This window comes from Phascolarctos cinereus, unplaced genomic scaffold (assembly GCF_003287225.1).
Source record: "Phascolarctos cinereus isolate Bilbo 61053 unplaced genomic scaffold, phaCin_HiC Scaffold_726;HRSCAF=1367, whole genome shotgun sequence".
Classification (NCBI taxonomy): domain Eukaryota; kingdom Metazoa; phylum Chordata; class Mammalia; order Diprotodontia; family Phascolarctidae; genus Phascolarctos; species Phascolarctos cinereus.
In genome coordinates this window covers 203,795,493-203,866,629 of record NW_027556098.1, presented here as the reverse complement: position 1 = coordinate 203,866,629, position 71,137 = coordinate 203,795,493, and the positions used below count along the sequence as shown (strand labels likewise).

The 71,137-nt window shown below is 38.0% G+C and overlaps 1 protein-coding gene across 1 annotated transcript; it reads right to left on the bottom strand.

The window, feature by feature from the left end:
- Nucleotides 1-12,609: 12,609 nt before the first annotated feature.
- On the bottom strand, nt 12,610-70,555 carry FRZB (frizzled related protein). The gene is made up of 6 exons (XM_021006413.1): nt 69,402-70,555; nt 57,038-57,085; nt 26,176-26,241; nt 18,263-18,467; nt 17,871-17,934; nt 12,610-14,283 (listed from the first exon to the last, which is right to left on the bottom strand). The coding sequence occupies exons 1-6, from the start codon at nt 69,871-69,873 to the stop codon at nt 14,173-14,175; spliced, it is 966 nt and encodes a 321-aa protein (XP_020862072.1). The 5' UTR covers nt 69,874-70,555; the 3' UTR covers nt 12,610-14,172.
- Nucleotides 70,556-71,137: the final 582 nt, after the last annotated feature.

Below are 71,137 nucleotides of genomic sequence, written 5' to 3'. Positions count from 1 at the left end.
CTTTTTTTTTAGGAAGGAGGGAGACGTTTAGGAGAGTCAGAAGATAGTAACAGTGATGTCTCTCCCCCTAAAACATGAAGAGCACCAATGAAATATTTTAAAAATTCACAGAAGACAGAAGGAAATTCAAAAGGGGCCACAGAGAAGTAGGGCAATGTTAAATTTATTATGTACTTTAAAAAAAACTCAAGTTGTATGTAATAGAGATTCATCATTTCATATACCATCCATTTTTCTGTTCTTTGTTTATAGGAATGATCATGTTGATGCTTTGAAGTTAATAATAATAAAAAAAAAAGAATTTTTTTTAATGGAGGGGTCTGATCCACACTGTCAAATGCTACACGAGTAGGAGGACTCAAAAGACTGCAATTATAAGGTCACTGGTGGTATTGGGAAAAGCCCTTCTTGTATAGAGGAGTCAGAAGTCACAATGGGGGTGAGATAGGGTTAAGTAATGAGTAGATAGTGAGGAAATGTAGACAACGAGTATAAAATACTCTTCCTAGACTTTTGACAGAGAGAGAAATAGGAAGCTGATGCAAAGGGATCACTGAGCCAAGGGAGCCTTTGTTATTTTTTCTTCTTAAGATAAGGGAGGCTTTAGTACGTTTGTAGATGAGAAGAGTAACTGAAGACTAGACAGAATGAGATCGAGTGGAGAGGGGAATGAAATCAGTGGAGTTAATAGAGTCAATTATGACTAAAGTCTATTATACAGAGAATAAAGAAAGAAAGAAATCAAGGGCATAACTGGAACAGTTAGGTTTGACCAGGAGGAAAAGCCACCTCATCTTCCAAGATTAGAGGAAATGAAAAGCAGATAGGCGAAGATATGGACAGGTTTGAGAAATGGAGAAGGGGCAAAAAATGTGGTCATGTTAGATGACTTCAGTCTTTTCAGTCAAATGAGAAGCAAGATCAATTAGTAAACAAGTCAAGCCAGCATGCATTTATGAGTCAATTACTATGTGCCAGGGGCTGTAGTAAGCACAAGACATATAAAAACAAAAGTGAACCAGTCCTTGATCTCAAGGAGCTTATGTTCTAATGAGGAAAAAGGCATCTACTGAGTGAAAAGCATCTAGCAGTGGGCTATCAGTGGATTCAAGCATATCTGGCTCCTAAGGATCCTGGGGGTGGGGGCACAATATTCAAATTAAGCTGCAGGTTGAACTGAGGTATAAAAATACATAATGAATCCAGGGAGCCATAGCTTTCCCAATTGAGCTCAGTTGTGAAAGTGGACCTGATTCTCCATTGCCCAGAGTGAAAGAGCCTACAAGAATATTCCCTTGTATCTGAGGAGTTCTCAAACAACCCTTACATCCTTCTCAGAGAGGCCTCACTCCTGCACTTGGACTTGAGCCTGCACCCAGGTAATCCAGCTGGGGGCAGGCCACTGGCCACTGGCATGAATAATTATGCTGTGTAGAATTGTGTTTTCTGCTCTGTTTGTCACCCACTCGCCCTCTTGCCCTACCACAGGAAGGTTTGGAGTCTGGCAAAAGAGGAAAAAGTTTGGAATAACCTCTGTAGAAAATAACTGTTCTGTTTCGCAAGTAATGAAAGCTGATAACCACTCAACAGGCACTGATCTGAGTACCTGGGATATCAAAAAAGACAAACATAGTTCCAGCCTACTTGAGACAAAATCAATGTCAGCTAGCATTATTATTTGGCAGGCAGCTAGGACTGTCTGGCAGCTACAGAGACAAGAAAGGCCTCCTGAAGAAGGTGGGATTTGAGCTAAATCTTGGCAAAACTAGGAAATGGAGGTGAGGAAGGAGACCATAACAGACATGGGAGACAACCAATGAAAAGGCACAGAGTAGAGTTATGGAGTGGCAGGAGAAGAACAGCCAAGAGACCGGTATTGCTAGATCAGAGTATGGAAGGGGAGAAAAAGCCAGAAGACTAAAAAGGTAGGAAGGGACCAAGTTATGAAGGGTTTTAAAAGCCAGAGGCTTCTGTATATTTCATTCTGGAAATAGTAGGGAGCCACTGGGATTTGTTGTATAATGGGGATCAGATCTGCACTTTGGAGCAACTCATTTTGGCAGCTCAGTGGAGGGTGGGTTGGAGGGGAGAGGCTTGATGCAGGGAGATCAGTTACAATCCAGATGAGAGGGGATGGGTGTCTGCAATGAGGGGGTGGCAGTGTGAGTGGAAGGATGTTGCAAAGGAAGTAAGAACAAGATTTGACAAGATTTACCACCATACACGGAACAGTTTACAGGAGTGCTAAATTCAGCATTTCACATTTGCCCTCTGTACTGTACTATCCAAACTTTCTCCAGGTTCATATCTCTCAGCAAATCAGGCCAGAGACAGAGCTCTTCCTCCTGTTGGTAGTCATTCCCTCTGATACAGAAACTCTCCCTTGCAACCAATCAGTTCAAACCACAGAACCGTGGATCTCCAGATCTCTCTAGTTCATAAGGCTGGACATATTTACCTCAAGATCATGGTTCAGTCACCTACACTCAAGAAAGAAGTTAAATAGAAGTGACAACCAGGAGCCAAAGACTTGGACTCTGGCTCTCCTAAACCCATGTATATACCTTAGCTGCTATGTGCTTACTGGGAAGAGGCAAGGGCACCAGACCTATCGTAACTCCTCTGAAGAGAGGTTCTAAGATGTCTGCTGTGCTCAAGAGAAGGCAGAGTCTTAGTGCAGGTCACCTCCTCTTCAAGATCCACTGAGCTCTTCCTTATCAGTGGCCAACAAAGTGATAGATTACATTGTCATTTCAAAGCATTAGCTCTTCAGTACTGAGCCTCATATGTCCCTGGAACTCTCAGGGATGTTCCTATAGGTCCACCCCCATGCATGGTCCCTACAACACCCTCCCCCATTCCATTTTCATTTTACAAAAAGATAGGTTTTTTCCAATAATATATGCCAATAATATACTGGATCACAGCCATAAAACAAACACTGAGTGAAAGGAACAAAGAGAAAGTACAGTTATGCTATGTATAGGATATTACTGTATTGACTCTCATTATCATTTAGGAAAGTTCCAAATGGTGACAGATGAATAAGGGAAAGTATAGGAACATAAAATGATATTTTCCAAATAGCTAGTGGAACTTCTTGTTTTGCATATAATAAGCTTTTTGTTTTCCTTCTGAGTTTCACCTTTGCTTTGTTAAAACACTAATAAACCTATAATTTGAAGTCAAACTCAAGGAGCAATGAAAATATATAAACAAAAATTCATGAAAAATTGCATGTTTCTCCTAGCATTTTTATACTGTTTTTCTTTTTACTGATTTCACACTACTTTTCATAGTGGTTCTGAGAGAAACTTGTCCTTTCATCCCTTTGTTTTAAAAACAATTGCAAGAGGGAAGTGGAGAACCAATGAATCAACTTCTCAGTAACTTATATGAAAGCCACTGAGAGGTGAAATGAGTTGCCATTGATCATACAAACAGCATATGTCAGAGGCAAGACTTAATCCTGGTCTCTTGATTCCAATTACATTATGTCACACTGCCTATTTTTCCTACATAACTTGTATAAGTTTTTTTGAAACAAGTTTTTGTCTTCTGTTTTTTTACCTCATCATAGTTATCCCTAGCATCCCCTCCCCTTCCTAGAAAGCCATCTCATATAGCAAACAGTATTTTTAAATGCAAAAAGAGGAATAAAAATCACAACTAATCAATGCATTGAAAAAGTTCAAAGTGTAACACTTGTGAACATCTCACCTCCACTTAGAGGTTGACTGGAGATGTACTGTCCTATCTCTTCATTTGAGTTGAGCTTGATCTTTATTATTTTATCACATTTTGTTACATTTACTTTTGAATTTTTAGTGTGTGTTTGTTCTTTCCATTTACATTGTAGCAGTTATTATGAATACTGTTTTCTTGGCTCTGCTCATTTCATTCTGCATCAGTTCACATAGATCTCTCTATGTTTCTCTGTATTCATTACACACATCATTTCTTACAGCACATTACTAGTCCATTACTATAATATACCATGATTTGTTTAGCCATTCCCCCAATCAATGGTCATCCACTTTGTTTCCAATTCTTTGGTATCACAAAAAGTGTTGCTATAAATATTCTGAAGAATATAGCAACTTTATTCTTGTTTCTGGGTTCCTTGAGATATAAGCCCAGTAATGGAGTTTCTGTTTCAAAAAGTATAGATATTTTAGTCATTTTGTTTACATAATTTCCAATTCCTTTCCAAAATGGTTATAACGTTTTACAGCTCCACCAACAGTGTATGAGGATTCTTATATTTCACAACCCTCCTAACATTGACTGTTGCTATTTTTTGTCATCTTTGCCAATTTGTAGGTTGTGAGGTGAAGCCTCAGGTTTGTTTCGATTTGCATTTCTCTTGTTGTTAATGATCTGGAGAACTCTTTCATGTGGTTGTGAATACTTTGCAATTTACTTTAGAGAACTGCTTGTCCATATCTTTTAACCATTTAAGTATTAAAAAAAATGGCTTTTAGTCTTGTGTATATTTATTACTTGTTTATATATCTTGGATACCAAACTATTATCAAAATTTAATCTAAAATTATTTCCCATTTGACCACTTTCTTATCCTAGGTCATTAATTCATCTGTGAAGAAGCTTTTTAGTTTCATGTCATCAGAGTTAAATATTTTGTTTTCTATGATTGCTTGAACCTCTTATTTGGTTAAGAATATATTTCTCAGCCATAATTGTAAGAAGCATATGAAGTGCTTCTCTTCTCATTTTTCTTGTAGTATGATCTTAATATTAAGGTTGCATATCCATTTAGAACATATTGTTGACTAGAGTGTAAGGTGTAGTAAGTCTAAATGCTGCTATACTGCTTTCTAGTTTTCTCAGACTTTTTTTTTTAATCACAAAGGAGTATGCCCCCCAGGTAATTTGTTTTTTATTTCATCAAACACTAAGTTATTAAGTTCCATTGTTTCTAACTTTCCTTTGCCTAATCTCTTCCATTGTGCTATCTCTTTGTTTTTTAACCAATACTAGATGGTTTTGATGATTGCTGTTTTATAATATAGTTTGAAGTCTAAAAGGCAATTCCCCTTTTGTCCCTACTTATTTTCCTCATTTTCCTTGATATTCTAGATCTTTAGCTTTTCTAAATGAATTTTATTATTTTATCAATTTATATAAAACATTCCCTTAGTATTTTGATTGGCATAGCATTCGAAGTGTAAATTAACTTTAGTAATATTGTTATTTTTATTATATAAAAGCCTGCCATGAGCAAAGACTGGCCATGAGCATGAATATTCCTCCAACTATTTAGGTTGTTCTTAATTTCTTTAAAGAGTATTTTATAATTGAAATATATATATATATATATATATATATATATATATATATATGAGCATAAACATATACATATATCTCTTTTCTGTGCTATGGTAGGTTGATCTTCAGATTTTTATGCACCTTTCTCTTTCTGTTATTGCTTCTTGGGTTTTGTTATTATTATATAAAAATGTTATTGATTTTTGAGAATTTCTTTTGTAGCCTTCACATTTGCTGAAGCTGTTGTCTTGATTGGTATCTTTGTTGATTCCCTAGGATTTTCTAGGTATACCATCATGTCATCAGCAGATAGGGATAATTTTATCTTCTCTTTGTCTAGCTTTACTCTTTTCATTTCTTTTTCTTGTCTCATTGCTTTTGCTAGCATTTCCAGAGTTACACCAAATGATAGTGGAAAGAATGGACATTTTTGCTTCACTCATGTATTTATTGGGAAAAGTTCTAGACTATTTCCATGGCATATAATGCTTACTTTTCTTTTTTAGATTGTTTTTTTTTATGATTTTTTTTTGCAGTTTCTCTGTTTATACGCTGTAGAGTTTTTAGGATAATGAAGGCCTATATACTTTGTCAAAGGTTTTTTCTGCAATTATTGAGGTAATTGTGTGGTTTGGGATGTTTTGGGTTTTAATATGATTAATTATGTTGATTGTTTTCCTGATGTTGAGCCATTGTTGCATCTCTGGTATAAATCCCACTTGGTCATAATGAATGATTTCTTAGAAAAATGGATATAGTCTTTGGCAGGATTTTGTTCAAAATTTTTGAATCAGTGTTCATTAATGATATTGACCTATAGCTTTTCTTTTGTGATTTATCTTTACCTGGTTTAGATATTAAGACTTATTTGTTTTGTAAAAGAATTCTAGTTGGCTGCTTTCTTCCACAATTTTTGAAAATAATTTGTGAAATATGGATACTAATTGTTCTTTAAAGTTGTATGGTCTATCAGGACCAGAAGTTCTTTTCTATGTTAGTTCCTTCATAGCTAGATCTATTTCCTTTTATGTGATTGGGTTATTTAAGATTTCTATCTGGTCTTGGGTATCTTATGTTTTAAGGTATTTATTTCTTTTATCTTTTCAATTTTGTTAGCATGTAACTTCATAATATGTTCTGATTAATCTTTATATTTTATCTGTTTTATGTGATTTCACCTGCTTATTGCATTTTATTTGACTTTCTGTTTTTCTTTTTAATCAGAGCATCTAAATATTCATCAATTTTATGTCTTTTCAAAGAAGCAGCTTTTAGTTTAATTTATCATTTCTATGTGTTTTGTTTACAATTCATTTCTTTTCTGATTTTTACTGTGTTTTTTGTGCTTAGATTTTAAGTTTATTGGCTTTCTACTTTAAAAAAATTAGATACATATATTATGCATTATGCCTTTGGTTTTCTATTTTGTTAATGTATATTTGTAACGATATGATTTTTCCCTGCCTTAGTTGTATCCCATACATTTTGATATATTGTTTCATCATTATCATTTAATTTCCTATTCTTACTGGATCTCTTTCCCCTCACACTGAGTCCTCCTTTTATTTGTTATCTCTTTTCCTTTGAAGTTTTGCTCATGAATTCCTTTTTCCTTCCTGCTTTTATCTGATTAATTTCTTCTCTATTTTATTCTCAGTTAATCAAGTACATTTCTCTTCCTCACCTCTCCTCTTCATTAGTTTTTTTTTATTTCATTTTTTGTGACCCTATCAAGTGTGGATTTCTCTCACCCTCTTAGTTATATATCTTCTCTTTCTGTCTACTCTAAACATTCATTCTCTTGTTCATGACCCCTATAATTATCTAATCCCTTTCTATTCTCTGTGTTCCTCATGTAATCAAAACTTCTAAGGTATCTATTCTGGGTTCTTCCCTCTAGGCAGTTTCTGAGACTGTCCTGCAGAGCTTGCCTCCTGAGGTCCCCTCTTTTCTTGTGCCTCTTCTCTCAAAACAATGCCAATTCATGCAGGTGACCAAGAAGACCCGTTACTACCATGCCCTTGGTTATGTAACCCACTATCGATTTATTCTCTCCTCCTGGTTACCTTCTTTCCCCATTTGCCTCAAAATCTCCTCCCTGGGTCCATTCCCTCCCACTCCCCCGGATACCAGTTGCCCCAAGAGTTATAACTCTTCCCCTTCTGAGGTAGAATATATGATCTTTGCAAGCACTAAATCCTTTGGATAATACCCAGCACAAGGTCCCCATCTGTCACAGAACATCTCTCTTCACGTCTAGAAACATTCATCAGTGGAATTTCCTGTCACCACCAAAGCAAGTCCTCTCTCTTCCCACTCCTCCTTTGCAATCCTTCCTCCCCCCTCCTGGCTCACTCCTCTGCAGGCTCTTCTAATTCTGAGAAACCACAGGGGTCACTTTCCCCTTGTTACTAGACCTTGATTTGACCCGGGCACATCACACAATCTGCTATGCTCCCTTTCTCCCCTCCCTCCCTTTCATTCACCTTCCAATTTTGTAATGTAGTCCCACAAAAAACAAACAAACAAAAACATTGATTCACCTGTAGGCAGGATGTCACAGGGCTCTCTCCATAGTGCTCCAGGTCTGACTCTCCACTGTTGTTACCTCCACCTGACTTTCGCTTTCACCTCTCTCTGTCTCTTAGTTTACATTTAGAAAGTATTCTCTTACTAGTCTCTTCAACTTCACTCTGTTGCTGTTGCTGTCCTTGGCTGCTACATTCATTTACCCCTACTAAGAATGTTTCTCATACCTTTTTATCATTGAATACACATCTTTTTTCACTTATGGTTGAGCTCAGATTTACAGAATAGGTCACCCTCAGCTTTGAACACATTACTCTATCCTGCGTTTCCTGCTGGGTGCACAATATTGTATCATTCAAATTTCCTTTCCTTGTGTATGAAAGGCTTTCTCCTGGTCACTTGCAGAACCTGTTTCTGAATTGAATTGCTAAATTAACCATTATGTGTCTTGGAATTTGTTGCCTAGGATTTTTTCTGAAGATTTTATATAAATTCTTTCCATTGGTATTTTATTTTCTATGTTGTATCTTCTATGTTCAGAAATTCTGGGCAGTTTTTTTGTTTTGTTTTTCATTTTTTTTTCATTGTGGTATTCAAGGTTTTTTTATTTGTCATGTTCTTGTGGGAGATCTATTATCCTTAGGTTTTCTCTATACCTCCTATCTTCAAGATCAGAATGTTTTGTTTGGTTAGAGAGATATTTTCTTTTAATGTTATTGGTTGTTGTTTTTTCTTCTTCTTCTAGATTGTTCTTCACTTCTGTCTATTTGTATTCCTATTTGCATTGTTGTCTTTTTTGTTTCTTTGGTAAGATTTACCATGGCAAATTCCAGTTTTTCTATTTTGCTCATTATTTTTGCCATATAGGCCATAAATTCTGCTATAATGATTCTCATTTCTCTTTTAAACCAATCAAGGTGTTGTGGTTCTATGTTCTCTTCAAATTCCACAAGGTCCTCTGTCTCATCAATTTTTGGATCATTTGCCCTTTTTTTGTAGTATTTATTCATAGATGCTGGAACTTGTTTATTAAATCTGGAGGCCATATTTCCTTCTGCTGTTAATGTTTTCCCTGTTGATTTATCTGTTTATGATTGAGGTTTTTGAGTTTTCTTCTTTCTGAAATCTTTGGTAATTTCAGTCTTTTCCCCCTTATTTTCCCCTATTGCTCATTTTCTGATTCCTTCCCTTACTCTCCCCACCCTTCCCCCCTACCCCAAGACATACACATGGTATGCTCTCACATTCCTTCTGAACCTTAGTTCTCTGGCCCAGCAGCTTAGAGCACTGCCACAGTGGTGCCAGTGCAGCCAGGGCTGATTTCTGTTGCTTGCAGTTTGGGTCTCTGAGACTCTGGGAGGAGGGGGATGTAGGGTGTGGGGTTGGGCATTATTTCAAGCCCAGATATGTGTTCTGCCTTTTCCCCTTTGTTCCTCTCTTCTCCTGAAGAGACCTTCTATAGCATAGAACTCTGCCATAGTGCTAGTGACCAAGGCCCCCACAAACTTCTGCAGCCTGGAGCTAGATCTCCACTGCATTGGAAAGAGAGAAGGGACACCATGGTGTGGAGTTGAGTTTATTGCAAACCCGTGGGTAGAGTCCTTGGGTCAGCTAGTATAGCCTTGATGCTGATAGCATAAGAGGCAATGGGTAAAAGGGTGCTAAATGAGCTCAGGGTAGACATCAGTTTATATTGTTCTTTTAAACCTTCTGGGTATCCTTGACCATGGAGACAACTTAAGTATCTTTGGTGCATAATTTCTGTTTTGGAGAATTTTGAGAGGTCATGAGGATTGGAGAAAATATCTAATTCTCCATCTTGTTGGTCACATGACTTGGAAATGTTTTTGTTTCTATTATCAAGAAGACACTTACCTAGGCAAAATCATACTTGCTGATTTTTTAAAATGTTTATAAAGTTAGGGGCCATATTTAGCTAAAATACTAACTATGGTAGATTCTCTGAAATTTCTACCCTGCCCTCATTGTTTTTACTATCATAAATTTCTGAATATTTAGGTACATATTTAAAATATATAAATAAATACTAACCACATAAATGAACACCAAGTCTAGTCTTAGTCATTTTGCATATTGAAATATAACAATAGATATTCTCTTGTGGGTAGTGATAAACTGTTATTTACTCATAGAGATTATGGCTCTGGATCTATCCAATTAAATAATATATAGCAGATGTGAAAAGGCATGTTTTCCTTTTTAAAAATTCTATACAATGCATGGCACCGAATCAAATGACAGTGTGTGTGTACTCTAGCATAATATTGACAGCATCCATGAATAGGGCTTAGTCCAAGTTAGTCATTACCTTAATTTTTACCAAATTCTTCAGCACATTATTCAGTATTCATTTTGTTAATATTTTGGCATGTGTGTCCAGAAATTTTAAAATACTAAAGGTGAATGGAAATGCTTCTTAAAAAAATGTTTAACTTTGTAAGTTCTCAAATCACTACCATATAAACATAAAAGTAAATTCATTACAGTTAGAGACTGGTAGAAATTAAAAAGGGAAAAAAAAGAAATACTAAATCATAGAATCTAAGAATTGAATGTGGCCTCAGAGGCCATTTAGTACAAACTCTGTTGAACAAAAATCCCTTCTACATCATACCCAATTAATAGTCATTCAACCTTTGCTTGAAGTCCTTCACTGAGGAGGCTTTTTCCACATTGGGATAGCTCTGCCTGATAGGATGCTTTTCCTTACATTAAGCTAAAATCTGTCTTGGCAACTTAGTTTTTCTCACTTCAGCCATACATAACAAATCTAATTCCTTGTCTATAGACAACTCTTCAAATACATGATGGCAGCTGACCTATCTCCTCCAAGTCTTCTCTTCTGGAAGCTAGATACTCCCATTTTTAATCTTCTATTCATCTTTATATAGCATGAATTTGAGGATCTTTCACCATCCAACTTGTACTTCTGTGGATGCTTTCCAGTTTATCAGTATTTTCCCTAAGACTTAACTCCTAAGACATGGTACCCAGAACTGACCATCTTACTCTGGATGTTGTGTAACAAATACAGCATGAAACAGTGTTATATTAGACAGTCAGAAGTGGGTTTAGAATTAGGAAGACAAGTGACAATTAATATATGCCATAGAAAACTTCCTAAGATTTATCAACTCGATCTGCAAAGGTAGATGGAGTTCCCACGTTGGGATGCTATCACCATATAAACATCAGTTATTAAATTTATGACAGGAATCATTTTTTATTCTGGTGGTGGGAATTGCAACCATCATCAACTAATAATATCTAACAAGAGATGCAATGCAAATGATTTATAAAAGTCAAAATTATTGAAACTATGCAAATTGAACTACCCAACATTCAATATGTTTTACTTTATTCATGATGTTATTTCACATTTATAAGTTCATTTACACTTTTAGTAACCTGAGAGTAGACTCCTAAAGAGATGGAGCAGAAAACTGCTTTTCTTAGCAGTCCACCAAAGCTTAGTGTTTTCTTAGGTTGCTGAATTCTACTGAAATTAACGTCAGGAATATAATTTTCACTTTAAGTGTACTATTTCATATTTATTGAGCATAAACTATGTTAAGCCCCTTACTTAGAAATTTGAAATAAATATTATCTTTGCTTCAGGAATTTAATAGAGAAAGAATTGTCTGGAAACATGGATATGACCAGAACATCCACCATAATATGTCAATAATATTTCATGACTTAAAGTCGCTCTTCATCTTCTCTAGGAAGATAGGACCACATTGCATTGGGATAACACACCTACTTTTCCTTCTCATCCCTATGGATCAGACAGAAGGGAAGAGAATTAGTTGGAAAATCAATATTGTGCAAAACCACCATGATGTCGTATTCCCCAGACCCCAAAGTGCCACATAAAGGTATAGTCCAGGACAGGTTAGAATCCTGTGGCTATGGTCTTCTGGATGTAGGGTTCCCTACTCTCCTCTGACAAACCAAAATGATGTTCCTGTTCCTCCAAAATCAGGATGTAGGAAGTAATGTCCTTGCCTTATCTAGCTCAAAGCAAAGATACAATTGGAAACCAATAAAATAAAAAAACATGCTCTGGTAACAACAGCCACCAGGTACTCATCTGATAGACTTGGAGACCAGAACCATAACTAGGATAGGATGACAGGTACATAGCCCTAAGGCACTGAAATTTAGATGGTGCATGTCACACTACTAGCCTTTATGTACTGTTTGCCTCAAGCACCAAAATTGCTAGTTATAGTTTTGTTTGTGATTCCTCAATGAATGGAGAAAAGTCACAGAATTTTAGATTTGGAAGGGCCGTCAGCGGCCCTTTAGTTCACCTCATACTCCCAAGATGAATCCCTCCTACAAATGGACAAACGGTCATCCAGTTTCTAGTCCTCCAATGACTAGAGATGGGGAGGAGGTGGGGCAGGCAATGCAGTATACTCCTTCTGCCACTATTAAACAGCTCTAATTGTTGAAAAGTTTTTCCTGACATCACATCTAAGATTGCCTCTGTAGTTTTTATCCATTGCTCCTGGTTCTTCCCTCTAGTGCTTGACAAAATCAGTTTAATCCCTTTTCCACAGGGCAGCCCTTCAAATTCTTGAAGGTAGATCCCACGAAGCTCCATTCTATTCTTAGATGGCCCTCTGGAATCATGAGTGAGAAATGAGCTAAAGATAACTATCAATCCTTTATTGTTCATGCTCTATTTTTGATGTGAAGATTCTATTATGGAATGATCCCTCTCCTATAGTATTGAGCTTATAAAAGGAAACACAATGCCAGTTTGCATCATAAGTGTTTTATTTTTCATATGCCATAGCTCAAAAGTTGGGTTTTCTACTAATATGATATGTCAACAGAGGAAAATCAATGGACTTCCAAATGACTGACACAGGCTCTAAAACATCCTATTTGAAGAAGGAAGTGAAGGCATCACTTTTCAAAGCATACCTTAGAGATCAAAATGCATTGTAGGTAACGAAATATGTATTAAGTTGAAAACTCAGAATATCTTCTCTCTAGATAGCTATCATCCTTTTTATTAGACATTTACTGAGCATTAAACATGGCTATTTATGTAGGAATAGACATAAGAACACCTCCCACAAAATCCAAATGATAAAGTGCAGACCGGCACCAAGAGACAGGTCTGGTAATTCAGTCATCTGCAACACATCACATGCTACACACACACACACACACACACACACACACACACAAAACCCCAAATACAGAACCCCAAAAATCAGCACCCAGGAAGTGATGTTCCTGCCCAGATGGAAGCAAAGCTGCAATGGAAGTCAAGAAATTCTTGAGTAGATGCAGCCAGCTGTTAGCCTGACAGACTCAGAGACCAAAGACATAACTTGGGCAAGGTGTTTGGAGCTATCAGAAAACTAATAACACTCTAAATTCTCTTAGCAATTTAGCTACCTAACATTTCTCAGAAGGGTTAAGCCATTTAAAAACAACATACGGACGCGTATATGTCCATAAGGCTTTCCATTTTTGTTCTGCTTGATACAGTAAATCAGGCTTATATTTCAGAAGGGAAAAAAAGACTTACACCAGTGGTTTATTAGAAAGGAAACAAATTAAACAGAGCTATACTGATAACAACAGATGTCTGATTATAATTCACTCCCTAATGTTGATTAGTCAACTCTACTGCCAAAAGGAAAATGCTACTGTTAACACCAACAGCTACCAGTTAAATTGTGCTTTTCCATCAGAACAAATGCTTTTCCTTCAGATTCTAAAGCTATTTATTTTGCTTCTCACTAATCTTGAGAATAATTCTTCCTTCATGTTTTCTGAAAAGTTTTTTTCTACGTTTGACTACCCTGTCTACACAATCATTTGCTATCCAACTGCCATTATACATATATTTTAAACTCTAAATTTTGCCTGCATATGAGGAGGGATAAAAACATTGAAAGTGAGGCTGCATCAGTCTGTCAGAGTCTACTTTACACCAGATCCCATCCTTCTGTATGTGGCAAACATCTCTATGTCCTTAAAACGTCATTGGCAAATCCAGATGCCCCAATCTGGTTGCTATGAACTGCAGTACATATCCTAGGATTAGTTTTTTCAGCTCATTGGGGACATTTTCTCCATGATTAGTGAAATAGAATATATATATTTATATATTTTTAACATTTTGTACCCATACAAAAAAAAAGCAGAAAACAGAAGGGAAAATAAGACTATTATCAGTTACAATTTGATTTTGTAGTAAACAATTGAGTATAACGTGCAATAGTGCAATTTTTCCTTTGCTGCTCCGACAATGCCAAGTCTTACAAGGGAGTCCCATTGGTCTTCACGGTTCTCATTTCACATTCAGTTGCGAGCTTGCCGCTGATTATTGTTCCTGCCAGACTTCTGTGTGGCATCACTTTGACCAGATTCAGTTTTGCTTAACCCAATGTGACGGAGCTTCAGATCCCAGCGCTGCGGATTTTAAAACAGAAAATGTTCATCCCTCCACGGGAAACAATAAAAAAAAAAGTCGTGATTTCTCAGTCGTCCTAAAAACTGAGTAATTCTGCAAAAGTGAAGCAGCAATCCATAGAAACAACCTAATTCAACAAGCATTTATTAAGTTCAAGACACTATTTTGGGTACTGGGGGATACAATAGACCAAACAAAAAAATAGTCTCTTTCCTCTATGAGCCAACCGCACAAGCTGCTTGAGGGCAGGAAACATTTCCTTTTTTTTTTTTTCTGTCTTTGTGCCCCCAGGGTCTAAAACAGTACCTTGCATATGGTAGGCATTTGTGAATGCTTGAACAGGATTAAACATTTAAACATTCAATCAACAAGTCAGTCAATAAGTACTTATGAAGGGCCTACTTATGTAAACACTCAGGATACAGCGAAAAGCAAAAGACATTCCTTGTTGTCAAGAAACTCAGTTTAATGGGGAGACAACGTGAAAACTATGTGTAAACAAGATATATCTCAGGTAAACTAGGGATAATCAACAGCAGGAAAGTACTATAAGAGAGATCAGGAAAGGCTTTTTTAGAGCAGGTAAAATTTTAGCTGGATTTGAAGGAAGTGAGGAGGTGAGATGAAAAGGAAAAGAGTTCCAGGTATGAGGGACAGTCAGTGAAAAAGGCTCAGGAAGGAGACAGCACTAATGGCTAGGAGGATCAGGACAGGCTTTCCATATGAGATAGCACCTGAGTTAACCTAAAAGAGTCTCTCTTTTCTTCAATTTTATTTATATTTCTTCTATGCGCTACATATATACACACACACATACATATACACATACACATATATAGACACATATACACAGATAGTATTATAGACATTTAGTGTCATGTCTCATAACCCCTGGACTGTAGGATCCCGTGGGCACAGAAACCATGTCTTTCACCTTTGCATCCCCAGCTGTAGTCTTCTCATAGATGTTTTTTGAAATGATTCTTTTAAAAATGTATTAAGCATCCACTATGTTCAAGACCCTGTACTACAGGCGGGGCATTCCTCAAAGGTAGTTTCCTTAGCCTCTGAAGTAGAGAAGGCTAAGGAAAGGCATCCCACAGTAATAGGCACATGAGTTGAGCACTTAAGGAAACTTGGTATTCTTAGAGGTAGGGGGTTAAGACGGAGTCCATTACAAACAGCTAATCCAAAGGCAGGAAGGTGGGAGATGGAATAAAGAATTTAGGGAAAAGCAAATTGACCAGTTTAACTGGAACACAGGTTAGGAAAATTGATGTGCTGCAAGCCTGAAAAAGAAGACAGGCACAAGGCTCTTATTCAGGTTAATGCCAAGTTGAATAGTCTGTTTTTTATCCTTGAGGCAAGAGGGAGTCATTGAAGGTTCTTGAAAGACATGGTAAGATTTATGCTTTAAAACCATTATTTTACTAACTATTGAGATTAATTGGAGAAGGGACAGATAGACTTCTAAGAGAGGAATAAGTTATCCTTCTGCTTAATTCTTGAGTTTCCCCTCAAAAGATTCAGGATTCTTTCTTGTAAGATACTCAGGATAGGAATTTATACTCCCTTTAAATCTCTATTTTGGAGGGCACTCCTGAAAATAAAGAATGCACAGTCTATCATGTAAATGCTAATGTTTTACTAAGGGAGCAGAAGACTGACTAATAAAAGCATCAAGCATTCTAGTATTTGTTACTATAATATAACTGACTTACTAGCTATGTGACCCTGGGCAAGTCACTTAACCCCGACTGCCTCACCAAAAAAAAAAGTAAAAAAAAATTTTTTAAAATTTTAAAAAAGTAATTACTTGGGACAGCTAGGTGGTACAGTGGATAAAGCTCTGGCCTTAGAGTCAGGAAGGACCTGAGTTCAAATTAGGACTCAAACACTTGACACTTACTAGCTGTGTGACCCTGGGCAAGTCATTTAACCCCAATTGCCTCACCAGAAAGAAATACAAAACAAAATGAAAAAAAAACTGCACATATAATATGATTGATTTTGTGACAGACAGAAGAAGAAATTAAAAAGTCTATTTCCATTGTTGAACTACCCTATATTAAAATAGCCCTTCCTGTTTTGTTGACATCTTCCATTCAATCTTGTTAAAGGAAAGGGTAGAAACCTTTAATTTTCTTGGTGCTTTTTTATATTAAAAAACACTGTATCTCCCAATTCATTTTTAATTCATCAACCTGTTATGATATAGACCTAACAATTTCTAAGTTGAAAAACTGCAAAAAAATATGTCTTATTTGACTCTTGGGCTAGCAGCTAAGATGGAAAATTAGCATACTGAAAATGATCACTTTTCTATCTAATGAAGCCTGAGTTACGTTCACCATGAAACACATAAAGCTTTGTGTAAACATACATAAATTGAACTGGAAAACTGAGGGAAGGATCTCAATCACTCAAGTCTCCCTACCTCTATCTCCATTGCCCCCAAAATACAGGCCTGAATTGCCCAAGTGACTCAGTTCTTCACTTTGTTTTGCCTCGCATGGACCCATTTATAAATAATGAACCATCTCAGTGTAATACTTCTGCAAATTCCTTATGAATTAGATGGGAAATGACATTATGTTCCCTGCTAGGAAACAGAAGCAGAGGGTAGCATGTCCTAGATTTTCAAATGATAATTTATGACTATGTTATTTTGGCAGGAGGAGCAGCAAACACTATTAGATGACCTAAGTCAGGGGAGTAATGAAAGTTCTTCAAATGAGCACAGGAATTTAGGACAAATTCCTGTTCTGCATCAGCAAGCAGAAAACAGAGACAATAAGAACTCCCAACATGGTTGAAGAAGAGTGTTTTTCCTTTCATGAATACCAATAATTAGTGAAGAAAGTTGGTTATACAGAGCCCTGCCTGAACTTGAAATCAACCTTACTTTTGACAAATACACTGGGAAGCAGTAAGGAGGAAGATGGGGGTGGGGATGGGGATGGGGACTCATGTAAAATAATGGCCTTTGCATTTTTTTAAGGTCACTTAAACACAGACTTGTCTGCTGTGTCAAGTGCCAGATGTACAAGATAAACTGCCCAAGGGTTGTTTAATTTAAACACTAAATGTTTCCCAAGCCTTCAAGCTTGTGGAAGGGAGAGGATATATTATACTTGATCCAGTTTTCATCCTTTTTTTTAGATTCTTTGCCCCTTATGAACATGCCTCCCCCACACACACATTCTTTTCCTCTAAGCAGACCTGATAAGTTTAACTATGTTAGTGTAGCAAGAAGAAAAATGAAATCTTTCATTGGAAAAGAGTGTTCTATCCCATTTTTAAAATTTATCAGCCCCTGGAATTTGACAGTCATGAGTTTTAAAGGCTAGACGAAAGTTCTGAGGGACTCATTCAGCTCTCAGATATGTAAATGAATCATGCAATTTACTGAATTGATGAACATAAATGTCAAAAGATAGACTCATTTTCTTAGCACATGTACTTTAGATTTTAATACTGCCTACACTTAAAACATGGCAAAAGGGCATCCAGCCTACTTAAATGGCACCAGTCTGGTTTTCCTTATTTTCTGTTATGGCTTTCAGGCTGTAAAATATAGGCTTACCTTAACTTTTTTACCAAGACGATCCTTCCATTTCTCAGCTATTGAACCTTCCACCAAGAGCAACCTGCATTTTGCAAAAAAGTAATATATAATAATATACATGTATATAAATATGTGTGTCCTTATGTATGTATTTATAAGTACATATGTACTTATATCTGTATATGTATATATTTTTATATTCTGCACAAATATATAGGCACATTGTAATCAATAAAAATTATAATGGAGTAATGGTAAAGAATGCCTCAATTCCATATTCCATGATTCTCCTGGAACATTGTAGAGGGAAATCTAATATTGAGTTCTTCAAGCAAAGCCAGAATGGCTGCAATTTGGGGGAGGGGGACAGGAAGCAAAATGTAGTATTTTAGCTAACAGGCAACAAATACCTAGAGCGTTCTTCATCTTCATAGCCCATGATGAGATATTCCTCATTAACATTGAGTGGAGGGCATAAGCAACCTGAATTTGTGTAAAGATTAATTGTGTCCCTTGGGATGTTCACTAAAGAAGATTTCAGAATCTCCTTTACTTCCACTACTGCAGTGACATCATGGCACTTGGTCTTTACTTCCTTCACTTTTGCCCGAATAACTGAGGAGAAAAAAGAGGAATAAAGTTGAAATCATAATAATGTAATACACATTCAAATCATGGTCCCTTGTTCGCTGATTTCTGTGAATTTAAATTTTGTTTCAGCCAGAGTCCAACGAGCCATACTAAAGTCAATACAGACTTTAGAAGAGATACAGACAGATAAATCAGAAAACACTTGGACTGAACTTCAAAGTCATTTAAAAAAAAACATGGCATGTGGGTTGTGGTGTATCCTTGGAATTCTTATTACTGGCAGGGCTGAGGCTGAGGATCACTTGAGCTTGGGAGTTTGAACTACAGTGGGCTAAGCAATTAAACATCCACACTTATTTTGGCATTAAGGCTGGAAAACAGCTCAGGTCAAAGTTCCCATGCCAATCATAGTGGGAACAGCCCATGAGTAATCTTTGCACTTCCAGCATGGGCCAAATAGGGAGATCCAGTCTTGAAACTAAACAAAACATGGCACTTGGTTGGTGCCTGTCTTTTGGTATTCACAGAACTTAAGAATTGGAAGGAACCGTAGCAGCCATCTAGTCCAACCCATACATAAAAGGAATCCCATCTCATCATATACTATGTTTTCCTATGGCTAATTTTGTATTTTCACAGCAGTCAACTGCCAAAAATGGTCCATCTATGTTAACATCATTATTCTCTTATTGATGTTATATGGATATATTATCATTACTCCCAAAGAATCAAAACTGCAGGTGACCCCAAGGGAAAGATACATTAAGGGTATAATTTGACTGCAGCCTATAAAACCAAGTATGATTTACATATAAGAAAACCTAAGTTCAAATCTGGCCTCAGACACATAACACTTAAAAGCTGTGTGATTCCGGGCAAGTCACTTAACCCCAATTGACCCACCCCACCCCCCAAAAAAAGAAGAAGTAGCATGAAAGAAAGCATCAGTGGCATATGTGATGTAGGGAGGAAGTAGGAAAGTCATGGAAGGAGGAGTATGGTACCATAGAAAATTTTCTGGTTTGAGAGTCAGTAGCCCTGGATTCAAATTTCAGCTTTTCTTTTTTACTACTTAGGCAACTTCCTCATCTATAAAAATGAAGATCATTGGACCAGACAATCTCTAGGGTCCCTTCTTGCTCTAAACCTATGATCCTGTGTGAAAGAGTGAAAGTCACCCTATAGATAATCCCTGCACTCAACTGGTATCCACATAATACTAAGAGAAGCAGAAGATCCCCCCCACCCCCCTCACACACTCACTTAGCATATTGTATTGACCCACTATGGAGTAATAATGGGAATATATGGCCAAGAATCACACAAGATGAGAAGGCATGATGGGTTATAATCTGTACTACTGGAGAGAGTATATGCATTTGTGATATCATAGATGAACATAATAATAACAAACACTTGTATAGAGCTTTAAAGTTTGCAACATACTTTATCTCATTTAGTCTTCATAATAACCCTATAAAATAGGAACTACAAGAACTGTTATTTCCATTTTCTACTGTCTGTACACTCCTCCAAACTACTGATCACCATTTCCTAAATTCATCCCATTCCCTCCTACCTCTGGCTTTCTTTTCCTATCAGAATATATACAAAGCACATAGACTAGGTGCTACACAAACAAACATGTACTTGTTTTATCTCTCCTATTAGACCATAAGCTCTTTGAGGGGTTGCCATAAGGCTGCTATAAGCCTTTAAGGGCAGGTATACTATCTTCTCTGTAGTCACCAAAGCCCCTAGCACAGACACTTACATGCCTTTAAATACTTCAATAGATTTTTGTTGAATTGAATTAAATGAACACACTGATCCTTTATTGTTCTCAACCCTAATTTACTTCCAGTTTGTATGTGCTATAAACTACCAGATTAATCCAGTCCCAGACAAAATACTATGCCAAATTCTATTCAAAAACATGTGTGTATAGGCGCTATTGTTTCCTATAAGGATTTACCATATATAATCAGCATTAAATCCTATGCATATAAAGATGGAGAATCAGCATGGCATAATGGATGGGGTGAGAGATTTTGAGTCAGGAAAAACTGGGTTTAGATCCTGCTTTTGACATACCGTACTAGCATGTGACTATAGTCAAGACTCTCAGCCTTACACAACCTTCTAAGATATCTACCAAAGTATAGATATATTCCATCAGACAAAATCACAGACCTTTAATAATGATGATGATGATAATGATGAGGATGACATTTATAGCTCATTTTAATGCTTGCAAAGTACTTTACAAATACTAACTTATTTGATCCTCACAACAACCCTTGGAAGTAGATGCTATTATTATTCCCATTTTACATGTGAGGAAACTGAGGAAGAGAGTTGTGACTTGCCCAGCACATTAGTATCTCAGGTTGGATTAGAACTCAGGTCTTCCTGACTCCAGGTTTAGTATTCTATCTACTGTGCCACCTAGCTCCCTTTATGTACATAAAGATGTACTATTGAAATTCACAGCATTTGTCTTGATTTCCCTCTTATTTATTAAAATACTTTCCTAATGAAAGTAGGATAGTCTGCTTAGCATCAGAAATGCAGCTTGAATGATATTTCTGTAACTATCATCATCACCGTCCCCAATTTTCCTTGCCCTATTTGTATGACATTTCAAATTTTTATCCAACAGTCTAAGAATTTTGATCTTCAGATAAATGTGTCTTCACTGTCCACCTATTTCTTCCTTTCCTACTTTGTTTCACTACAGATTTTCTTATATTCTTTCCTTAAATTAGCCTTCAGCCTCCTGCTGAAAGGGAAGGCATAACACTTTCCTCTTCATGTGACTAGATCTGCCCTCCTTTATTTAAAAAAATTACCATGAACTTAATTACCAACAACACAAACATTCCAAAATACAAAGAACAAAACTGCCATATGTATGCCCCCTTCTAAACTTTTTCGGTTTTCTTAGTGTATTTTTAAATGCTCTCCTGATATTCCTTTCTTACTCCTTATCCTTTTACATCTGTCACCACCTATTCATGTCTCTTGCCAGCTAAAAATGAGTCTTCTCTTGTAACAAAAAAATTAAGCAAAAAAAGCAACATGTTAGCTGTGTCTGAAAGAACATATATTATTTTGTACTCATATGTAGTTTGCCACTTTTCTGTCAGGGAGGTTCAGAAATAGTCACTGCTTTGATCAGAGTTCTAAAGCTTTTCGTAGCTGTTTTCTTTTTCATCAGTGTGGTCACAAAACAAAATTGTTCTTTGTGTTCTGCTCATTTCACTTTGTATCAGTTCATACAAATTTTCCTGAATTTCTCTGAATTGGTCATAGTTGGAATTTTTATGGTGTAATAATATTACATCATAATCACATTTTAAAACGTATTCAGCAATTCTCTAACTGATGGATGCCTATTTTGTGTCTAGCTCTTTGCTACAACAATAACAACAACAAAATCTGCTTTCCTTCCTACCTGCTGAGTGGCTGCTATTCCAAGCATTTTTATGATTCTTTCCTGAGTTTTATATTTTGAGTTTTATATAATTAATATAGTATTAGTGCTATTAAATTCTGCTCTACTGAGAAGGACATCATAGCCCAAACTGCCCCAAAAGTGCAGTAATTGAGATATCCATTAAAAAATAAACAACCACAAGTTATACAAAACACAAAATAGACAATTTTGATCATAGAAAAGTGAAAAACTTTTGTATAAACAAAATTAATTAAACTAGAATAAAAGGAACTAATGATGGGGGGGAGAATCTTTACATCAACTACCTCTAAGAAAAGTCTGTTATATAAAACACGTAGGAAATTGTTACAAATATAAGCCCAAGAGCCATCCCCAGATATAGCAACACTTGCCAAAGGGGGAAAAAACACCTGGAAGTTGAGTATTCATTAAGTGGGGAATGGCTGAACAGATAATGGTATGTTGATGTTGTGAAATGTTGCTGAACCTTAAAAAATGAAAAAAATACAAAAAATTTAGAGAAACTTGGGAAGACATATAAATGTAGGCTGAGCAAAATAAGCAGAACAAAGAAAACTATATGTACATGTGTATATATATGTACATATTCATTAAAATGCATGCATATATACATATAAAATACATAATTATGCATACATTACGTAGTACGTAATTATATATAAATGTATAATTATATAGAAATAATTTATCTATATTAGTGACAATATAAAGGAAAATATAATAAAGTATAATATGAAATAAAACAATATAAACCCATCAAAACTCAGATCAATGCAATGATCAGTCTTGTTTCCAGAGAAATAAATTTTCCTATTTTTGGTAGATACGTAGTAGCATACTGCAGATGTAGAATGAGGCACGCTAGAGCCAATGTATTGTATTGTTTTTTCTTAACTGTTACTTCTTTGTTACAAGGCAGAATTCTTTAGGGAATGGGGGCTTGACGGGAAATAACAATGTAAACAAAGCAGCAACAAAATATTTTTAACATATAATACCCAATTGGGAATTGAGGGAGAGGGGAGGTGGAAGAAAGAGAATTTGGACCTGAAAATAAAATTAAATTAAATTTAAAGAATAAATATATTAGAGTCTGAATGATATAGTGAAGAAAACTCTCATCTTGAAGTGAGAACTATCCATAAGGACTAGCTCTGACACTTACTAGCTATGTGGTCCTAGTCCATTCACTAATTCTCCTTGGGTTTCAGTTTTATCATCTATAAAATGGGAACGGTACTTATACTACCTACTCCAAAGATGTTTTTGTTTTTGTTAAGAAAAGTCAACAGTTAATCTTATAGCAGTATAAAAGTGCAAGTGATTATTATTTCTCTGAGTGAAATCCAGTGATTTTTTTAAAGCTTTGATTTTTGTTCACTCTGTTTTCCCACATAACAACACAATGACAATTTTAAGCAGCCAAAGTTCTTGTGGGATTTTTAGTCTTGTCAAAAGTTAAACTACTCAAATCCTCTGAGAGGCCCTTTTTCTCTGAGACTGCTACCCAATTTTTAGATAAAAGGGGTTTCAAATAAACATTTAGATGTTTGGATGCTTGGATAAACTGTTCCTTTCAACCTTTCAAGGTTCATTCATTACTGAGAAAGACAGGGACACAAACAGCATATTCATAATGAAAAGGGATTGAATTACCCTGCTGAAACAACAGTTCAAAAGAAACATAATTTCTTCAATCTGGATCCACCTTCTCCACTAAAGCAGATCACAGTCTCTCTAATGCTCAGTGGTTAGCCTACATGAGGAGAGCTATTGTAGTTAGAGAAAAACGTTAGTGAAAAGTGACCTTGACATGGGATCAGGAAATCTGGGTTTATATCCCAGCTCTAACATTTACGAGCTATACGACACTCTGAGCATAACAAACTCTCTCAATCTTATTTTCCTTATTTATAAATTAAGAAGGATAATACTTGCACTAAATACCTCCTAACATGTGCAGAAAATCTGTAGACCTTAAAGCACTTTAGAAATACAGATTGTTACCATTCTTTAGATTTTTTGTGGCCAAAATAAATAATCATCTAGTGGCCAAACCTTTGGTGATGTGTGTCTCCAAACAGAGATAGGATGCTCTGGCTAAGGTTAATTTAACTATTGCTACTTAATTCTGGTAAAATGGGTGATAGAGGTGGGATTCTAGAATTCTCAACAGGTTAAGTGTTGGGTTGAATCTATTAAGATTAAATTGAATAGTTGTCAATGTAAAGGGAGACAGCGTGGCATAATGGATAGAGAGCTGAACTCAAACCCAGGAAAGTCACATGTCTGACTTTGTGACCCTAAGAAAGTCATTTAACCTTTCAATTCTCTTGTTGTTGTTCAGTTTCAGTTATGTCCAACTTTTTGTGACTCCATTTGGGATTTTCTTGGCAAAGATACTTGTCATTTCCCTCTCCAGCTTGTTTTACAGATGAAGAAATTGAGGCAAACTGGGTTAAGTGACTTGCCCAGGGTCACACAGCTAGTAAAGTGTCTGAGGCTGGATTTGAACTCAGGAAGATGAATTTTCCTGACTCCAGGTCCAGGACTCTATCCACTGGATGCTCTAGGCAACTCTTAAGGTATAAGTCACAAAGACCTGCTTTGTTAAAGAAAGGGAGTTTCATCACCAGGGACTTTCCTACACTAATGAAACTATAATTCCAGCCCTTATCTCAATTAATGTAAAGTCTTATACTCTGATTCAACAAGCCCGTTACAAAAAGTACAGGATGGGGAATGCATGGTTAGGTAGCAGTTTGTCTGAAAAAGACCTGAAGATTTTAGTGGACCACAAGCTTACCGTGTTAGTGTGAGATGACAACCAAAAAATTAGTGCAATCTAATACACTGAGAAGCACAGGGTCCCAAAAGAAGGTGATAGTCCCACTATACCGTGCCCTTGTGAGACTATATAAAGTACCATTTTCAGTTCTCAACATTTCATTGTAGAAAAGACATTGATAAACTGAAGACTATCCTGAGAACAACCAGAATGGTGAAGAGTGTCTAGATCTTGAAATGTCAGGATACACTAAAGCAATTGGGGAAGTTTAACTAGTACGAGATATAACAGTCAACATGAAAGCTGTCCTCAATTAATGGAAACACAGCCATGTTCAAAAGGGATCAGATTTGTTCTCCAGGGCTCCAGCGAGCACAACTAGGGACAATGGATGATAGGTATAGCAATGAAAATTTCTGTTCAATATAAGGAAAAACTACTTAACACTTCAGTAATAAGGCTTCCCATATTAATAGTCCTAGCCCATCCCTCGCTCTCTAATAAAATCCTCAGGAAAAAACAACAAAATTAGTGTGTCAATTTGTTTATATTCTATGCCACCTAAAAAACTAAAGTTTCACAGTAAAACATTTTTAGTACAGAATAAATTTGATTCAATTAACTAATTAATAATGTATAATTATTTAATTCGCTACCAACTACCTCTTTGGCCCTTTTCCAATATTGTATTTATGATGACTGATATTCTGTAAGAATTTAAAGCACCTTTCAAATAAATATTCTTTTATGTTCAGCATACTTTTCATGTTGGATATATTTTTGCATATCATAAATTAATTTATTCAACAAGCATTTATTAAGGACCTACTCAAGGTGAGAAGCAGTGTGGTATAGTGGTTAGAGGACTGGTCTTAGAGTCAAGAAGACCTGGGTTCAAGTCAGGCCATTGATACATAATTGGCATATATATAATATGTGTGTATGTATATACACATGCAATTGTGTCAGTCACTGGGATTACAAAAAATTAAAAAATCCATTCTCTATCCTCAGTTCATGTATATTATATAAATTAATGATTACACATAAATTCCATTTCTTGTCCATAATTAACAATTTTTAAATGAATAATAACAAGGTCCCAGGAATATCAAAACTTTAAAAAGACAGACCTTCTTTCTAACTTTACATGTTCTTTACAACACATGCAAGTATTTTCTATGTACAACTGTACAACCTTGATTGAAGTTAACAAATTTGATTATTCCTTGTTCTGAAGTCTGGGGCTGATCATCTTTGTGCAATTAGGATCAAGATACCAGGAACACCCACAGTTCACAAATACTTTCTCATTTCTGACTCCATTATAATTATATATCCTTCACAACAGAACATGAAACATTCTGCCTGTACAAATTTAAGGCCAGTATTCAAAGTAACAATCAATTCCTTGACTTCCTAAACCCCATGAGTACTAAATTATACTCCATAGTTACTCTTACCATAGTTATAATTGTTGCGGAAATAGGTCTTCTGTGTGGCTCTTACAGGCTTACATTTACAGCGTTCTGAAAAAAAGAGAGGAAGAAAGATAAGTTAGCTGCAAATAAAGAAAAGTACAGATCTGTCATTTCAAAATCAACTTTCCCTTTTATTTACTGGCTTGCTTCTTTTTAAAGTATGAAACAAATTTGGCAGTTTGTTGGTTCTTAGATGATTGGATTGCCATTGGGAAATTGCTAACTTCTTTTCACGACTCCAAGCTTCTCAGGGCCATCTTTTTTAATACCAGTATTCTTATGGTGATGATATATGGCTGAAAGTCAAGGACTTCCACAGTCTCCATAGGAATGCTACAGTCTCCACAGAACTGAAAATAAGGATTACAGCAAGAATCTATAAAGTGGTTGTTAGCAGTTTGCAACACATTAAAACTAGATTATGCAGAAGTGATGTGAGAATTGACACCAAAGAAGTATATGAGCCAAAAGATTGGGCCAGCCAAGGGATAGCCTTTCTCTTCCAATGTCATAAAAACATAAAGAAGGCCCCTAGTTCGTTGGGCTAGCTTCTTGGGCTGAACTTATGGAAGGACATGGACAAGAGTCACACAGGATAGGTAGGCATGGCTGGGTAAAGAGAGACAGTGGGCAGCCAGGTGGTGCAATGGATAGAGCACTGGGCTTAGAATGAGGAAGACTCATCTTCATGAATTCAGATCTGGCCTCAGATTCTTACTAGCTATATGACCCTGAGCAAGTCATTTAACCCTGTTTGCCTCAGTTCCTAGTCTATAAGAGGGGCTGGTGAAGGAAATGGCAAAACACTCTAGTATCTTTGCCTAGAAAACCCCAAAATGGGGTCGCAAAGAGTCAGATCTGACTGAAATGACACAGCATCATTAGGAAGAGTACCCACATTGATGAGATTATGAATCCCACTGGAATGCTGGAGTGGGAGTGGATTCTTAGAAATTCATTATGTCTGGTCTCTTTCTCTAGGAAAAGTAGTAAAAAACAGAGTGATGGGAAGGGGAAGGACCTCATGGTCTTAATATGCACTAAACTGAGATATCATGGTAGGAGACCTTGGTTTATCAGCTAGTTAGAATGAAACCAGTTAGAATAACCAAAATAATCTAGTAGCTGTTCATCATAAATCATTTCACCTCCCTCAGGGGTTCCATTTCTTTAATCTGTAAAATGAGTGGATTGGACTAGGTGACCACAACCACCATGTGAGGCAGGTATTATATTTAATAGGTATTACTATCATTTTATAGATGAGGAAACTGAGGCTCAAAGAAGTTAAAGGACTGAACCGTGGCAATAATAATAAATGACAATAGCTAACTTTATTTTGTGCCAGGCACTGGGCTAAGTGCTTTACAAATATTATCTCATTTTATTCTGACAACTCTAAGTGGGAGGCACTATATTATCTAGAGATGAGGAAACTGAGGCAGAGATCAAGTGACTTGCCCAGGGTCATATAGTTGGTAATCATCTGAGGCTGAATTTGAAATTAGGTCTTCCTAATGCCAAGCAGGGCTTTATCCACTACACTACCTTCCTGCTCCACACCTCTAGCAAGAAGATTTGAATCAGGCCTTTTGTGAAAGACAGTGTATTGCTAATGCCTGCTTAACACAGAAAAAAGAAAAATATTTTGCAAATAAAGTAGATGATCCAGTCCTAGATTATTCTCTTGACTATCAGCAGAATCACTGAATTACAGAGGTCAACAGCATCTGAAAAGGTCATCTCTCTAAGAAGGGGAATATAATTAACTCAGTCAACTCTATTCATAGATTTCCAATGACAAAGGTTCTCCCCACATTTAGTCTCCCCTTTTGCCATTCAGCAGTTCTTCCAAATCATTCTTGCTGCCAGCTAGTATACTCCCTTCCCGATCTTATACAGAGATGAACTCCACTTTAAAAATGTCAAATTTTTTAAAAAGTTATTAAATCATACTTGTGTTATTATGTATCTTCATAAAACTCTATGAAACAGACTGTAAATAAATCATCTCCATCTGGCAGATGAGGAAACAGACCCAGGGAGGTGAAATAACTTGCCCACTGCCCCAAAACTAGTAGGTAAGTCAAAGCTAGCACTCAAACCCAGCTCTTCTCTCTCCGAGTTCAGGACTGTTTCTGAAATAGCCCCAATTTTTCTTTTTTAAGCCCTTATTAAATGCTTTCCACCCCTCCCCAGTTTATGTAGTTAATTTTGTTATTCTTTTCTTAACCCTCTCCAATTTCTTCATCTTCTTCCTAAAATACTGGTATTATAATAAGAGCATAGCTAAGCAATGGGAGTAGATGTTTCCTGTTTCAGGCAGGATCACTCTTCTTATTACAAAACAATTCCTCCCATCTATATACTGTTAAGGTTAACCTGTCTCTAAATCTTAGATTTGTGTGAGAATCAGAAAAGTGAAGTGACTTGCTCATGATCACATAGCTAGCTAGTGCCAGAGGCAGGCTTTAACCAGGGCCTTCATGTCCAATACTCCATATTCTATTAACTGCTGTTTCTTTTCACAGTGTCACTAGCAATTATTTTAAAAGGCCATTAGAAAGCCTAAATAGTTATTAGGACTGTGTGAATGTTTCAAAAACTGTAGCTAGGGAAGAACCTGATGAAATTACATTCTTTTCCTTCATAGATGTGGGAAGAGAAGAATCCTGGTAAGGAAAACAAGATGAAGACAAAAGGAAGTTGGGGGACCAGTTTTTAGGGCGCACAGAAGAAAAGAAATGGGGTGACTGGGGAAATTGCTGGGACTGAGAAGTGTTTCTGGAGCAGTTATAGAGGAGCAGGATTTTCTAATCCCCAACAGCTCCTTTCCTAGAGTTCCCATGGGACTCCTCACTCCAGGGTTCTTGTCTTAGCTCTTCACCACCAACCCTATTTATTCTTGCCCCTACCTTCCCCTTCCCACATCTCCCAAACCTGTCCCATTTCTAGATTCCTTGCCTGAGGTTATCAGAATTCATTCTAAAGAAAACTGGCCATAAAACAGTACATTAGTAAGACGCGTCAGTGAGAAAATACCCCAGCATCTCACACACACACACACACACACACACACACACACACACACACTGCCCAAATGCTTGCTGGTTGACAGTTATACCCACACCCCAACATGGGAGCCCCAAGAGTGTGTTGGAGCTTATGAAGTATTTCCTCCTACTGCCCGGAAGGTAGGGAAGGTCAGGAAGGACCCTGCTTCCACTGAAGCAGAGAGAGGAATAGACGTGCGCATCTTAAATTATTCCTTTGGATGCATTTTCCCATAAAACACTGCTACACACAGTCATTTGTTCCTACGGCTCCATTAGTGTGGTGTTATCCTTTCAGTTAGATTATATATTTAAAACCAAACCAGGAATCTGGTGTAGAGGAAAAGTGAAAGTCAGGAGACAGAATCACAGAATTTCAGAATTGAAAGTAATGTCAATATCATCTACTCCAACTCATTCCAGAAAAAAAGGCTTCTTCCCTACAGCATTCTAAACAAATGTCATTCAGCTTCTACCTAAAAGACCTCTAACAAGGGGGCAATCAACTACCCTGACAGCCTATTTCACATATGGATAGCTATTATCGCGCTTTCTCTTATATCAAGCCTAAATGTGTCTCCCTTTAACTGCCAACAGCTGTTTCTTGTTCTTTCTTTTGGGAAGAAAAGAAAACAAGTGTAATACCTTTTCCACTTGACAACCCTTTAAGTACTTGAATACCATTACCACGTCCCACTGTATGTTCTCTTCTCCAGGTTCAACATACTCAGCTCGTCGCCCCCTTCTGGATTCTCATTGGCTTATTAATGACCTTACCTTTTGTTCTCTGACCAGGGAGACATTGGTTTGAATTCTGGCTTCAACACTGACAAGTTGTTTGGGCATAGGTAAGCCATTTAGTTTATTTAGGACTTGGTATTTCCTCATCTTTAATAAAGAAATGATAGTTTCACTTCCTACCTCCTAGTGTTGTTCTGAGGAAAGTTATTAGTAAACTATTTTCCCCCCCTCAAAAGGCTATTGTTAGTTTACTCTGATGGATTTTTCCATTCACTAGAAAGCCCTTCATTAAATCTCATTTGGATGGATGGGAGGTAGTAATTCACATTAACATGTGAGTGTCCTTCCTCCCATTCCTCCCTTTTTTTTGGTCCTGCCCAGGTGTTTGCTTATTTGACTAAGTAAATTTCTGAGCTGTATCTATTTTTAGTCTTTCTAAAATCATAAAGCTCAGTTTGTATACGTAATTCTGTTCTCAGGGATGGGAGAGCACTATTTCTAATCCCCACCCTGTTCCTCAAGCTCTGGTGACAAAAAGAAAATTGGACAGAATAGTAAACTCCTCTGAGACTTCCTTGAGGCATCCTGATGCTTTGCGGAGGTGATCTTAATGGCCAGGTCTCCCCACTTTTCCAGTAGGAGGTTCCCAAGTCCCAAGTATTCCAGGAACCCCTACACAAGTACCAGATGCTAACAACTCAAGGTACTGGAAGCTGGGATAAGACAGATAAGAGGAATCCTGGGGCCATTTTGACTTACAGTGACTCAAAGCCTATTTTAAGATGGTAATGGGGCAGTACCAACCCCTAACTTTAACAGAAGAAATGAAAACCAAGAAGTGGCTCTTTCCAACCTTTCTTTGGAGCAAAGGCAGCGATTTGGGCCCAGGAGTTCTTCTTTTCCTCCCTCATTAGAGCATCCCCATTCCATCATGCTAACCCCAGAAACACTGGGCATGGCTGCAATCATGGAGGCACTTACAGGATTTTATATCCAGTAGCCATGAAGTACAATAATGATTAACATAATAACAGACATTTTAATAATAATAACAGACTGGGTGCGGGCAGTGAGGAGACATGGTAGGGACCTAGAGTCAGAAGACCTGATTTCAAATCTGACCTCAAACACTAACCAGCTGTGTGACCCTGGGCAAGTCACTTAACATATTTGCTTCAGTTTCTTCATTTCTAAAATGGGAATACTAATAGCACCTACCTCAGAACTGCTGTGAGGATGAATGAGATATTTGTTAAGGCACAGTCCCTGGCACATAGTAAGCACCATAGAAATGTTAGCTATAATTGTTATTTAATAAATCATTTGATTATTATTTAAATAATTATATTATTATTATTAATAGACTTATAGAGTGTTTTCTGAACAACAAGCAGAGAAGTTGAAAGTCTATCATCTTTATTCAGAGGAAACCGAAAAGATAAATAATCCACTGAGTTTTGACATCATGTCAAAACTTAGATTCAAGCACAAGATTCTCACCTCTAAATCCAAGGTTCTTTCCACTATACCATACTAAATTCCATAAGTCATGCCATTCCTCATGTACCACATTAACTTTGCTATAAGTTTTATTTAGTTTCAACACAAGACTGTTTATAGACTTAGTCTTTTTTAATCATCAAATAAGGTCATCCACACAAAACTCAAGAATATTAAAGGGAACATTATTGACCACCATGTATGGGAGCTCATCTACTGTCCTGGTCAAAGAGCCCCTAAAGAAAACACTGTTATGTTATTATAGGATCACATTCAATGGACATACCTGAGCAATAGTTTCTTGCCTATGCTGAGGAAGCAGGTATACTCCTGGGAAATATTTTTATAAGCACCTTTGGAAGTAGGACTTTGAATACTTTTTTTGCTTTTGTTTTTTTTTTTTTACTTTGAATACTTCTTACAATTTTCATTCAGGTCTAATGATTTTTTTTACAATTTTCATAGATATTAGCCCCCATTTAATGCTGCTACACTATTTGTTATTTTTTTCCTTTAAAACATCTTTATACTAGCTGCCATTTATACAGCTCTTTAAAGTTTACAAAGTGCTTTATATATGTTATCTTCTTGGATTTTCCTAATAACCCTCGGTGATAAGTGCTGCTATATTGTTCCTATTTTACAAATGAGAAATCTGATGTTGAAAGAAGTTAAATGGCTTGCCCAAGGTCACACAGCTGGTAAGTATCCGAAGCAGGACTCAAACTCGGGTATTCCTGACTCCAAGTCCAGTGCTCTAACCATTATACACCTCGTTGCCTCTTTTTGGTATGATAATTAAAAAAAAAAGATGGCTTTGAATTTTGAAGAATTACTTCTCTTAAATCACCTTAGGAACCAAAAAAGATCTACTGTATGCTGGTTGAAGATAGTTAATTATCCAATGCTGGGTGAAGTTCAAAATTTAACTAAACCTCAGATACACAGTGAACACCACATCACGTCACTGAACTCAAAGTGACTATTTCCATCTACTCACAGTTGAAAAGAATTGGTAGACTCTACTAGCTCCCTACTACCTTTGGGGTCAAATATAAAACTCCTATATTAGACACCTAAATTCCTTTATACTTGAGGCAGCTAGGTGGCGTAGTGGATGGAGCACTGGCCCTGAAGTTAGGAAGACCTCAGTTCAAATATGGCCTCCGACCAAACACTTGACACTAGCTGTGTGACCCTGGGCAAGTCACTTAACCCCAAGTGCCAACCCCCCCCAAAAAACCCACAAACCAAAGCAAAAAGGAGAATTCCTTTGTACTTGAGCCCAGTAGACCTCTGCAGCCTTTCATACATGGTACAGTCTATCCAGACTGAGCTTCCTGCTGCTCATCACACACAACATTCCATCCCCTATTTTTATATCTTTGCACAAACTGTCCTTCATGCCTAGAATTCACTTCCTCCTCACTTTGGGTTTCCTTCAAGTCTCAGCTCAGGTACCATCTTCTACATGAAATCTCTCCTGACCCCTCTGCTCCCAAGCAGGCAGCGCCTTTGCCCCACAAGAAAAATAACCTTGTATTTATTTTCATCTATGCTTACACAAGCACATCATCTCTCCAATAGAATGTAAGTTCTTTGAGGACAACAAGTGTCTAATTTTTCATTTCTGTTTCTGTGTCCCCAATATAATAGTATAATGCTTAGCATACGGTAGGTCTAAGTGAATGCTTGTTGATCAATTAACCTTCGGGGGTAGATGGAGAGACATTTTGCAACAAGGTCCAGAAAAGGAGCTAGTAATAACAGGTAGCGTATGTGTGTGTGTGTGTGTGTGTGTGTGTGTGTGCACGCGTGCGCGCGCGCGTGTGTGTAGCTTTAAGGTTTGCAAAGTGCTTTACAATGATCTCATTTTATCTTGTACAAAAATTGTAGGAGGTAGGTGCTATTATTATCTCCATTTTATAGATGGGGAAACTAAGTCAGACAGGCAAGTGACTTGCCAAGGATCACATAGTTAGCAAGTGTCTAAGACTGGATTTGAACTTGGGTCTTCCTGACTCCAGGTCTAGCATTCTATCCACTGCCCCATCTAGCTGAATCTGTCATGATGACTATCATCTCTTCACTGATCTAGCACTGAGGCTGGAACAAACAATGGATGGACAGATATGAGGTTCTTGATAAGTTTGCCAGTTCATGTCAACAGTTGTCAGCTTGTATAGGTGCTGGGGGGAAAAGTTCTGGCAACAACCATTCCCATTCCCTACAGATGTTTAAACACAAAACATTCCTAAATCCAACAAATATTTAGTGAGTAACGTTGAAAAAAAACCTTTCCAAATGCAAAAAAAAAGTTTCAATGCTGCAATAAGCCTCAACATGTTTTATAGACAATGTTTCAAACACAATTTAATACATTTGAGACTAGGGTATTGTATCTTTTATAGAAGAGCCTCCTTGCCCAGATCTCATAGCTAAGAAGCAGGCAGATGTTTAATTGCTAGCAATCACAGACATTATTAAAAGATAAAACAAAGCACAATCACCCTAGAAAGCATCTCACTGCACCTCAAGACTTCTAGAGAAAATGACCCTTGATAAAATTCCATTCCAATAAAACTGTGAAGATGTGTTTTTCTACTTCAATACAGAAATGGGGAAAGGAAGTACAGCAAGGAGAAGGCAGAGAGGAAGGAAGCCAGGGCAGCCGAAGGAAAAGTGTTTTATGTTCCTTTGGAGGCAAATAAAATGCACTAGCTTTTGTAAACCAGTAGATATTATTTTTTCTAACCGCTATAAATTCAACTTCTTTTCATGCATTTGCAAGAAACGTGTTAAAACGTGGAAACCCCATGGGGGATAACACTCTTACTAAAAATTCCAAGTTCTAGAAAGAGGCATCTGTTAGTGACAGGCAGCTGTTCCAAATAAAGCAAAAGCAGCTTCATTGTCTCAACAGTATTTGCTCATGATTGATGCTAAGCTCTATTTTCTCAAAAAGGACATTCAGTACTGATATCCTCCATATGCTTTAAAAATATATCTGAGTTGTATGGATGAAGGATCTCAAAGACTACAATTAACTGTGTAATAACTGAGCTTACCATATTCTGCACAAGACACTCCTTCATAGTACTCTTTTCTGTATTCCCTTTGGAAAAAAAAATGTGAGGTTATCTTCTGCTGAGTGTCTTCTTTTACAGATAATTTACTGTAACTTAAAGATACCATAAATTGTAAAAGGGAAAAAAAATGGTTGTCTTTGTGAATGAAGACAATGCTCCTAAAGAAAAAAGGAAGGAAGGAAGGAAGGAAGGAAGGAAGGAAGGAAGGAAGGAAGGAAGGAAGGAAGGAAGGAAGGAAGGAAGGAAGGAAGGAAAAGAAATAGAGAGAGAAGAGAAGATGCTTCAATCTGCACAGTCAGTCCCTCACTTCTCTATCTGGAGATGGATAGCATGTTATATCATGAGTTCTTTGGAATTGAGGTTGGTCATTGTGTTGAACTGAGTTACTAAGTCTCTCAAAGTTAATTATCTTTATAACATTGCTGTTATTTGATAAATTGTTCTCCATATTTAGTGTATGTGAGTTCATACAAATCTTCCCAGGTTTTTCTGAAACTATCCCTTCATTTCTTTACAATGCAATAGTATTCCATCACATTCATATAGCATAACTTGTTCAGCCACTCCCCAATTGATGGGCATCCCTTCAGTTTCCAATTGATTGTTTACAACCACAAAAAGGACTGGTATAAATATTTTTGTATATTTGGGTCCTTTTCCTCTTTCTCTGATCTCTTTGGGGTAAAGATTTAATAGCAGTATTGCAGGATCAAAGAGTATGCACAGTTTAATAACCTTTGGAGCACAAATGGTTGGACTAGTTCATAGCTCCATCAAGGGTGAATTAGTGTGCCTGTTTTCCCACAGCTCCTCCAGCATTTGTCATTTACCCTTTTTGTCATCTTAGCCAATTTGGTGGGTGTGAGGTGGTATCTCAGGAATGTTTGAGTTTATATTTCTCTGATTATTAGTCATTTAGAGAATTTTTTGAGCAGCTAGGGTGGCACAGTGGAAACAGTGTGGGGCTTGAAGTCTGGAAGACATGAGTTGAAATCTAGCCTAAGATCAGTTGCGCAATCTTAGGCAAGTCACTTAATCCTGTTTGCCTCGGGTTCCTCATTTGTGAAATGAGCTGGTTGGTTGGTTGTTGTCCTTCATTCTCAAAGAGAACCAAAATGATGTCACCGTTTGAGTGACGGTACAGTGTGTCCAACTGCAGCTGATCAAGACCAATACAAGCTCAGAAGGCCCTACCCCAGTTTGGGCACAGATACTCTTTATGAACATTTAGAAAGAAGATGTCTCTAAATTTGAGCATCTCATGTTTCTTTTGAGCTACTGCAGTTCTGCTTTGCTCATAGAGCACAGGACCTTCTCTGCTGTGGGCATGCCACGCCGAGGGGTCCTGTGCCAGTGTCTCCCATGTCACACACTCAATTCCAAAGTTCTTAAGAGAGACCTTGAAAGTGTCCTTGTATTGCTTTTTCTGACCACAATATGAGTGCTTGCCCTGTATGAGTTCTCCATAAAATAGTCCTTTTTAGCAAGCGTATGTTCAGCATTCAAACAATGTGGCTAGCCTATCAGAGCTCCGCTCTCTGAAGCAGAGTTTGAATGCTTGGCAGTTTAGTTCGAGAAAGGACCTCAGTGTCTGATATCTTATCCTGCCAAGTGATCTTCAGAATCTTCCTAAGACAATTCAAATGGGAGCGATTCAGTTTCCTGGCATGGTGCTGGTAGACTGTCCAGGTTTCACAGGCATACAACAACATACCATCTTCAAAAAGTAAGTTTTGGTTCCTCTTTGCCTATGCTTACTTCTTAAATTTCTTTTTGTCTTATTGCTATAGCTAGCATTTCTAGTACAATATTGAATAGTAACAGTAATAGTAAATAGATATCCTTGCTTCACTCTTGATCTTACTGGAAAAGCTTCCAGCTTATCCCCTTATAGACAATGCTTGTTCTTAGTTTTAGATAGATACTACTTCTTATTATAAGGAAAGTTCCATTTATTCTTATGCTTTCTAGTATTTTAAAATAATGAACAGGTATTGTATTTTATGAAATGCCTTTTCTATATCTATTGAAATAATCATATGATTTTTGATGTTTTGTTATTAATATGTCAATTATGTTTATAATTGTCCTGATATTTAACCAACCCTATATCCTTGATATAAATCAAACCTAGTTGTAGTTTTTGATCTTTGTGATATATTACTGTAGTCACCTTACCAATATTTTATTTAAAATTTTTGCATCAATATTAATTAGGGAAATTGGTTTGTAGTTTTCTTTTTCTGTTTTGACTCTGTGGTTTAGGTATCAAGACAAATTTGTGTCATAGAAGGAATTTGATAGTATGGAAATTTTTCTTTAAATGTTTGGTAGAAGTCACTTGTAAATTCATCTGGTTCTGGGTTTTTTTTTCATTTGGGAGTTCATTTATGGCTTGTTCAGTTTCTTTTTCTAAGGGTTATTTAAGTGTTCTTTTTCCTGTTCTGTTAATGTGGGCAATTTATATTTTTATAAATATTCATTTCATTTAGATTGTCTATTTTATAAGCATATAGGTGGGGGAAATAGCTCTTAATCATTGCTTCTATTTCTTTACTGGTGGTGAATTCAGCTTTTTTTCATTTTTAAACACTAGTGATTTGGGTTTTTTTCTCTTTCCTAGTCAAATTAGCTTATATGTTTTATTGGTTTTTTAACTCTCAGTTTTATTTATAAATTCAATGACTTTTTTTCCTTTCAATTTTGTTAATCTCCTTTGATTTTCAGGATTTTTATTTTGGTGTTTGGGGGTAATTTGTTGATTTTCTAGGTGTTTTTTTTTTTAGTTGCAGGCCCAATTTGTTGAACATGCAGGTAACTTGCATAGGATAGGTTAGACAACACGTGGATACAACAATATTTTCTGGATAAAAAAACAGGATAAAAACATAGACTACAGAGAAATACTATTGCAATGTTTCTACATATATTTTATGAGTTATTGACAACGTGGAGCAACAAGAAGAATAGACAGACTAAGTTCAGATCCTGACTCTGATATGTACTAGCATTGTGACCATGGGAAAGTCACTTAAGCACTCTATAAGCTGTTTACCTGATTAGAGTGGAGTTGTATGGCAGCATAACACAGTCATGTAAATTTTCTGTCAATGCCCCACAACTGTGAACAAACTCTGGGTCTGTGTTCAAGAAAAGTTCAGGAGGAAAATTTACAAGTCATAAAACACTTTTACAACCTTTCTTTTTTATTGTAATTTTTAAACTGTCCTAGCAAGATAATTTTATCTGTAGGGCTTTCAATTTTTTCACATAATAGGAATTATTATTATTTTATGCCAATAGTAAGAGCTATCATTTATATATCACTTTAACATTTACAAATTTATAAATGTTTTCTTATTTGATCCTCACAACAACCTGAGGGGTAGGTTCTATTATTTACTTCATTTTACAAAGAAGAAAACTGAGGCAGATGGAGGTTAAATATCTTGCCCTGGGTCACACAAATTACAAAATCTCAAAATTCAAAGGAACTTCAGATGCCATGTAGTGCAACCTGTAGCTTAATAAGAATACCTTATAGAACATAGGATATAAATGGTTATCTAGCTTTTGCTTGAAGAGCCCTAGTGAGAAGAAACCCACTATTTCCCAAGGCAATCCATTCAGCTTTCTGATAAACAATTGTTAGAAAATTGTTACATGGGCTAAAATCTGCTTTCTCTGCAGCTTCTACCATTACTCCTAGTTCTTCCTTCAGTTTAAGCCCTGTTCTATACTGGCATTTCAAACATTGAAGACAGCTATCATTTATCCCAGGTTCCTCTTTTGTAGGCTAATATCTTCCAATACCTTCAGCCAATCTTCATATTAAATAATCTAGAACCCCTTTACCATCTTAAACGTCCTCTTCCTGACTCTCTACAATCTATCAATATCCTTCTCAAAACGTGGCATCAAACTGTACACAGAATATGATCTGAGCAGGTCACAACAGAGTAAAACTATAAGACCCCCCCCCCTTTCTGTACACTATTCCAGAAAGCATTAGTCCTTCTGGCTGCTACATGGTACTACTGATTCATATGAAGCTTGCAGTCCATTAAAAACCCAGATCTTTTTCAGATGAACTGGTAAATGGTCAGGCCAAAACTCTTTTACTTGCATAATTGTCTGTTTGTTTAACTCAAGCACAAGACTATTTTGATCCCTATTAAATTCCATGTCTTTAAATCTGGTCCCATATTCCAAACTGTTGAGTTCTTTTTGGACCTTGATTCATTTATACAACATGCTGTCCATCCCTCCCAGCATTGTATCATCTATAAATCTGATATATATGCCTTTACCAAAGTCACTGATAAAAAATGTTAAACATCATGGTAACCAGAACACATAACTTTCCACAAAAGTTTTTTGAGCTTATCCCAATCTTTCTTTAAACTATTCAAGGTCTCTGAACCTTTTCCATTTCATATACAGACAGAAAGGGAGAAAAATACTACAGTCACTTATATGCTGACTAAAATTACAGAATCTTAGGGATCTCAAAGTCTATTTAGACCAACCTGCACCTAAATAGGAATTCTCTCAGCACTATCCCTGACAAGTACTTAGAAAACCTGAGCTGGAACATCTTCCATAATTGGGAGGCCATTACCTCTCAAGACAGCTATGTAAGGAACAATATCCTAATCCTCCTTCCCTCCTCCACTCCCCTCCCATACAAGTTAGGATACTTTTTCTTTTAAAAAATATCAAGACATTCCTCAAACCTTGGTTGGCTCAGGGAAGTAGGGGCTAAGGATGGATAAGATCACTTACTCATCCCTTGGGTACAAAGCAGTCATGAGAAGTTAGAGGGGCTCTCAGATGCTTGGCTGGTGGATACAGCCAAGCATTTGGCTTTCATTTAAGCCAAATCAGTTCAAAGGATTCTTAATGTCTATCTTTGTTGAATATCCTTCTCCTGCTAAGTAAATCTCTTTTGGTTAACTGTTGAATGACCTACAAGTGTCTCCTTTTGTTCCAGTTTCTAAACTGAAGCACCATAGGACTGCTTCAGAGCAGACCCAGCCCAGAAGGGAAGCCTATTCTACTTTGGAGCAGTTCTAATTGTTAGGAAATTTTTCCTTATGTTGTGCTAAAATCAATCTTCTGCAAATTCCATGCATTGTTCTGTACTCTGAAGCAGAGCACTTTAAGTCTAATCTTTCTTCTATACAACAATTCTCCAAATTCTTGAAATAGCCATTACCTCCTTAAGTCTTCTCTTCATCCCCGTTTGTTTCAACTAATACCAAGATAACATGGTTACCAACCCCACCTTGCCATTTTGGTCATCATAATTGGTTTTTCTTCAACATATCGATATCCTTCTCAAATGTTTTGCTCAGGACTAAACACACCACTACAGAAGTAGGCTGAGGAAGGAAGAGATCAGTGTGACTCAATTCCCTCATTCTGAATAGTATGCCTTGCTTAGGGAGAGAATAGATTCTTTCATTTCTGTGCCATATTCCTGAGTCAAATTGAGCCTGCAGGACATTGAAACCCCCTCCTCATTCACACGCACACTGTTATCTAGTCATACTTCTAATCTACATTTGTGCGGCTGATTTTTAAATCCTATTAAATTTCTTCTAGTTTGATTAAACTCATTGTTCTAATCCAGGGGTGGGGAACCTGTCACAATCTTTTTAGATGCTTACTGTTGTCCAGTATGGTAGCACCCTCCATCACCTCCAGTATTGTGTCATCTGCAAATTTGACAAGCATGGCATCTTTGCCTTTATCCAAGTCATTGATAGAACTTTGAAGTGGTGCATGGCTCCAACTCACCCTTAACTATCATTTTTTCAGGCCTTGAAAAGGCTCTTTCCAACTCTACTGCCTGTTCATCTAAGCAATTCTGCCTTTCAAAGCTGGAGCTTATATTATTTTAATTTGTATCAAATTCTTTTATCTATTTTTTAAAAAATACTTTTTTCTAGAGACACTGCAGGTTTTCCCAACTTGGTTTTTTATACAGGCAGCCAGTTATCTAATGAAACCACACCGCCTTCCAAGTATAGAGTACTTTTAAACTTATTTCAACAGAAAAAAAAAGTGTCTAAATGGGGGAAAAAGTGATTCCTCCAACACCTTTCATATGACCTCTGATTCCATGTTTCCAATCATCCATGACACATTTTTGCTTTTATATTTTGCATTCACCCCGAAAATACCACGATCTAAACAAAACCTATCTTCTCCAAAAACAAAAAAGTAATTCCCTGTTTCTGCTAAATGCACATCCATTTTCCGGTTTTCCTGGGCTCATATCCTTTGAGTTACCTTTTAATCCCTTCTTCTCCTATCCAATCAGTTATCAAGTCGTGATCAGTCATCTGTTTGGTACATCTCCAATTGCTTCTTTGTCTTATGTTACCATTTAAGTCCTCATCGTGCTATGCCCTATTTAATTTCAGTGCCCCCTCTAGTCAGTCTACCTATCTCTAGAATCTTCTTCCACCAATCCATCTGGCAGAGCAGTGACATATTAATTAATTTCAACAAATTAAGTGCTTGCTATCTATAAGGCACTAGGCATAATTTAGAGGGAAGGTGGAAATGACACTGTCCTTGCTAGGGCACATACTAAAATATTATTTTCATCATGCTATATCCCCTGCTCAAAAGTCTACAATGGTTCCATATTTCTGGTTGGAGTAAGTTCAGATTATTCCTTCTGGCATTTGAGGAGGTTGTCTACAATTTTACTACCCCACCCCGTCCTCTCTTCTTCAACCAGAATGGTGTAATCACTATCACCATACAAATATGTCTCCATGTCTGTGCCCATGCTATTAACTTGCCTGTAAATACTTTCCTTTTTACACACTTCCCCAAATCTTATCCTTCCCCTATAGCCCAACTCATCGTATCTCCTCTAAGCCCTCTCCTACCACTACAATCCACAATGATCTCTACTTTCCCTAATCTTCCACAGTACCTATTATCCATACCCACATTGCTTGACATTTAATTACTACACATCTAGCCCTTTTTTTCTAGTCCAAATATGATTTCATATGTAGGGGGAGCTCTGTGTTTCAAAATTCCACCTATTGATTCATCAATGTAAATCAGTTCTTCTGAAACTTATGGTCATAAGCAGTTCCCTGGAGGCACTGAGAAGTTAGGGTGACTTGTCCATGTTCACACAGCCAGCATGTACAGGACAGGGGACTTGAAGCCAAGTATTCTAAGATTTATGATATTCTATTACAGACGTGTCAAACTCTTGCCACAAAACTTCTGAGTGCTGCAGAAACCAGATTAAATGTAATTGGGAAATGCTTAACAAAATAAGTAAAAATGCAATACAGTAGAGATAATGTTAATTTGCCATTTCTATTTGAGTTTGACACTACTGTTCTATAGTATTCTGTCGGTGACTTGGAATAAACAATGGTTTTGACATGGTTTCATTTATGACAGCAATAGTCATGTGTGCGCCCACCTTTACTGACATTAAGCAGAGTCAGAACATCTGACTTTGGCTAGATGAAATTGGATTGAGCTGAATTCCCACCTTTAATTGGTTGTCTACCATTTGAATTCTGGATTTCTGGTCATACACATGTTTCTTTTGTTATGTTTTTAATTCTGTGGTTGTAAAGAATGGATTCTATTCAAAGGAATGTGCAAAAGTTGTAGCTCTCCATTGGTCAAAGGGCATTCTTCATTATTAGAGATATTGTAATGGCTGGCTATTGGTGTGAGCAAGTCAAGCATTTCAAGGACCATTCAAGCCTACAACGACATAGGAAAATGCAGTTGAAAACAAAAAAACAAGATGCCAAGAACTGCCAAACTATTGCTGAAAAACAGCCTAATTAGTCCCCAGAAAACAAGCAAGACCTTCAAAGGGACTTCTTGGCAGCTAGAGGAGTTATTATTGTTTGCTCTACATGTGGCTTAGGCTTCTTGAATTTGGAAGAACACGAAGAAGACTAGTTTTAAAAAAAAAGCAAACAGGTGTTAACTATTGCTATGAAGAAGCAAAGTTTGTCATAGGCAAGATGGAACAAAAACTAGAATACTGTGGATTGGGGAAAAAGTAATGTTTACTGATGAAGTAGCTGGGATATTCAGTTGGAGTTCATTAAGTAGATGTTTATTTAGCATTCAAAAAAATTTGTGAATTTGTTCTTGTATTTATAAAATTTGTACCTGGAAAAAGTTCCTCAAATTAAAAAAAAATTGTGCATTTTTGTTTATTCCTCTAACTTTTCCTAACAATCAACTGGAAAAGGTAATACCCTCCCCTTTTCCCTGGCAGTTCTTTCAATGATAAGTAGCTTTTACAGAACTGTATTATAAGTTTCAGTGTACAACTTTTTAAGTGTACAAATAAAATGATACATTTTTCAAAGTTTTAAAAAAAGAAAAACAATACATACATGCATTTGTCAGAGAAATGAGGACAGTGTTGTAAAGTGGGAGGGTGGGAATCATAGCACAAAACCTAATCAAAGTTAGACTTAGAAAAATGACTTTTTCATAAAATGTAAATTTAATATCTATAATAATAAAGTTTGGTCTCATGATGAAGAATATGTCAAAATCTTGTGAATTCAATGTCAGCTCACGTGAAAATAAAAGAATTCTGGAGGGAAAGAGGATATATTGCATATTAGAAGTTTTTAGGATATACGAAGTTCTAAAGTTTGGCTCTTTTCTTTACATTTCAAAGACAGCAAAATTTCCTGTGTCCTCAGAATCAAAGAACTAGGCTTAGGTTTCCAAAGTAAGATGTATGTGATTAGCCAATCAGAGGATAGGTAGATGAGTTGCAAACCATGTCCCCATGATAACCAACTATGGAATGTGTCTCTGACAAAATGACACAACCTTATCAACTCCATTACTCCCCCCAACCCCTTCACTGTGAAAGCCCCCAATCTCTGCTACTCAAGCAGGGATTGAGTCACTCACAGCAGTTATGGCCTAACTATTAATGAGCAGTCACAGTAGCAGCTACACAAGTGCCATTGGGAAAACTTCTTCCCTGCCATCCTCCAGCCTATTTTATCCCAGACCCCCACCCCCAACCATTACTTTGTGGTTGCAAGTGTTGCTCTCTGCTCCTGGGCTAGTAAGACCCTGCCCTTTGCTTTTTGTTTTGGGTGGAACAGGGTGAGATGCCCAGGATAAGTAGGTATGGTTAGACTGCAAATTTCCATCTCAGACATTATTACATTATCTTCCCTTCCCCTCTTCTGAGCTTCTTTATTACTACTGGCGGAGCAGCTAGATGGCGCAGTGGATAGAGCACCGGCCCTGGATTCAGGAGGACCTGAGTTCAAATCTGGCCTCAGACACACAACACTTGCTAGTTGTGTGACCCTGGGCAAGTCACTTAATCCCCATTGCCCAACCCCCCCCAAAAAAACACCCCACAAAAAATAACCTTATTACTATTGGGAGCACTGCCATTTTCTAGTCATCCAGGTTCACAACCTCAGTGTCATCTTTGACTCCTCATTCAGTGAGTTGACAAATCTTGTCATTTCTACCACCACAATCTCTCTCAAATCTACCTTCTCTCTATTCACACAGCAACCACTCTAGTTCAGGACCTCATTACGTCTTGCTCAGATTATTGCAATGGCTTCCTAATTAGTCTCCCTGCCTCATGTCTCCCCTTGCTGATCCAATCCCCACACAGCTATCACAGTGATTTTCTTAAAACAAGAGTCTGATCTTCATACTCTTCTAACTCAATAAACTCCAATGGCTCCCTGTTGACCCCAGGATAAAATTATTTCATTTAATTTCATTTTTTATTTCACTCTTTTTTATTTCTAATTTTTGTGTATTTTATAGTACACATAATTATTAATACAGCAGTACTATACATATATACATATATACATATATAATTTTAGGCATCTAAAAACAAACAATTCTAATATTTAGATCTCTTTTGGTATATTCATCCCCTCCTTACTAAAAATTTTACTCAAGTTATGAATAAAACATTTGATTTTAAGCAAGTGTCACCTTTAGACTAAAGATTGAAAATAGTGCCTACTACTTACAGAGGCTGAACACTAACTATGTATTAGCACCCACTACTGAATATCTTCTTCTGTCTACTGAGCAATGTTGCACCGTGTTTCTGTTCTGATCTATTTCAGACAAAAACACAATAAAATTAGGGGAAAGCACTAAAATCCTCTCTAAGTTAAGTGACTTGCCCAGGGTCACACAGCTTGTAAGTGTCAAATGTCTGGTCTGAGGCCAGATTTGAACTCAGGTCCACTGCACCACCCAGCTGCCCCTATATAATTTTTAAATAAGTAAATCTTCATAAAATTGAAGAGGATGCTCAAAAATACTTTTCTGATAGGGGTATACAATCAAAAAAGATTAAAGATCACTGGTCTAGAAGACCAACATGGTATGATACAGTCAGAGGATGTGAGTTAAAATCTTGGCTCTGATGTTGAGGAAAATTAATGTTGCACTGTATTAGTTACTGTGATACATTCTCGTCCTCATTTTGACTACCCCAAGAGTGTGAAGACCCCTGGAAGAATGGGCAGATGAGAACAATTTGCTCCAATGGCCATAAAGGAGGCTGAAGCAGACTGCTGTGGACTTCAGTGACTCAGGAAGAGAGAGTCAAGCTGATGACTTTGTGCAGCTCTGCCTCACTTAAATTCAATTCACATGCAAGTGATGACATCACTCAGATGTCATCGGTCCTCCTTGAAATTGAAGGACAAACAAGTTCTGCACCCCACCTCCAATGACGGACTAATAGGTAGAAAGATGACTGACTCACCAGTTGGAAGAATTGAAATATCGCATGGGAGTCTCATCCTCTTAACTGTGAGTCAAGAATTTAGAAAACCTTACTAGATGGATCAGATACTAGGTAGAAATGAGTGGATATGGATCTATAAATAGGATTCAGTGGAGCTTGGCCTACTGTGGTTTCTTAACGACAATTTTCTAAGTACCAGATCGTGTGTGTGTGTGGGGGGCTATTGGGGTTAAGTGACTTGCCCAGAGTCACACAGCTGGTAAGTGTTGTTTCTGAGGCCAGATTTGATCTCAGGTCCTCCTGACTCCAGGGTCAGTGCTCTATCCACTGCACCACCTAGCTGCCCTTAAGTACCAGATCTTAATACTTCAATGGTTCCTTGTGAGCGGCAGAGCTGTGTTGACTGCACAATCATATGAATCAATTTTTTGGTCATATCCAGTTCTGCAGACCTCATCTAGATTTAGCCACAGCCCACTGCGACAGAGGGGCCAGAAGGCCTACCACATGCTCATCTAGATTTTGATACTACAAGATTACAAACGGGCCAGTAACCACAGCAATCACTATTCAAACCAGAATTCCTATCCTGCATAAAACTTTTTTTTTTAACCTAGAGAAATCTCAAGAAAAACTTGTGAAAAATAAGAGAATTACTTTTCCAGCAAAGGCAAGCCACTGTGATTCAATTAAACAAGAACTTATCAGACACCTACTATGTGTAAGAAAAGGAAAACAAAGCAGTTCCTGTCCTTAAAGAGCTTACATTTTACTGGGGGCATATAACAAGTAAACAGATAAATATAAAGGTGATAATTTGAGAAAGGGGACGACAGTAGCAGCAATTGCAACCTACACATAGGCTTGAAAAGAAATCTTTCACCAATTTTTCCCCCCTAAGGATAAGTGCTGTTTATTCAAGCTAGAAAAAATAAAGGGACATAATTTAGAAGTACTATAAGCTACATAACTCATTTTCCCAGCATTTGATTCAAGAGTTAATTAAATATGATTTTTTTAAGTTTCCTGAAATTATAAACTAGGGAAAAGTTTAAAACTGAAATTTGTTTCATGTTCAGTGACATATGGAAAAAGGAACAAACATGACAGGAAAGTCTAAAGTATTATATTAAGACCTAAAAATACAAGGATAATATTTGCTCAATTTAGTTATAAAAGCAAACCTCAAATGATTTGATTCATAGTAATTTGTTACTTTCAACAAGGAATTCTGAGACTGAAAGGGCTAATGGAAAGGAAAGGAAATTCAGTATATTCCCTTCGGATTTATATCTTTGGCAAACTAACGCAAGCCTTTCAAAAGTATTCTGGTCATTTAGAATGTACAATACCCTAAGATAGGCTCTGTAAGTCTTTCATGATTAAATGCTTCAGTCACCCTCCAAAAGTGTTGTTTAACAAAAACTCCAGAAAGTCAAGACATCTTCTACTCCATGCCAAATATCCAAATGAAAACTGAAAAAGATTCAGTCCAACATCTAGAAATTTTGTCTATATCACACCACACAAAATACCAATTAATGTATCTGGCTAAGTTCCCTTTGTTTTTTTTTCATATCAATGTTTGATATCCTGGAGATCCAGCTATATCTTGTACTCGGGTTCTTAGAACTATATCACATAGGTGTATTTGATTTTTAAAATTTTAGTGCAGACATAATTTTTGTCTAAAGTAGCAGGATATCTATATAATTTCAACCTACTCTGAGTAGATTCATTATTGAGGGCACCATCATCCTTCTAGGCACCCAAGTTCATGACCTCGATGTCATCTTTGACGCCTTATTCTCCATCACCCCACACATCCAATCAGTTGTCAAATCTTGTTATGTCTCCCTTCACAATCACTCTCAAACCTGTCTTTTCTCTATTTACACAGCCACCACTCCAGTTCAGGACCTCATCTGCCAACCAGTACTTGGCCAGGGTATATTATATTTTTTCATTCTCCAGATGAGGAAACAAACACATAGCAAAATTAAGTGGTATGTCCAAGGTTGCATAACAGATTAGTAGGATACCAAGATTCTTACATTCTTAGATGGATTTATTATTCATTCATTCAAACATCTATCACAAATCTACTATGTACCAAACACCATGCTTGACGGCTTTGAGAAAAAGCACGGAGATGTACACAATATAGCCCATCCGCAAGAAGCTTAGAAGTTAAAGGTTTAATAATGTGACATGTAGGTAAAAAGGTAAAGTAAAAGGTATTTTAAAGACTAACAGTGATATAAATATAGGACTATATGAATTTGAAGAAGGAAGTAATCATTTATTGCTTAAAGTGAAACTCTCATGGAAGGGGAAGGAATAAACATTTATTAAGCACCTATTATGTAAACTCTTTAGAAATATTTGATCCTCACAACAATTCTGAAAGGTAGATGCTCCTATTATCCCCATTTTACAGTTGAGAAAACTGAGGCACGCAGAGGAAAAGTGACTCACGCAGGGTCACAAAGCTAGCAAGTGTCCAAGGCTGAATTTCAACTTGGGTCTAGAATCAACAGCATTTGAGCTCAACACTGAAGTTTAATGTAGATACATAGATATGGAGAAGATCACAAGGGCAAAAATACAGAGTCAGAAAGGCACAGCACAAAAAACATTCATACAATGGCACATGAATCATTTTGGCTGAAATATAGGATTTGTGGAGGGGGGTGCTGGGGATATATGGCTAGAAAGGCAGGTTGCATCAAGATTGTGGAAGACTGAATAAGAAGTTGTCTTTACAGGAAAGAGGAAGTGACTAAAGATTTCTGAGCAGGATAGTGATAAGATCACAATGTTCCTTTAGGAATATTAACCTAGTAATTAATATTAACAACCTACTCTATGTAATAGCATCGCGAGAGATTAGAGAATAGGAAACCTGTTAAGAAGCTACCACAATAGTCCAGGCATTAAGTGATAAGGGAAGAATGAAAGCATAGAAGTTAAGCAGTGAAGGGAATGAAGTTAAGAGGATTCAGCACAGAAAACAGGATTGGTTGGAGAGGCAGGAAGAGAACCAGGCCAGTACTGCATCACAAAGCAAAGACCAGGAGTGGGTACAGGACAAGTCTAGGATGTCATTTGCCACATAGGTTGGAAGGAAGATGAGGACTGAGAAAATATTTAACTCCCTAGATCATAACCATATTGTTGTTTAGTTGATTAGTCGTGCCTGACTCTTTGTGACCCTATTTGGGGCTTTCTCAGCAGTGATATTGGAGTAGTTTGCTATTTGCTTCTCCAGTTCATTTTACAGGTGAAGAAGCTGAGGCAAATGGGTTAAGTGACTTGCCCAGGGTCACACAGCTAGTAAGTATATGAGGCCAGATTTGAACGCGAGTCCTCTTGGCTCCAGGGTGGGCACTCTATCCACTGTGCCACCTAGCTGCCCATTCACAACCATAATCTTGATGTTGACTATATTTATTATTTATCATGAAATTGGTTCTTTTTTCAAAGGAGGTTGTATTTACCTAAGTAAATCTGAAGGAGATGGTCACCAAGTACTTGCACAAAAGAGGGAAAGGAGTAAATACCTTCTCTATAATGGAATAGTGTCATCAATCAGTCAACTATCATTTATTAAACACTTACTATGAGTCAGACACTATACTAATTTCTGGGAATACAAAGAAATGCAAAAGACAATCCCTCCTCTCAAGGAGCTTATGGTTTAAGGGGCTATATGGGGAGCTGCTATGCCCACTAAACTCACATCATATATCACAAAAGAGGGTAAGACTGGGCACAGCTAGGAACCCTGTGCAACAGGATCTTAACTAGAAATAACCAGACCTGGAGCAAATTCAGTTGTTCTCAGAGGTCCTAGAGATGGCATAGAGGTGGCAATCCTATCATTAGTATGATTATTCTAGGAGAATGGGTCACCTATGCCACTATAGGGGCGAGCAGGGGAGGGGAGGTGGAAGAGAGAGATGGGTCTCAGGAAGATTTCTATCACCAGACCACATGGTAAGGCAGAGAGCTGATCACATGGGACAGAAGACTCCACCTTCCTCCAGATGTTGTCGCCCTGGGACAAAGCCCTTTTTGTCTACGCTAATTAGGGTCTTGGTACATCTGCCACTCTGCTTCCCAGAGAGAGAGAGAGCTTCCTTTGACAGCTTTTTAATTGACCCAAGTAAGAATCTACTTAAAGGAAAACCTGGAAGAGGGCAACTTCTGAACCCAGGGCTAAAAGTGCTAATGATTTCCTTAATGTGAAAAGGATCATTTAGTCATAGAATCAAAAACTGAGCTGAAAAGGAACACAGAAATCATCAATCCCAGTCACCTCATTTGATAGGGGGAAATTGGGGTCCAGAGAAGCTCACTTCTTTGTTCAGTGTCACATAGCTAGGTTATAACTAGCTAGTACTAATGAATTTTTAATTATGTCTCTGTGAATATTTCCTTCCCTACAACATTTTACATACTGGGGTTAGGAGTGCATATCACTGCATCAATTTTCAAACACAAGAGCTCACAAACTGGTCTCAACCACTAAATGAAAAATTGGAAACATTTTTCTGACAACTCATGTGAAAATGGATTTCATATTTGATCTAGATAACTACCTAAACTTACTGATTTAATTAGTGTGGTATAATGGAAAGAGCAATAGATTTAAAGTCACAGTTGCTGGGTTCAAATCTTGTTACTAATACTTAACTACCTGTGTGGCCTCAAGCAAGTCACTTCACCTATATGAGCCTCAGTTTACTCACCTGTAAAATGAAGGGGTTCAGTTACCTCAGGGGTTCTTAACTGCTTTATGTCATGGGCCCACTTTGGCAGCTTAGCGAAGCCTTTGGAATCCTTCTGAGGCAGCTAGATGGCACAGTGGATAGAGTGCTGGGCCTGGAGTTAGGAAGACCTTAGTTCAAACCTCACAGAAACAACAAACAGGAAATGGGACAGACTGTAAGAGATAGACTAGGATAAAAGGGCCTGTTGTGCTATGTCCATGGGGTCACAAAGAGTTGGACATGACTGAATGTCTGAACAGCAACAAAAACCAGTTCAATTCTAATTTCAGACACTTACTGGCCAAGTGACCCTTAGCCAAGTAACCTAGCCTTCATTGGCCTCAGTTTAGCGGGGATAAATAACAGCATCTGCCTCCAAGGAGGATTGTGAGGATCAAATGAGGCTAATATTTATAAAACACTTAGCACGTGATAGGCACCAACTTATTCCCTTCCCCTTCTCAGAATATAGTTAGTTGCCTGTTCATAATTTTAGCCAAGAGGTTAGTGGAAATAAAGATGACTTTTTTTTCCATTTAAGTTCACAGACTCTTTGAAATCAACTCAAGATGGGTTCCAGGTCAAAAACTTTTCAATGAGTTGATCTCCAAGGTCCTTCTGTCTCTAAACTCAGTGAGCACTGGATCTATGGCATGAAACCAAAATTCTCATTGCTTTATCACCTAGAGAGTACCTATTCCTTGTTATGATGGTGAGACAGAACATTTCTTAAATTTTGTTTTAAATCACAAATAGGAAACAGTACAGGGTCATTATCCCAAAACACAGGTATAAAAGCTTAGAGTTAACTTAAAAGTGGGGTTTTCTCAGGCATTTGAGTGTGGATAAAATGTAATTTAACCAATAATGGGAAGGAAAGAAGGTCTCATTCCAGAACTCTATATAAAGACAAATTAACTCTTTAGAACTAAATGAAAAGGGGCAGCTAGGTGGTGCAGTGGATAGAGCACTGGCCCTGGAGGTAGGAGAACCTGAGTTCAAATCTGAACTCAGACACATAACATTCACTAGCTGTGTGAATCTGGACAAGTCACTTAACCCCAGTTGCCTCACCAAAAAAGAGAGAGAGAGAGAGAGAGAGAGAGAGAGAGAGAGAGAGAGAGAACTAAATGAAAAAAGAAAGGGCTTGGATGGATTACAATATTTTTACAGCTTCAGTATTTCCTGTTTCATCATGACCACCTTGGACTGTTTCCTTACTCCTCAGAGCTTATTTTGAATGAAGTGTGTTTTCTTGTTAAGAGTACGTGAAAGTATCCCCATGCAATTTCACAACTAAGATGGAAAGGGCTTGTTTGCCTTTAATCACTTGCATTTCATCAGGAAACAAGAATAATGTTATAAATCCAGAACAGAAAATACAGAGAGTCCCAGTCTGCATTTGGGTTTGTTTCACCCACTAAGCTGCCTTTACACATCTCTCTACAGTATGGTGCCAGTGATTCAGATCCTTTAAAAAAATGTTGAACTATTACAGGAGCTATGTATGTTGGACTGCTGTGGTATCACCATGGGTATGCCTATGTGCTTGGCTGCAGGATAGCTGAGACCCATTCCAAGCTTCTGGTCAAACAGATTGGTACAATCCATCTGAGAGGGCACTGTGGCCCAGTGACAGGAGCAGCGCCCTTGGAGGCATAAGGACTGGCTTTGAATCCTGGCTTTGCTGCCTATTAGCTCTATTAGGACCACAATCAGTCACTTAACCTCTGGGAGCCTCTTTTCTCAACTGAATTCAATTCAAGCAACGTTTATTAAGCACCATATTAGCTCCTTCTTCTCCTCTTCCTCTTTCCCTCCTGGCTAGAAGGACAGGTTAGCAGGGTGCCCTTCATGCCTGCTTTCCTTTCACCTACCCCTCCTCTGACTCCTGAGCTGTCCAGACCCCATGGGTGACCCAGGAGGCAAGAGCTGACCCTACACAACTCAGACCCCAAGATCTGAAGAAGGTGACAGGGAAGAGAGTCACAGCAGCTCACACCTCTGCACTGTTTGTCTGAGCAGGGAGTTATCAGCTAAAGCTTTCAAGAAAGGGAGGACCATCGGCCTGAACCATTCGCTTGCCAGTTCATCCTAAGGTGCACCAGCCTTTACGATGTGCCCTGTTGCTATTTCCCACCCCAGAACCTCTCCTTTCATTACCATTTCATCTGCTGATGCACCCTGAGGACCCCTAAACCTTGTTATCTGCAACATCACTGAAAGACCTGGGGAATTCCAGGACTTTCTGACCACCCTGCAGCTGAACTCTCCTATGTACTGTCTCCCCCAATTAGAGCATGAGCTCCTTGACAGTAGGGATCTTTCTTTTTTCTTTTTGTAACTACAGCATTTAACCTGGTACTTAGCAAGCACTTAATAAATCTTTTTTCATTCATTCATTTATTCATTAATTCATTCACCAGCTAAGTGCTAGGCATACAAAGAAACAGTCCTTATCCTCCAGGATATTACATTTTACTGCAGGAAAACAACATAAGTGCAGATAAATACAAAGTAATTTTTTTATGGGATGAGGGGAATCTTTTAAGAGATTGCTTATCTGGTCTTAGACCTTTTCACCAAACCCTTTGTGCCTTTTTTCCCCACAGAGTGCTATGGGGAGGACTTTCTACCTCTTCCCCAACACCCTTCACCCCCACTCCAGGTATATTCTAGAAGAAAGGTATAAAGGGGAAAAAAATAGTTTTTTGGAAAAAAAAAAAGGCTGAGAACACTCTGTTGTTCTTTTATATGCCAAAACTGAGCATTAGCTCTTCCAACAAGAATCTGTTCTCAACAGATTCCAAGGTCATCTTGGAGGCAACTCCAATCACTGGAGACCAATAAAGAGTTTTTCCACTTCTTAAACAATGTGAATGCACACGTCCATACGCTTTAGGGAAAAAAAAGTTGTACTAAGTAAGTTGATTCGGGAGAACGCCCCTGAAAACACTCCTACCTCATAGGATCATTTGAAGAAAGTGCTTGGTAGGGGGGGGGGGCGGAGCCAAGATGGCGGAGTGAAAGCAGTGACTTGCTTGAGCTCTCCTCCAAACCCCTCCAAATACTCATAAAAAATGGCTCTAAACAAATTCTGAAGCAGCAGAACCCACAAAAAGACAGAGTGAAACAAATTTCCAGCCCAAGACAACCTGGATGATTGATCAGAAAGGTGTATCGTGCTAGGCTGGGAGCACAGGCTGCAGAGAACCTGGAGCAGGCCTCAGAGGACTGAATCGTGGGCAGCTGTGGAGGTTTCCAGACTCCTCAATCCACCAACGCCAAAGACAACTTAGAAGGTCAGTGGGAAAAGTCTGTTTCTGTCGGTGCTGAGAGGAAGGTGGGTTTCAGCTCCATTCCCCAAGAGCGTGGCCGGGGGGGGGGGGGGGGGCAGCTGCTTCCTGAGCTTCCAGCCCACAGACTGGGGGGGAATCCAGTGGCTGATCAGAGAGGGACTGCAGGGATCTCTTTGCCAGTGCTGAGGCAGGAATCTCTTGCTTTGCCCGTGTGTGGATCTGGGTCACAGTTCTGGGCAGCAGTGCTGGGGTGAGGAGGAGCACTGGCTTGGTGCAGCTTGTAGTGGCTGTGAAGAGGAACCCCTCCTCGCAGTTACAGGACAGAAAGGAGTACTTGTAGTCACAGGCCAGGAAAGGAGTAAACACCTTATCATACCACCTTGGAAGAACTGAAAATTTACAGTTCCCTACAAGTATCTCTGAAAACAGCTGTACAAAACCCCCAAAGCTTGGGACAGTACATTCTCGACATTGGAAGCAGATTCGTACCTTGACAAAGAGTTTAAAACTCAAGTAATTGGCCGGGATCATGAGCAAGCAGCGCAAAAAGAGTCAGACCATAGAATCTTACTTTGGTGAAAAAGAAGATCAAAATATACAACCAGAAGAAGACAACAAAGTCAAAGCTCCAGGCCTTGGAAGAGCTCAAAAGGGATCTTGAGAAGCAAATAAGGAAAGTAGAGGAAAAACTGGGAAGAGAAATGAGAGTGATGCAAGAAAATCATGAAAAACAAGTCAACAGCTTGCTAAAGGAGACCCAAAAAAAAAACTGAAGAAAATAACACCTTAAAAAATAGCCTAACACAAATGGCAAAAGAGGTCCAAAAAGCCAATGGAGAGAAGAATGCCCTAAAAAGAAAAATTGGCCAAATGGAAAAGGAAGTCCAAAGATTGTTGAAGAAAATACTTCCTTAAAAATTAGAATAGAGCAATTGGAAGATAGTGACTTTATGAGAAATCACAACACAGTAGAACAAATCCAAAAGAATGAAAAATTAGAAAACAATGTGAAATATCCCACTGGAAAAACAACTGACCTGGAAAATAGATCCAGGAGAGAGAGAGAGAATTTAAAAATTATTGGACTATCTGAAAGCCATGATCAAAACAAGAACCTAGACATCATCTTTCAAGAAATTATCAAGGAAAACTGCCTGATATATTAGAACCAGAGGGCAAAATAGAAATTGAAAGAATCCACGATCTCTCCTGAAAGAGATCCCCAAAGGAAAACTCCTAGGAATATTGTAGCCAAATTCCAGAGTTCCCAGGTCAAGGAGAAAATATTACAAGCTGCCAGAAGGAAACAATTCAAGTATTGTGGAAACATAATCAGGGTAACACAAGATTTAGCAGCTTCTACATTAAAGGACCGCAGGGCATGGAATATAATATTCCGGAGGGCAAAGGAGATAGGATTACAACCAAGAGTCACCTACCCAGGAAAACTGAGTGTAATCCTTCAGGGGAAAAAATGGTCATTCAGTGAAATAGAGGACTTTCAAGCATTCTTGATGAAAAGACCAGAGCTGAATAGAAAATTGACTTTCAAATACAGGACTCAGTGGAACATGAAGAGGTAAACAGGAAAGAGAAATCATAAAGACTTATTAAGATTGAACTGTTTACATTCCTGCATGGAAAGATGATATTTATAACTCATGAGACCTTTGTCAGTATTAGGGTAGTTGGAGGAAAAAAATTATATGTATGTATATGTAGATAGATAGACAGAGAGCACAGGGTGAGCTGAAGATTAAGGGGTCATATCTGGAGAATAAAATTAAGGGATGAGAGAGGATGATACTCGGGGAAGAAGAAAGGGAGAGGTAGAATGGGGTAAATTATCTCACAAATAAAAAAACAGAAAAGAAAAGTCTCTTACAGTGGAGGGGAAACGGGGGAAGGTGAGAGGGAATGAGTGAATCTTATTCTCATAGGATTTGGCTTAAGGAGGGAATAACATACACATTCAATTGGGTATGGAAATCTGTCTTACCCTACAGGAAAATAGGGGGAGAAGGGGACAAGAGAGCAGGGGGATGATAGAGAGGAGGGCAGATTGGGAAAGGGGGTAATCAGAAGTAAATACTTCTGAGGAGGGACAGGGTCAAAAGAAAGAATAGAATAAATGGGAGGGCAGGATAGGATTAACGGAAATAGAGTTAGTTTTTCACAACATGTCTACTATGGAAGTGTTTTGCATAACTGCACATGTACAACCTATATTGAGTTGCTTGCCTTTTCAATGAGAGTGGGTGGGGAGGGTGGAAGAGAGAAAATTTGAAACCTAAAGTTTTAAAAACATATGTTTAAAAAAATGTTTTCACATGCTACTGGGAAATAAGAAATACAGGAAATGGGGTACAGAAGTCTATCCTGCCCTACAGGAAAATAGAAAGGGAAGGGGACAAGAGAAGGGGAGAGAGATAGAAGAGAGAACAGACTAGGGGAAGGGATATTCAGAATGCATGCCATCTTGGGGTGGGGGGAGGGGGAGATGGGGTGAAAATTTGGAACTCAAAAACTTGTGGAAGTGAATGCTGAAAACTAAAAATAAATTTATATTAAAAAAAAGAAAAAAGTGCTTTGTAAATCATTAAGTTACTATAGTTATATTTGTTAAGCATTTTACAAAATGCTTTACATATGCTATCCTCACAATGATCCTATGGTAGATAGTAATGCAAGTATTATTACACCTATTTTGCAGATGACCCAACTGAGGCTAAGAGAGGTTCTGTTGCAGCAGAGCCAGGACTCAGCCTCAGAGCTGCTGACTCCATTTCTTCTGCTTATCCAGTTATATGATACTACCTCTTTATTCTCTATCTAGAATTATTAAATTGAGGATAGGCATACAGAAAAGCGGAAAGACTGTCAGTCTTGGAGTTTAGAAGATCTTGGTCCCAATTCTGCTTCTGACACTCACTAGTCATGAGTAAATCCATTAATTTTTAGGTGCCCCTAACCAATTCTCTGAGACAGATGATGGCCTGCATCAGTAGAAGAAATTTCCACACCAGGAGTTCCACACCCTGATGAAATGACAAGTCTGAATCTCTCCCCACCCCACAACATGCAACTGACAGAGTCCTATAAGTATTGGTCACTCCAATAATATTACCATGTAGTCAAAAGATATTAATTGCTTTGTTAAAAAAAAATACATTGAAATTATTCACAGAACTGTCCTGGTGCTAACCATGATGACCAGTATATTCCAAACAGGTTAGGGCTTAGGGGAAAAAAAAAAGCCCATGGAAATCTGAACATATTCTCAAGAAAAAATTATGTTAAAGTATTTATCATTTAAAATGCAAATGTGCCATATAGCTCTTTAAGGAGAAGATGAAAAGTGCCCTTAAAACAAGGACATATTATGTAAACCCCCACCCCCAATCTACCATAGACTTGGTCTCAGACTACTCAAGCCCAGAGCTGCAAGGTTAACAAACTCTTTGCCATTTCACACAATATATTGTCAGCTTCAATAAAAATAACTTTTTGCAAAAAAAAGGAATTTACTTATTATTTTTTTATGTTATTAATTAAAAGAAAAATAAATAGACTCAGAATGCAAGTTATTGATAGATAAGGTACTCACCACTGCTGGCACCTCTACAGTTTCCATTGCTAGAATCCATAGGAAAATCTGAAATTGATTCACAAAACATATAAAGAATTATTAGTATATTTGTTTTCAGAATGTTGATATTAAGCCACAAATATTGATTAATGTGTAAGGCACTGTTCTGTAGTATAAGTTTGACCCCCACTATGGCTTACTGGGTTAGATTCTTTCCTTCTTCCTTGGTTCCTTCATTCTCCCATGTAACCCAGGCTACAACGGCTATAGCAGCCATCATAACCCAAGCCCCAAGTGCTGATGGACACACATGTTTTGAACTGTTCCATTACTGATCTGAGCTAGTCTCTCCCTCCTTGAGCAACCTGATGGTCCCCCTACCCCTGAAGATTCACCATTTTGGTGCCAGACTTCAAGCAGATCAAGTGATCAGTGTTAGCCCCACTGCAGTTCAGAACTCCTGAGCTCAAGTGATCCAGCAGCCTCAACCTCCCCGTAATATCAGGGATTATAGAAATGCCCTACTATGACTAGCTATCAGGTACTTTCTTAAAGGGATGTTGCTGGAAGAGTAATGATAATGTTCAATTAAAAGTTTGTAGTACATATCTCATAAGAACCTTATCAGAGAGATGGTAGAAATACTATTATCCTAGGAGCAGTTAGGTGGTACAGTGGATAGAAAACTGGGCCTGGAGTCAGGAGACCTGAGTTCAAATCCAGCCTCAGAAACTTAATAGCTGTGACCCAGGGCAAATCACTTACCCCCTCATTGCCTCAGTTTTCTCATCTGTAAAATGAGGAAAATAATAATCTACCTCCCAGTGTGGTTCTAAGAATCAAATGAGGTAATAATTGGAAAAAAAATGCTTAGTGCAGCGCCTGACAGAGAGTAAGTGCTATATAAATATTAGTTATTCTTATTGTTATCTTAACAATGAGGAAAGTGAGGCTCTGAAAGTTTAAGGAACTTGTCCAATGTGAAGTGGCTAGCAAGTGTGGAAGATAACACTCACACCCAGGTTTTCTAATTCTTAAGTCCAGTGCTCTTGCCAACGCATGAGGCTATCTCTAGGACTGCTGTAGATCTCTTCTTATTAAAAATTTTAAAATGACAGCAACTAACATTAATATATAAGGCAACAAATTGACCTCAGTTGAGATACTTGGGTCTTGAGGTAGGGAAGATCTGAGTTCAAGTGCTGCCTTTGATAGCTACTGGTTGTGTGACCCTGGGCAAGTTATTTAACTGCTTAGTGCCCGAGGTGACTCTGTAAGACTGTATGTCGAAGAGCAGTTGTCTCTTTGCATTGGCACAGGAAATTTCCTTACTTGGAGTTCACATGATCAAATGGATGAAGGATATATTTATAAGGCTCTAGGCACAGTGCCTGGCACATAGTAAACTCTTAATAAATGCCTGTTCCTTCCACCACCACCCTACCAGACCTTCCCTAAGAGTTCCTGACACCAAAGAAAGTGGTAGGTCCAGTGAAATAAAAAACAACAAAAATATTGATGCCTATATAGTACTTTTAAGTTTTGTAATGACATTTTTATATGCAATAATTAAGGGTAATGCATGCTCAGACTGAGTGCCTACATTTTCTAGATCTATAACAATGAGTTCCATTAAAATTGTATCTATGTATTTATTTACTTGATTTTTAACATTTCTATTTATTTGTTAAATTAAAATTATCATTTCATTACAGCCAAGAAAGCATATATTTTTTTAAACTAGTATAAATTCACCTCAGCTTTGAGTTTTGGAAAATAATGCAATTCTCATTCTGATGTCTTGGTTCTAGCTCAGTAAAAATATGCAGTGAGAATTCAAATGATATGACCATTTTGTGGGATTCATTATTAGAATCAAAGAGGCCTAGCTGTAAACAATATCTTGTTTACCCTGTCCCAGAAGGAATTGGAAGAAAAAGGATTTGAAGCCAAAATAATTATCCACCTTTCCTGAGGAAGGTATTGAATAAACAAGTTTAGGAAAGGTCAGCTCTCCTTGTCTCTGGTGTCTTGGATTTCTCTGAGAGGTGATTCAGTTCACTGTCGGCAAAAGGTGAAAAAGAAAGTTGTGGAATGTGTAATCTAGACTACTGATGTCAAATTCAAGTGGAAACAGGGCCACTAAAGCCTAAATAAGTATCTCTGCAAGCCACAATATGATTTAGAAAACTACCTATTAACATTATCTATGTTCTACTGTATTTTTATTTATTTTGTTAAATATTTCCCAAAAACATTTTAATCTGATTCCTACAAGCCATCCACCACATTTGACATATCTGATCTAGACAATGATCACCAAATTTTTTATTGTTCACCCCATCAGTAAAAATTTTTGTATATGACCTCAATATGTATCTATTTACTTTCTTATAAAATATATGCATATATTACTTGAGTAATAATTATGTGCCTCATGAGATAAATGACATTTAAATCTTAAAAGGATAATATGGTAAAATAATCATTGATACCAAAGTCAATGAGGAACCACTAGAATTTATTGAGTAGTAAAGTGACACGGCTAGACCTGAGATTTAGGAAAATCATTTTGGTAGCTGTGTGGTGAAAGGATTGTAGTGAGGAGAGACTTGAGGCATGGAGACCAATTAGAAGTCTATTGCAATAATCCAAGTGAGAGATGATAAATTACTGAACTATGGTGGTAGCCATGTCAGTGCAGAAGGTGACTTATGTGAAAGATGTTGTGAAAGTAGAAATTACAAGATTTGGGACTGATTGGATATGTGGGGTGAGGGGGTGAAAGGAGTCAAGGATAGGGCCAAAGTTGAATAGCTGAGTGATGGGAAGAATGGTGGTACCCTCAACAGAAATTAAGAAGTTCAGAAGAGGGGAAGAGAATGAATTCTCTTGTAGACATATTGCATTTGAAAAATCTATGAGAATCACTTACAAATAAGCACTACATATTGTGGGTCTAGAGCTCAAGAGAAAGATTAGGGATAGATAGGTAGATAGGTAGAAAGATAGATAGATCTGGGTATAAATCACTAAAAATGAGAGAATGTGCAAAGAGAAGGCCTAGAACCGAGCCTTGGGACACACCCACATGTACAGTGTGTGATATAGATGTTGATCCAGAAAAGGAGATTTGGAAGGTCAGGCAAGTAGAACATGACCCAAGTGAGAGCAGAAAAAAGAGAGTAAGTACAGAAAGAAAGGATGATCACTACTGTCAAATGCTGCAGAAAGATCAGAAATATTAGAGACGGAAAGGCCATAAAACTTGGCAATGAAGAGATCACTGGCAACTTTGAAGAATAAAGTTTCAACTAAGAGAGGAGTCAAGGATTAGGAAGTTGAGAACCTGGAAGCCAAGAAGGATGGTGGTGCTTTACAGGGAAATAGGGATATTCAGAAGAGGGTGGGTTTGGTTTTTTTGGTGTTTTTTGCGGGTGGGAGAAGATAATGTAATTACAATCCATTCACTCCTGCTTATCTTGTGTATATATTCTCATTAAAAAAAATTACAAATGGGAAAGGGGAGATGCTTCTTCCAACATCAGAAATGCTTATATTCAAATGTAAATAGTCAGTCAAAAAACATTTATCGAGCACCTGCTATGGGCTAGGAACTGTGCTAAGTGCTGGGGATAAAAAAAAAGGAGGGGAAAACCCCAAAGAACAAAAACACACAACTTTCTTTCAAACCCCAACATGCATGAGTTTAGGATTAACTATCCTTTTGAACCATCAAGGATGTTGCTCTGTTCCCCTTGGCACAAATGAATGAGAACTGACTTTTGTCCCCTATGATTGAAAAGGGACAATTAAATACAGCAAACATTTATAAATGACTCCTATGTTTGAAGCATACTGTCCAAGAATCTGGGAGTACAAAGACAAAAACAAAAGTCCATTTCCTTAAGGAGCTTACACCCTAGGGAGGAGGGAGGGATTCAGCACAAACATGGCAAAGTAAATAGAAAATAAGTTGGTGAGGAAGGAGTACATCAGCAGGTTGGAGGAACGGGGAAGCTTTGGCCCTTGAATGAAGATTCTGAGACGCTAGATTCAACGAACGTGTTACTAAGTGCCTACTTTGTGCTAGGCATGGAAGAGACAAAGACAAAACAAAAGCAATTCCTTTTTTCTGAACTTACCTTCTACTGGGGGCTACAACACACAGACATGAGTAAATATAGGTTATAATTGAAGGCAGCCAGGTGGTGCAGTAGATAAGAGCGCCAGGCCTGAAGTCAGGAAGATTCATCTTCCCAAGTTCAAATCTGGCCTCAAATACTTGCTAGCTGTGTGACCCTAGGCAAGTCACTTAACCCCTAATTGCCTCAGTTTCCTCAACTGTAAAATGAGCTGGAAAAGGAAATGGCAATCTTTGCCAAGAAAACCCCAAATGAGATCACAACGAGTCAGACACAACTGAAAAAACTGTTTTAATTCATTATTAGAATGGAGCTGATATCTTCATGAATGAAATTTCATTTCTTACCAGGCTCCACTGTTCCCGACTGCTTCTCAGTCCCAGATTAAAATGGTTTTAGGGTACAACTATGTGGGGTACTGGAGTCAGAGGTCCTGAGTTCAAATCCCACTTCTATTTAGTACTTCTGTAAACCTGAGCAAGTTCGTTTACCTCTATAGGCCTCAGTTTTCTCATCTGTCAAAGGAGGGATCTAGATCTCTAAGGTCTCCCTTTCTCTTAATTTAGCAGCCTGTGCAAAGAATTACCTATAAATAAAACCGAACACATCATCCTGATACAGAATATTAACAATTATTTTCCCTTTATGTCATCCAAAGTAATTTACAATTTCTACAATTTCAATTACATCCAAAGTAATTTATAATTTCTCAAAAGGAGAAATAATAAAGTCAATTTTTCTCTTGAGTCTTAAATTTTCCATTTCTTTAGATCATCCCATTTCCCCCTTTACAACCTTGTGTATTACAGTAAGTAATTCTTCCTTCTTGGTATTTATTCCCTCAAATATTTGTAGACTGGAGCTAAAGAAAAGGCTCTCTGTTCTTCGTAGAGTAGAGAAATGATTCCACTGCAGTTCCTACATGTGAAAGTTTGCTTCCCTTAGGTTCTGCCAAGATTGGTAAGACCCTGACTAATCACTTGAGCAAGAGTTTTAGTTACATAATTTATGGTGGTCAAGAAAGCCAAACCCAATGGACAAATGAGTAAAGAACCTTTGGCAAACCCAGTGAGTGTGCTATGTAAATCTTTATTAAATATCAGCATACCATACATGTTTTTGCACACTTTGTTTCAATGTTTCTGAGATTAAGCAAACTGCCTTTAAGGGATCTTTTGAATCTGAGATTCATACCTATCTTCATAAAGTAATATTCAAATTGTTAGTTCTAAAACAAAAATGAGATCTGCCTTTCCATTCACATTTCAACGGTGAGGCATGTTTCTAAACAGATGCAGATTATACCAACACACCTGATTAAAAGAGAAAAATTCAGATCCAGCTTGTAGTCTTATCTATATGACAACAAACATGTGGTTTGGTTGAATTTTTCACCGAATCTATGCACTAAATGGGAAGAATGAATCACTTACACAGACAGCCCTAGAATAAGTGTTTGACTGCAAGAAATTTCATGCCAATCCTACCATTGTGAATCATTTTTCAGTTAGTGGTAGGTTTTAAAGATTCTCTGTGTTAAATTGAAGTGACCAGTTTTGTCATTTTGGAGATAGTCTTGATTTTTTTTCTAGCCTGTAAAGTTTAGGTTCTAAGAAAGGCTATTTTCCAAAATAGGTAACACTAAATGGTCCTTGGCGTAAGAGGCAGCTAGCTGGTGCAATGGGCACAGCACTAGACCTAAAGTCATCAAGACCTGAATTCAAATGTAGCCTCAGACATTTACTAGCTGTGTGACCCTGGGAAAGTCATTTTACCTCAGTTAAGTTAACCTCAGTTTCTTCAATTTTAAAATGGGGATAACAGAATCTACGGATCAAATGAGATCATATTTGCAAAGCACTTTGCAAACCTTACAATGCTATATAAATGCCAACTATGAGGAAACATCTAGTATGAAGACAAAGACTAGACATATCGAGAACCAGGGCGGGTGCTTCTTATAGTTGCAAACTAAGAAGTATGTAAATCATTACATGGACTGCCAAAAGCAAACTAATCTGCGGATGGGAATATGCATTTACGTAACGCCTACTATTGGCCATATGTTATACCAAGCACTTTCCCCTAATGCCCCCAAATATTATATCATTTGATCCTCACAATAATCCTAGGAGGGAGGTTCTATTATTAGCTCCACTTTTCAGTTGAGGAATCTGAGAAGTTAAGCGACTTGCCTAGGGTCACACTGCTAGTAAGTATCTGTGGCAGGATTTTAACTTGGGTCTTCCTGACTCTAGGCCCAGTACTTTATCCACTGTGCCACCAGCTGTCCTGAATCTGATTTGTGTGCTTTTAAAATTACAATGTCTAAGTTTAATGAAGAGGCAGTGAATAAGCAATGGAGAAGTAGCCTTGAATGAGCAAGACTCGGGTTTAAATCATAGCTATAAGACCTACTAGCTCTGTGACCCTGGGCAAGTTGCTCAAACTCTCTGCACCCCAGAAAACTCTCCAAAACTATACATTACAGAGTATGAGCCCATCTATATTGGTTGGAGTTTCCTTTGTGGACTCTCTCATACCAGTGAAATCACAAGTCTCTGAAAAAGGAGAGAGGGGAAATAAGCATTTAGGGAAGGGAATAAACATCTGTTAAGTGCTTCCTGTGTGCCAAGTGTTGTGGTAGGTACTTTTATAAATATTACCTTATTTGATCCTTACAACAATCTTAGGAAACAGGTACTATTATTATCCCAGTTTCATAAGAAATGAGGCAGAGGTTAAGTGACTTGCCCAAGGTCACACATCCAATAAGTGTCTGAGGGTCCCATGTAAACTCACATCTTCCTGGCTCCAGGCCCAGATTTCTATCCACCATACCATCTAGTTGTTTGAAAAAAAAATTGAATAGTTCAGAAACAATTCTTGGTCTTTACATAACAAATGTATAACAAATCAGGACCAGGCCTCCTCAGCTTAGCCTGGACCCCAAATAAAGGGGGAGACATTAAAAGAAAACAATTAGCAGGATATAAACCAGACACAAGATGAGGTAATCTGATTTCTAATTAAAGGAAAGATTAGGGATTTTCCAAGTTGGGAGGGGAAGAGCCAATAGGTACAGTTCCCTGAAATCAGAAAAAGAGATGTCCCACTCCCCACCAAGCTTCTGTATTCAATCAAAGGAACAAGGAAACAATAACTGATTGATCAGTATGGGGCCAGTTTTCAGATAAGACACATGGGTTGCTTGAGATGTATAACTGTGGGAAAACTCCTCACATGAATCTTTGGATTTGACTGGGTTTCTGGTCAGCATAACCTAGGTCCTTCGTTAAGGGTCTCTAAGCAACAAGTAGAGGGCCAGTTTCCCAGCTGTGCAGGGCTAAGTTCAAAAAGTGCAATAAAATTGTCTCACGATTCCCATAATTAAAGTTTTCTCACAAGATAGGAATTGGACTGGACCCGTAATGGAATAAAGAGGGAATTTCGCTAGACCCAGAATTAAGTCACTAGATGAACTCAGTGTGGTTTACTCAATTCTGTCAGTAGTCTGTTGTTATTGATTGAGTTGTTTCAGTCAGGTCCAACTCTCTGAGCCCCCATCTGAGGTTTCACAGATACTGAGGTGGTTTGCCATTTTCTTCTCCAGCTCTTTTTATAGATGAGGTACTAAGGCAAACAGGGTAAGTGATTTGCACAGGGTCATATGGCTAGTAAGGGTCTGAGGCCAGGTCTCATTTCAGGTCCTCTTTACTCCAGGGCCGGCACTCTACCCACTTTGCCACTTAGCAGCAGCTATAGTTTTGTAAAGGAGAGCCCTGGTCCTGGCAGGGGACCTTCTATTTAAAAGTACCTCCTAATTTAGCTAATTTGAAGACAGAGTACATGTAATGATAAGGGAACTTCCTGGACTAGAATTTCTCTGTGCCTCTCATCTAACAACAGTGCAAGATTCAGTCTTGGGCCCATGATATAAAGAGTATCTTCCTAAAACTAGAATCCTAACAATAGCAGGTCCCCTCCCCCTTTCCCCCTTTGTTCTGGGGACACAGGAGAAGACATGAAAAGCTAAATCTACCTAACCCTTGACCCCTCCCACTAGTCCAGTCCCTGCCTTGTGCCCTACCATCATAACCCAAGCTGACTGGATGCAAAGACAACCAATTTATATTGAATACCATTACTTAGCCCTGGTTTTTTGAAGAGCCAGGCTTGGCAAACAACTTTGTAGGTGTAAATTCCCACTGTATCATTTCATTACCTAAAAAATGATCTCTTCTGGCACATTACATGGTAACTTAAAAGTATGACTAGAGTCATACCTCACAAAAGTCCTCAGAGTAGTTTATCCACTTCGGTTGTTGAAGAAATTGACTTAATTCTCATAATAATTTGGAGAAGCAGCCCTGATACAATAGAAGATCAGTCTTGGAGTCACAAAAACCTGGATTCAAGTCCCTATTCTGACACACACTGGCAATGTGACTGCAGGGGAGTCACTACCTTTTCTGTGCCTCATTCAATTCTCTAAAACTAAAAGTTACATAAGAGTTCTTAATAGGCAACAAGTGGAAGGAGTTTCCATACCTCAAGTTCTCCTCTTGATGAAATCACAAGTTTCTAACCTACCTCCTTTCTGGCTGCCCCCAAATCGTAGTGATTTCTGAACAAATGTAGAATGGTAGTGAATGTTAACAATGGGCCACAGCAAATGAGAACATTCCCTTCTTAAGGAATCATAATCTAATATACACCCAAAACCCATCTGAGTTGGCCTACTAGCACAACCAATTTTTTTTTTATTCCAATGGTAGGAATGTTTGTGTTTGTGGTTGTTGTTGTGAAGGAATTTTTTTTTCAGTTGAGTAGCTAACTCAAAATACATATTAAATGAAAACCTAAAACAAACAAACCCTACTCCAAATTTAATTTGTAAAGTTCCCCTCAGAAAAAGAAAAAAGCAAAATAGGAAGAGATAAGAGATATTTATATGCCTCTTGCAGTTAATGTGAATGATATCAGGGACTCCAAATATATTCAAGATGGAATACCACTAATATTCATTTCATTCAACGACAAAGCTGAACTTTCAATACCAAATCACTAGGTGGGAAGCTATCTTCCTAAGAATCTATGGTACATAGGCATTATATTATCTTAAAGGCAAAAATAAAGGGACTTCTAAAAGAATTAAAGTTCAGTTACTTGATTCTGGCCTTACTAGTTAAGTGCAATGAGATCCTCAAAGAAAGAATTTGTCCTTGCAATGCATCTGAGTGTGTGTGTTTGCACACACAAGGGCATGCACACAAACACCTGTATTTGTGTTTTTCCTCATTCTCCTTCTAGACTTTTTTTTTCTACGGAGGATGAGACTGTAAGAATCATGAATATTATAGCATTTTGGAGAAAAAAAATCTGGGAAATCAGGTTCCCATTGACTGAAAGAATGTTTTCATGCATCTCACCCTGGAATCATTCAATGAGGTTATTGTGCTACATTTGGTCTGGTCCTCAGCAAATAGGTAACTTGGGGGCACTTTTACTGAAACTGCCTCTCTTCAGCATTGAACGGAATTGCTTTGAGAAGCTCCTGACCTGGCCAAGCCAACTTCAGGTCCAATCTCTCTAGAAGGTCATTTTTAAAGCCCCACAGCTCCTATGAGGGAAGAGTTCACAAAAACATTGCAGTGTGAGCCATTGCCACCACCCTGTCCTCAAATACAGTCTGAAAGAAACACCAGCCTTTAAAGGGTTCTAAATGATTGACAAGCCAAGACAAATTCTGCTGTAGTCTTCTCTACAGCCTCTCTATAATATACTATTTGAGCACATAGCAGGTTAGGTTGAAAAAAGCCTAGTTGTGTTATATAATCTTGGTTTAGTATCTGTAATGACAACTTACATTTCTCTTTAAACTGACAAAACTTTTCCCATAATCACAATTCAAGGTAGATAGTACAAGTATTATTACTGCCCAATTTTTTGCAGATGTGGAAATTTATTTCCGTGACAGGATTCAAACCCCAGTCTCCTCACCTTAAACTTGGTGACCATTCCCCTACACCACACTGCCATGTCAAAGAGAGAAAAAAAAATGTTTCAGAAAGGTGATAATGATGGAGGGATAGAGGAATTTCATTGGTGTAAGGAGATTGCAGGAGAGGACTCCTGTTACCAGTGAAGGTAACAAGAAGGTACCTTCTCTGAGGCTTACAGTCTGAGAGAACTTCCTGGAGCACTGACTAGTGACAAAGCAACTTTGCCAAGGGTCTTAAACCAGTATGCCAGAGGCATGACTTGACTCTGCCAAGCTTCCTCTCAAAGAGAATAAAAGATGGTGAACTATGGTTGTGGAGGAGGGGGGTGGGGAGAGGGAAGGGAACAGGAATCACAGAAATTTTAATTTATATATTTATATATTGTTATTATGAAAAGTACTACAGTAGCCAAAGCTTTATAAGTACTACCACCAAAAAGCAACATTATGATTTCCTTCTTCTTCCCCTGCTTATCTAAGGCTGGGTGAGCCAATATGCATAGAAATTAGGAAAGGACAACAAAATGAGGGTAAAAGATGGTCCATAATTTTTCTAAAGACAATAACCTAATCATCAACAGTTGGGTATATATTGAGGGCAAGGATATAAGGGGGAAAATAAGATTTTTTTTAAAGTGAAATGTAACAGAATAGGCAACAAATAGGTGCATTTAGAAATGAAGAGTTCATCTGAAATGTGAGGGCAAAGTTTTGGGGTTTTTTTAAGGGCTCTAAAGTACTGAGTTTACTTTTTAAATTGATGAACAATAAAATTAGAAATCTGGGTTAGGTGGTAGGAGGGGGTTTTAATTAGATTAAACAGACCAGAGTGAATTTGTTTCATTAGGATATTAGATCTTATGGAGAGCACAATTGGAATGAAATGTAAATGGGCAAACAATGATTGATTCCATTCTGTATAGAGCTGCAATAAAGTTTTATGGACAAGTGTGGGCTGGGCAAGATAGAAGCAAATGGGAAATTAAAGGGATTAGGCTGCCTGGAGGGAAAGGATAAAACAAAAGTATAAAAAGGTCAGGCTGCTTGGACTGTGGAGGTAAATGTTGAATGCAGAAGGAAGGGTAAGAATACTAGATGAAGAGAAAGAAGAATAAGATTAAGAATAGGATTATTCTTAGTAAGGGCATAATAATAAATGACTTTATAAAGCTCTTTACAAATTTTAAAGTGCGATATAAATATGTTATTATTATCCAAAAACTCTTCCAGTTGACTTTAAAGTATGCATTTTTTTTAAAGAAAGATTTAGTAATGAGACAGGACAAAAGTAGAAATACACCAGTAGTGCACAGTAGTTTTTTATAACTGTTTCCAGCATGGACTGAAGAACTATTTATCTCAGTGAAGCTAGAGAGGGAATTTAAGGTAAAGCCAGTCGCCCAAATTAGAATTTGGCCAGTACACTGTAGTTACAATCTATGCATTGTAGCAAGGTTACATAAAAAGTGGCTGCAAGGGGAAAAGAGCCCAGTTCTCTGTTTTACCCAAACATCACAAGAGAAAGTTAAAAAGAAGGTGCTTTCTCTCAAAACTAGATATGTGAGGGTCTATATTTTAGCCTGTGTTGGGAACTTTATCGATGAACCCAGATCACAACTCATTTCTTACTTAATAGCTGGGTCTTAGGGAATTGCTTAAGGAACACACAGAGATGTACCAACACTACATAGCCAGTAAGTATCAGAGGTAGATTGGAACCTAGGATCTCCTAACTCCACACCCATAATGCTATCTAGAACTCCATGCTGCCTAAAGAGACAGAAAGTGAATTAAGTGAAGTTACCCAGAAAACTAGGAAGAAGGCTTTGCTGTAGAAGATTAAGAAGGCCAAAAGAAATGTTAAGACAAATGCAGCCTAGTCAAAGGAGAAGCTTGCTGGTATAGGTAAAGTATCATTCCTCTGAGTTTATGAGAGGTAGAAAGAGAGGGGTTACTTAACTGTCCATTAGATATGTAATATGAAAGGAATGGATGGGAGATCATATATCGGAGGGCATCAGTTTGGAAGGGTAGTGAATCAAGATTAGGAGGGATTCTTGCTGGGAGCAGAAATGATTAAGGGTGTGAATATTGTCCTGAAATAGGAGATTAGATCAAAAGGAGAAAGGTAAAGTGAGATGGGGTGAAGGCAAGGAACCAGGACCAGAAGTGGAGTAGGATCCAAGAAGGGAAAAGGTTACTTAGGAGGGATAAAGACAGATCCAGCACTCACCAGCTCCATCAGCCGTGACTATGGCCTCAGGAGAGATGCAGACACCTCTATCGTAGACTGGCAGTTCTTCACAGGCCAAGCTCTCTGGCCAGGAGTGGCGGTATTTGATGAGGACAGGCTCACACCCCTGCCGAGCTCTCTCACACACAGACTTGCAAGGCTTGATGGGCTCATGCTGGAAGTCAATGGTACAAATAGGAGCATACATGGCACAGAGGAAGAAGAGCAGGTCTGGGCTGCATCGGGTTCCCAGCAGGCCTTCAAATTGTTCGATGGCCAAGATGGCATTCGCCTGGGTGCTATGGTGCAGGTGGTTAGGCATCTTAGTCATGTTCCAGGGTAGGGACTTGCACAGGGGGATACGCACAGGTTCACAGGCTGCACTCTGGGCTCCGGGCACCTGGCTAAGGAAGATGCCTGCCATGGCAAACAGAAGCAGCAGCAGCATCTCTCCAGAGTTGCAGTCAACCATAATCCCGGTAGAATGGGACAGAGAGACTAGAAGAGTTAAAGGAAGCGGTGAAACGCTTTCCCTCTTCTTTTCTTCTTTCTCAATGATCAGAGGAGTTTTTTTTTTCCCCTCGGAGCAGTCTTCCAGCCTTTCTTGGATCAGATTCCTCTAGTAATGTCCTACCGGCTTTTCACAGAAGTCACTGCTGGGGCGGCTGCTGCTGCTGCTCTCAGTTCTCACCAGCATCTATTCATTTCCCTTCTCTCAGGCAGAAACATTACACTTCCCAGATAAATCAGAAGAAAATCAAAAAGAAAAAACAAACACAAAAGTGGAATTCAGCTGTTTGTGGTGGGAGGTACAGGTCCTCTGTATCCCAGAAAGCAGCTAAAAGAAGCATGAAATTCTCCAAAGAGAGAAAAGAGGAGGAAAGGGGGCAAAGCAAGAAGGTGGGGGAGGGGAGAAATGGGGATGGGGGAGGGGAGAAAAGAAAAGTGGGGAGAAAATGCCCTATTCCCAGAGAGGATAGGGAGAAAGAACTGAGTAAGAGTTTGTAAGTCTTGAAGTTTAGTGGTTGAAGGAGAGGGTGCGCAGGCACTGAATTTCTGAGTAGTGTTGTGGCTGCTAGGAGGTACAGGACCAGCTTTGAAATGAGGTCTGTGCTTCCAATCCAGCTCCTTTTCACGTTCGCACCTCATGGCCAAAGAGGGAGCTCCTCCTCCTACCGGAGTCCCAGCCCTCCCCAGCCTTCTCCTCTTCTCAGAAAAGAGGGGGAGGGAAGAGAAGGTGATGGGGGACGTTAGTGAGAAGGGGATGCAGATGCAGATGGGGATGGGGGAGGGGAAACTAAAGAGCTAGGCAGATGAGATGACCTGAGGCAGCGTTGACTCAGTTCCTAAGACACCCTCAACCCCTTCCTTCTGCTTAGTCCTTTGGAAAGCTGCAGACCCACACTCTCTTTCTTTAATCACTGTTTCTGTAGAGTGTAAAAACTTGTGTCGGGGAGGAGGGGGAGGGAGCCGAAAGACAGCTACTGAAAAGTCATTTTAAAAGTCAAAGGTAGTAGACAACTTTAGACAGCGGTGGCGCGACTGTGTGGCCATTTGAAAGTAAACCTAGCAGTCCGGAGCATCATTTTGAATGAGCGATTGGGATGGGGAGCGGTTACTCTGCAAGATACTCTGCAAGAAAATCCTACTCGTAAAGATATTACCCAGGACACAAGGAGCAGCTTTCTCACTGATTTCAATTTGCAATATGTAATTATAACTTCTCTTTGCCTTCC

Coding starts and splice junctions, on each gene's coding strand:
- FRZB (XM_021006413.1), bottom strand. CDS start 69,873: ATGGTTGACTGCAACTCTGGAGAGATGCTGCTGCTGCTTCTGTTTGCC. Junction 26,242..57,037: donor CTGTAGAGGTGCCAGCAGTG/GTGAGTACCTTA, acceptor TCTTTTTTTCAG/AACGCTGTAAATGTAAGCCT. Junction 18,468..26,175: donor CCGCAACAATTATAACTATG/GTAAGAGTAACT, acceptor TTTTCTCCTCAG/TTATTCGGGCAAAAGTGAAG.